Source organism: Crinia signifera, chromosome 7 (genome assembly GCF_055691185.1).
Source record: "Crinia signifera chromosome 7, ASM5569118v1, whole genome shotgun sequence".
NCBI lineage: Eukaryota > Metazoa > Chordata > Amphibia > Anura > Myobatrachidae > Crinia > Crinia signifera.
This window is the reverse complement of record NC_139223.1, coordinates 192,231,662-192,303,750: the sequence shown is the minus strand read 5'-3', so window position 1 is coordinate 192,303,750 and position 72,089 is coordinate 192,231,662. Positions and strand designations below refer to the sequence as shown.

At 46.7% G+C, this 72,089-nt stretch overlaps 2 protein-coding genes across 2 annotated transcripts; one reads left to right on the top strand and one right to left on the bottom strand.

Annotated features, from left to right (window-relative positions):
* Positions 1-15,505: 15,505 nt before the first annotated feature.
* Positions 15,506-16,852, top strand: LOC146021324 (paraneoplastic antigen Ma2-like). The gene has a single exon (XM_083155116.1). It carries the CDS (start codon positions 15,506-15,508, stop codon positions 16,850-16,852), a length of 1,347 nt encoding a protein of 448 aa, XP_083011242.1.
* A 30,270-nt stretch (positions 16,853-47,122) lies between these two features.
* On the bottom strand, positions 47,123-71,027 carry LOC146020996 (intelectin-1-like). The gene is made up of 8 exons (XM_083154751.1): positions 71,017-71,027; positions 70,873-70,939; positions 64,258-64,401; positions 55,871-56,118; positions 55,433-55,591; positions 52,225-52,345; positions 51,581-51,687; positions 47,123-47,702 (listed from the first exon to the last, which is right to left on the bottom strand). The coding sequence occupies exons 1-8, from the start codon at positions 71,017-71,019 to the stop codon at positions 47,550-47,552; spliced, it is 1,002 nt and encodes a 333-aa protein (XP_083010877.1). The 5' UTR covers positions 71,020-71,027; the 3' UTR covers positions 47,123-47,549.
* Positions 71,028-72,089: the final 1,062 nt, after the last annotated feature.

The following is a 72,089-nucleotide window of genomic DNA, read 5'->3' as shown; positions in this document are numbered from 1 at the left end:
GACGGAATGGCGTCCCAAACGAAGCCCGTTTGGTCAGAGTGAACCAGGGAGGGAAGTTTAAATTTAAGTCTGTCTGCCAGGATTTTAGTGAAGATCTTGTAATCTGTATTTAAAAGGGAGATAGGTCGGTAGGAGCCAGGGAGGAGAGGGTCTCTACCAGGTTTGTGGATAATTTTAAGAATGGCCACGGGTGGCGTGGGGGTGCATGTAACATTGTAAGCACCCATTAGGGTGCTTATAGAAGTTATAATCGCATCCCATCGCATTGTATGGCATATACAATGACATACAATTTTAAAATTCTATAACATTGGTGAACATCGCGCAATATCGCATCGTATGCCAAATGGTCTGCGATGCGATGGGCGCCGTGATACTAGACAAGTACCAAAATCGGGTCTGATCGCATCGCATGCGACCCGATATGATAGACCCGATGCCATAAGATAAAAAAGTCGGTGGCGCCATGCTAGGAAACAAGTACCCAAAAATGTTATTGTACAGTAGGTGTTTCTGCACAGAAACATATAAAATACAATTACAGATTTGGATACACACACAAAAAAGTGTATTAGAATGTGATGGGCGCTCTTTAGTTGCTGAATGTGGTGGCATACAGAGACAATGAATCGCTCATTTGCTGTCGGATGATCTGCATCTAGCATAGGGTTGGTGCAAGTTTCAATGGTGCAACTGATGGTAAAGACACACAATGCAAGATTGCAGCACCTGTAGACACTGAAGGTGGGTGTCTCAGTCGTTGCCCAAATGTTCCCTCCTTTAGCACCAGCATAAGCATAACTACATAGATGGGCCTGACTAAAGGATCCAGGTGCCCTAGGCTAATACACATGTAGCTCCCCTTGTAATGCTGCCAAACACACGTGTATGGGCGCTCAGGGACTCGCCAGTCATACTGCCCATGTGTAGGTAATGAAGGTTATACAACTGGCATGTAGGATCTAATACATGTGGCATGTGAAGGAGACTTTGGCTTTAGGCTGCCCAGCTGGCGCTGTAGCACAAAGTACATAAAGTAATGGTTCCATCTGTCACCTTAAGAACTTTAACCATCACAGTACATCAGGACGGGTGATAGCTGGGAAGCATGGAATAAATTAGTGCATTAATTTTATTCCTTAGCTGTCACCTGCAACACCCCCCCCCCCGCAGTCCTGGCGCCCTATTTATTGCTTATTCAGGCCCTGTTTGCAGATACATTAGAAGCAAAAGATTCAAGGAAGGCTGTGACTGCATCAAAATCACTCTGGTACCTATGAGGAGGAAGTATCCCACCCCCTTCATCATACCCCGGTTTTCCCTCTCAATCTGCCCCTGCACATTACTCACCTCCGGCACCATATTGAGCCTGCTTAATTTCTTTGCAGCTCCGATACTTATTAATGTTGGAGTTGCTGAAACAATCAGAATCCTCTTTCCAGCAGGCCAGTAGATTGAGGATGCTCAGCTTCTTCTCATAAAGGGCGGGGTTATCTAATAATATATGATAAATGTTAGATGTTACAGAAAGTTGGGGAGCAAGGCTCCGGCCTTAATGACTGGTTGTAAAAGACTGAAATCACATATAATGGACCAGGATGTACTTTTAAAGGGATTCCCAACAGTATGTGGATGTATGGCCCTACACATGAATCATTTTTATTTATTAAGATTAAATATTTCCTAAAACCCCTAAAAACTGAACATTTCCTACAACAGTCTGTACTACTCCCTTCAGAGAATAGATATTTTGTGGGTACCATTTAATGAAGCGGCCAGTTGAGGACCTGTGAAGCATCTATTTCTCAAACAAAAGACTCTAATGTACTTGTATTATTGCTCAGTTGTTCACCGGGGTCTCCCACTTCTCTTTCTGCTCTGATTAGAGCCTGTTTGTGCTGTTCACTGAAGGGAGTAGTACACACTGTTGTAGCAAATGTTTAGTTTCTTGGCAATTTCTCGCATGGAATAGCCTTCATTTCTAAGAACAAGAATAGCCTTTTGAATTTCACATGAGAGTTCTCCTTTTCTGGACATTTTGAGAGTATAATCCAACCCACAAATGTGATACTCAACTAGCTTAAAGGAATAACAAGCAAACCCATTTTCAGCTATGCTAACATAATTGCACAAGGGTTTTCTAATCATCCATTGGTCTTCTAAGTTCTAACACAATTAGCAAACACAATGAACCATTAGAACACTGGAGTGATGGTTTCTAGAAATGTGCCTCTATACACCTATATAGATATTCCTTTAAAAGTCAGACATTTGCAGCTAGTATAGTCATTTATCACATTAACATTGTATAGAGTGTATTTCTATTTAATTCAATGTTAACTTCATTGAAAAAAAAAAAAAAAAAAAAAGTGCTTTTCTTTAAAAAACAATTGACCTCAAACTTTTGAACGGTAGTGTAAGCCAGTGGTGTCAAACTCATGGCCCTCCAGCTGTTGTGGAACTACACATCCCAGCATGCCCTGCCACAGTTTTAGCAATCCATAATATAACATCTGTGGTAGGGCATGCTGGGAAGTGTAGTTTCACAACAGTTGGAGGGCCATGAGTTTGACACCACTGGAGTAATCCCAGCATGCCCTGCCAGTTTTAGCAATCCATAATATAACATCTGTGGTAGGGCATGCTGGGAAGTGTAGTTTCACAACAGTTGGAGGGCCATGAGTTTGACACCACTGGAGTAAGCAAAGTTATTGAAGTAAAATAATTTGGACAAACTGTAATTCTCATCTAGTAGAAATGTACACCTCATGATCATCCTGGGGCTAGGTCCATAGGAATGACCATGATCACTGCAGGCTAGAGTACTGTTTGAGCTGTTGACAAATCTGTATTTTCCACAAAAGAACAGATCATGAGACTCTACATGAACCCCACACTAACTTTTGAGGTATTGTTTTGCCCCTGTATGACCGCCACTCATTGATAACTTTACACCAATCTTTTGGGGAATGAATTGGCCAATCTGGGATTACAACATACTGGATTTTCAGGATCTCCTGACCCGGGCATCAGTAGAAGGGGAATTACCCCAATAGCTGTTTGATGTATTGGCCCTATTATCTTGAACCTCTCATACTTCATTTGGGGGTTGAGTCTTTATCTTAGCAGCTCCAATTCTTTGGAACTCGCTTCCTTAAGCAGTAAACTCCAGACACCTTCAAGTACAGGCTCAAGACTTATCTTTTTTAATCAGGTATTTCATTAGTGACACAGTAGTTTGAAACAGATTACTCTTTTCTGTAGCCTATCAATACTTTAGCCATACTTGCGTGCTCTCCCGGAATGGCCAAGAGGCTCCCGAAAAACAGGGATAAAATTGGAGAGAAAGAAAAGCATACTTACCTACCCACCCGGAATTGCTGGGAGGCTCAAAAATCAGGTCAGCCTACTGGTCCCCTGGGAAGGTGTGCAAGTCCCCTGCAATCCCGCCAGCCTCCCAAATCCCCCCTCGGCAGGGGGTCCACAGGGACTTGATGCTGCGAATCACATCATTGTGGCCCCGCCCCCACTGTGCAATGCCTGCACCCACGTTTCACAGCGGGGGCATGGCCACACCCCTAAACAAGGCTCAGTTTTTGATCACTGCCTCCTGTCCCCCCCCTTTCACACAAAAGTGTAGCTACGGTGGAGCTTAAGCTCCAGGTGATGTCACCTCGCATTGCGCCATGAAAGGGCTCACCCCCCACACCGCAGATCGGATCTGTGTTACCGATCTGTAGTGCTGCGCTCCTGGTCCCCTCTGACCTGTCCAACTGACTGCTGCGGTGCCAACGCCGCCGTACAGCAATACCTTTGTGCTGCCATGTAGCGCTGACACAGGCTGTAGCCGGGCTCGGTAGCAGCACGTTATCACAGTGCGGTATGTGTGTGCCTGTGTACAGCAGCACCCGCCTCCTCCCTCTCTTCCTCCGAGTCGGATAGCAGTGTGAGTGGAGGAGGGGACGCTGCTGCTGCACATAATACACATGGCGGCCGGCGGGAGCTGATAACAAGCAGCCTGCCTCCTGCTCACCTTGATCTGTACGGTACTTGCGTAAAACGGCTCCGTGCAAACGCTGCGACATTCCCCGCCGGTGAACAAGACACCCGGAATATTATCACGCATCAGACAGCTGGTCAATGAGGCGCAGGGTGCTGTAGCCCACAGGGTCACCTGGAGGAGATTGAAAGCTGGGCCACTACAAAAAACAGTGTTGGTACTTGTAGGACTAAGACCACCCCAGGAGCACTGCTGGCAGACATGTGGCACCTGGCTGTGTGGGTGCTGGGTGTCGCACGCCTCCTACTCTTCCAAACTCAACATTCCCAAACTCCTGCTTGTGTCAGTCTACCTCTTTCCCAGTGGTGCAAGTAGAATTTTTTTCTTGGTGGTACTTATAGCCTCCACCAAAAATGGGCATGTTCATGTGTCATCAGGGGGCGTGGCCACACAAAGCTAGAGGAGTGACTAAATGACAATAGAGGCGTGGACACAGGAGACAGGGAATGAGAAACAGGGAATGACTGGGGGTGGGTTGGCTCTTGCTTGGGGGAGAGCCAGGCAGCTTGTGCTTACAATAGTGGAGCCTGCTCTTCATGCTGTCGGCGCTGCTGATGCCTGTCAGTGTGACAGGCTAAATCAGCAGTAGCCGGTAGCTGCATACAGCACCAATCATAACGCTGGGTGGGCGGGCTGCGGATGCATTATATTTAGACTTAAAATGAAAATAGAAACGACAGTGGATCAGGGGTAAGTGGTACTGCGTACCTGCAACATATTGTTTACAGGTACTCCGTACCACGCCGTACCCCCTTACTTGCAACACTGCTCTTTCCTTATATCACAAATTAGTCCCTTTGAAGTACCCCAGTTTAAACGGTTGTATCCTGTCCCGCAGTATAACTGGACAATAGCTAGTTTGCATTTGCTAAACATATACAGTCTGTGCTAACTAGTATATGCTTAAATACCCTTTTGTCTTATTGTTCTGTTCAGGGCCGGCGCTACCCACTCAGCAGAGGATGCAAAGCAGGTAGGCGCCGTGCAGGAGAGGCGCTGTCCCTGCTGTGCATCCTCTGCTGTCCTCCGTGCCTGCCGGCTGCTGCGCCTGTCACACTTCATCACAGGCAGCAGCGCCGGAGGCACAGAGATCCCTCCTGGCTCATTATCAGCTGGTCATCGGCAGGGTCCGAAAGGGGGCGGAGCTACTGGCGGAGGGGGCGTGGCTACAAGGGAGCAAGGCTGACTGAAGACACCAGGAAACAGGAGAGGATGAGCTGTCAGTTCCACCATTGTAAAGTGTGAGTGTACTAATGTCGGTAACTGATGTGGGCACTTGTGTAGGCAGCACTACTAATGTCGGCAACTGGTGAGGGCATATGTGTAGGCAGCGCTACTAATGTCGGCGACTGGTGTCGGCACATGTGTAGGCAGCGCTGCTAATGTCGGCAACTGGTGTGGGCACGTGTATAGGCAGCGCTACTAACGTCCGCAACTAGTGTGGGCACGTGTATAGGCAGCGCTACTAATGTCGGCAACTGGTGTGGGCATGTGTATAGGCAGCGCTGCTAATGTCAGCAACTGGTGTGGGCACGTGTGTAGGCAGCGGTACTACTGTTGGCAACTGGTGTGGGCACGTGTAGAGGCAGCACTACTAATGTCGGCAACTGGTGTGGGCACGTGTAGAGGCAGCGCTACTAATGTCGGCAACTGGTGTGGGCATATGGTTACACAGTGCTACTACTGTCGGCAACTGATGTGGGCACTACTTGTAAGCAGAGCAACTACTTTTCGCAACTGGTGTGGGTGTTATGAATAAGCAACGCTACAAATGTGGGCATATGCAGGAGTACTCGGGGCATTATGTGTAGCATAATGTGTGTCAATGTCATATGGGCATTATAGTGCATGGCATATTATGTAGTGCATGGCATATTATGTAAGGGGAATTACAGTGTGGCATAATGTGTAATGGGCATTATGGTGTTCTGCATATTGTGCAAGGGACATCATGATGTGCGGCATTACGAATAATGTGCATTACTGTGTGTGGTTACTATAATGTGTTATGGGCTTTGAGGTGTGAAGCATAATGTGTTATGGGGATTATGGTGTTGTTACTTTTAGGTGACCACGCCGGCGCGCACTGTCCCTATTTTTTCACACATGGCACCAAAATGGCTAGTTATGGCACCTGAATAAGATTGTGCTACTGTGTAGTGTAATTTGGAGTGGGAGCATTATTGTGTGGCCACACCCCTCCCTTTGTAAAGTTTGGGTGGGTGCAAGTTTATAGTTTGCAGGAGGGCGCCAAACCCCCTAGCACCGGCCCTGGTTCTGTTATTTGCATCCTGGGGTGTGAAGTACATTACTTTGTTTATACTTGGTTAATAAGGATGTATGGAACTGGGGGAATCAACATATCTCTATCTGCTAATTAGCATGCCTTAGATATTTTGTCTCCTAAATTAATTAAATTGCATTTGATATGTTACAAAGTGGTCATTCATATTATTTAGTCATTCATATTATTTAGTAAAACACAAGCTATACTACAATGTCTAAACATTAAACTCTGATATCCAAATTATTAAGCTATTCCTTCTTTTATATACACATACATAATATATACTATGGTTAAAGTCACATTACATTAAAGATGGTATAAAACAATATCTATATTTCTATGCAAGCCACTTGCCTATATGGCAACACCTGCTGTGCCGAAATCACAAGCGAGGTCAGATCCCTCACCCAAAATATCATGTGAAGGTAGCCCATATGACATTAGATGTGGCTGTTGCTGGAAAAGTAGGGACTGCATTGTTACATTTTGGGGATACTTAGGGGTAAATTTACACAGATGTGAGTCAATTCTCAAGATGGGATGTTGCTATGGGCAAACATCTATGGGATACAATCTATTATCTTCAATAGATCCTCCCATCTTCAATAGAACTCTAATTTTAGGAAATTTACACCTTATTTATTAATTTACAGTCTCTTATATAGCGCATACATATGCCGCAGCGCTTTACAGAGTATAGTTATTAGCAAAAACACATAACAAATTACAGCACAAGACCGTTTAGAACAAGTACATGGTTAATACGGATAGTTGCATCAGGGGACAGGACACTGAAGCAATCATCAGGGTGGCAGAGGTTTATATATTCTAAGAAAGGCACATGAGGAGAGAGGGCCCTGCTCGTGAGAGCTTACATTCTAAAAAGGGAGGGTTAGACACAATGTTCCCTCTAATTTTACGAAAGCTGTGTGCGGCTAAAGATTTTGGCTGTGCAACTTTGGAATGAAATTTACATTTTTGTGCGTCACATATATAACTGGAAAATTACGTTCAGCATTTGTGTTAACTTTACTTCAAAGTGATATTAAACATTTAAACATTCAAAATACAGTACACAATGTAGTTAATGGGTGAAACACACATTAATTGAGTCCACAACTGCAAAAAGGGACCACTGCTGCTTTGTGCGCTCAGTTGTAATGTCTGTGCGCATGCTCGTCAAGGTGTGTGCACGCGCACAGCTTAGAGGGAACACTGGTTAGACAGACAGGGGTGACACAGAAGGGAAAGAGGTGAGCATAAACAGTAGGTTAGGATGAGAGATGGTCGGGTTTTATGCAGGAGGGTGGAAAGAGGTCAGTTTAGTCCTTGATATTTTAAGTCTGAAATAGAGCTGGGTCATCCAAGAGTAGACAGCAGAGAGACAGTTGGAGATATGAGTGAGGATAGAGGGGGAGCGGTCAGGAAAGGAGCGGTAGATCAGTGTTATCAGCATAGATGTGAAAGTGGAAGTCGAGTGAGCAAATAAGCTCACCCATAGAGGACGTATAGAGATAGAGAAGAGGGCCAAGAATAAAATTTTGGGGGACACCTAAAATCAATGGAAGAGCAGGACAGGTGAAGTCATTAGAGATACAGCTGGGCATTTTCAAAACTGACAGTGCAAATACAATTATTAACAGGGATAGTAAAAGTTGTTTGCAGATGTAAAAATGATGATGTTATGGTTGAGTAGCCAGATTAAGCAGCCAGAGGTAGTATGTCGTGAGAATAAATTGAACTCACTCAAAAGCAGTCTTTGGTTTTCTCAGTTGTTGCTTCTGTCCCACTTCAGTGTAATGCCACAGTTATATTTTGATTATGCCGCACTTTAAAATGATGCACTCAAAACTATTATGCACACAGCTAAACCATGCACACAGCCTATGTAATGATCTTTAAATGCATCTGCACTCATTAATTGGACTCGCCCCACCCAATCCCAACCCCCCCCCCCCCCCCTACTACAATGAATGGTAATAAAAGTTGCCTACATAAACATCCATGTATTCCAAGATAGCATGTGTCATTAAGAGTTATAAGATATTCCTCCCTTCACATAGGCAACAGAGTTTTGCTTTTTAACTTGCAAAATTAAGTTTGTCAATAACACATTTCTGATATCTAAAGCAGTGTGCAGAATGATCAATTACCAAAGCATTTAAATACATCCAGCACCTGAGGTGTAATCATCTGCAGCCCAGCCAGACCAAGTAAGTAGAATGCTGGTTACCTATGACAATATCAAATCAATCTAGGACAGAGGGTAGAATCATCTGCAGCCCAGCCAGACCAAGTATGTAGAACCCCTTAATATTTGCTGGTACCAAGATGAGAACGTTACAATTTAGGGATCAATACAATGTAGAAACATCTTCATATCTGACAGACAGAATAACAGATTATGCGCTATATATGTAAATATTAATAGAATTGACTTACCACACGAGTCCCGAGCAGTGACTAGGCCGGCCAGCATGGCCACCAGCAGAATGTACACGGACACCTCCTATAGCAGAACATTTATTAATACATGTATAATACAGATATAAGTGCTCCATCACTCAGCAGTAAGTAGACTCTTACCATTCCCTTACTCGCTGTCCTGTGGAATGATGCTGTGGAATCACATTCCCTTTTATGCTGTAGTGTAGAACCGCCCACATTCCTCTTCCAAATGTCCAAATCTCTGGCCACACATCAGACCAACTTTCCTCCAACCATCCAACTAGTTGGTTGGATGGAATAAAAACCTGGTACTGGATGGGAGCAAATGTAATTTGTAATTAAGTAATTTGTTTCCAAAATCTGAAAATGGACAACAACTGTCACTCAGACAATGTCCTGTAGTTGGACCTATTTGATTTAAACAATTTCCCTGAATGTTTTTGTCCATTCTCCTGAGTTTGTGAGCAAATAGCTTATTGGCATTTGCTTCCATACTAGGGTTACCACCTAGTCCCTTTAATTCCGGACACATATTAATTACACAGGTTCTGTGGCTGGCTGACTTCAAGACTCCACTTCACCTGATTTTAAACTGCCACAGAACCTGTGTAATTAACATGTGTCCGGAATTAAAGGGACTAGGTGGTAACCCTATTCCATACAGTACCAGATTTTAAGTCCAACCAACCAACTAGTTGGATGGTTGGAGGAAAGTTGGTCTGATGTGTGGCCAGCATTAGGTTGGTAAATAATGGGCATATATCAGTTAGTACATTATCCATTCATCTCATGGGGAAATCCTGTTCGCTAATCCGGTGTTGCTTTTGAGCAAGTAGGCAAAGCACTCTCTTTATATTGTAATTTTTATTGTAATAAATGGCGCAAGTAACGATATGTGAAACTATTAACACTTAGGGACCCAGAAATTAGGCAGATTGATCAGTTTCTTGGTTTTAGTGAAGGGGTTAATTCCCTCCGGGAGTTGAGTTAATACTTAACCTTTAATAATGAAAAAAAAAGAAAAGAAAAGGTTTAACACACATAAACACATAAATATTTCTTGACACACAGACAGATAGATATATACATACGGGAAGCGGTCATCTATTAGAATGAACTTAGGTCTACAGTCATTAGGTCGACCCCACTAGGTCGACTGGCAGGAAGGTCGACCTGACTTAAGGTCGACATGGGCCAAGGTCGACATGACTTAAGGTCGAATTTGCATAAAGGTCGACATGAGGAAGGTCGACTGGTCATAAGGTCGACATGGGGTTTTTCACTGATTTTTGAGCCGACATGTGCCGACAGGCGGTATTTCATGCCCTACCATCCACTAGGGTGTGGAGGAGGTTATTAAAGCTGTGGCGAGCGAAGCGAGCCACCGTGCCCGAAGCATTGCGAGCGAAGCGAGCGTTGCGAGGGGTCGATTCTCATTGCCAACTGTGTCCATGTCGACTGTGTCGACATCCGGGTCAAAAAACAGTGAAAAACCCATGTCGACCTTATGACCAGTCGCCCTTCCTCATGTCGACCTTAAGTCATGTCGACCTTGGCCCATGTTGACCTTCTTGCCAGTCGACCTAGTGGGGTCGACCTAATGACTGTAGACCTAAGTGTGGTCTGACAGATGTACCGATTCCATACATACAGTATAATGTGTTCCTAATTCAGAAAGTATTTGAGTCTACTATACCCAGGTGAGAAAGCCCTGTATTATACAGGCTACGTGACCTCATTATGGGGGAAATTTACTAAGATGTGTATTCTACTTCACATGTGATCAACCAATCCGATCCTGTCCACTATCTTCTAGAGCAGGGATGGGGATCCTTCAGCCCTCCGGCTGTTGTTGAACTACATATCCCAGCATGCCCTGCAACAGTTGTAGCATGGCCACATAGCAAACCTGTAACAAGGCATGCTTAGATGTGTAGTCCCACAACAGCTGGAGGGCCGAAGGTTCCCCATCCCTGTTCTAGAGGGTGCTAAATAAGAAGTAGATTCTGATTGGTTGCCCATAGCAACATCACATGTGAAGTAGAATACACATCTTAGTAAATTTCCCCCTAAACCTTTTATAATTTATGGTTTCACTGGAAGTAATAAACTCAGTCGATACTGTATTAAATGACACTACCCAGCCCCGGCATTTACAAGGACTATGGGGCAGTTGTGTACTGCTGACCCTTAATTGAACTTATATTGTCCCAAGCATGGTTAGGAAACATGTCCCCCTACCTGGCAATGTCACTAGCGACTAGGCTGTTCATAAGCTAAAGATTGGTTCTGTCCGCAGAATCTTCACCACCACTGTGTGTAGAAGGCAATGCCGGGACTTTCATATTTATAAGAAAAGGGGTTAAATCCAATCATGCAGGCAGCAATGTCATTATCAGTACTTGCTAAATTTCCCATAATATAGTTCACAATGTTATCTACAAATATCGCATAATAAGCATATACGCCCATATCTGTAACTAGCCACGCCCCTAGGGTGGAGCATGACACGCCCCCTTAACATCATGACTTTTTCACATTTTTATGGTGTCCATGTCAGCACAGGAGCACATGGACCCCCATAGAGTGTACCACTTAGCTTGCCATGCACAGATCCTGATGGGACAAATGGATGCACTGTCCAATAGGAGGGGATGAGTAGAGCAGGGGCTGTCCTTGCTAATAAGGGAATTTTTCACATAGGGTTTTACTCCGTGAGGAGTTGGTGTGTGTTCGCACAACCTAATGGATTAATGGATCCCTGATTCGAAACAGGGTAAGGAGACCCCAAAAAAGAATTTTTTAATAAAGAACGGGGGTGCTGTTCCCTACAGCATGGATGTATACATTTTACAGGAAAAGAAGGAAGGGGCTGTTTGTGGGAACGCACATGAAATTTTTCTTTAAAATATAACTTTTAATGGTTTTTATTCTAATATTCCCTATATCAGGGTATGGGAACTTTACATAAACAGCTGAGATTTTGAAGAAGTTAAAATCACATACAATACATACACAAATACAGATAGTGTGTTCTAAGAGAAGAAAATAAATGTGTTTTAAAAATTTACACGAGTGTCCGTTTTATGTGGCCCTGATGGAAAAATGAGTTTTGTTGTTGCTGTTATTCAGCAGTAAGGACTCTGATGTTACACCCTGTTGTCACACTATTCCAGTTTATAGTATAATGCTGTTTAGCCTATTGACACAGGGCACAGTGATCAGTAGGAGTTACACATTGTTATAATTAATTTCGGGCTTTGGAGTGGTATTTCGCAGATGTATAGTTTGTTCTGCGCCCTCTCCTGGTCGATCTGAGTATATCAGTCTAAATATATCCCTTTGCCCACAATTGCTGGGTTATATATATTGGAGCCCTCTCCTAGAGATCTGATCACACAGTGTACTGCAGTGTGCTATTTATATATATTTTATGCACCACTGATTCACAGAGTCAGATCTGGGTATAGTATAATGCTAACCCATCTAAATTCTAACAAACATTTTTCTACTACAAGCTATCTGGGCTAATGGACATCTCTAGGACAGACAAAGCACCTTAGGTATGCATCAGGGAGACTGTGGCTGAGTGCCTCATGTCTTCGCCCACCCAATAGGAAACATTAGGTAGCCATCTGAATTTGTTGGGGGGGGGCAGTCTGTGTGGTATGAAGGGCCCTGCAGGGAAATGCAGTTGTAGGGGCCCATATGTAGGGGTGTGGCCAGTCTCCAGAGGGGGTGTACCACCAGCCGCCATAGAGGTTTGGCTTACTATCAGAGAGTGTATGCATGATAATGTATAAGTAGTCCTTCCCATTGTCGACCTAATGTGTGTACCCTGTCGACCTTGGCCATGTTTACCTTCAGTGGTTGACCCAATGACCGTATACCCCTGTACTTGGTTGCAGGCTAGTCACGGGCAGAGCATGGTGAGCAAAGCGAGCCATGTGAGGGTACGCGTTACACTATTTGAGGGTTCATGTCGACAGGTGTCAACATCGATACACAAACATGTAATATATATGCCTGTATATATGTTAGATTATAAGAGATGCATTATAAGCTGCTTCGCTGAAAAAAAACTTATATTGTGTGATGGACTCTTACAAATATATGGTAACATTTGCCGAGCAACAAAAGTGCACAAGTTGTCAGGAAATGTTCAAAACAACGTGGCATAGACTGTTATATGTTCCAATAACATTGCTGATAGAAAACTTTGCTATATATGTGTGGGTCATCGCTGATTTATTGAGAAATAGGACATTGGTGGCAGTGATTACAACGCTGTGAACATAGACATTGGTAATACAGCATTTACACATATGCTGCTGCCCCCTAAGTGAACCCACAGCCAGCAGCCAATCAAATGGGTTTAGAGAGTGTCCCCGAGGACACTGAATGTGCGGGAAAACAGCTGTTCTCGTGCACTGAGCGGGAGAACAGCTGTCCTCGCGCAGCATCAGCTGACCCATCAGCGGGGATTATAAAAGAGCTGACAGCATAGTGAAGCTCAGCTCAGCTGTTCCCTCATTCGTGCGCTCACCTCCCTGCTGCTGCTCTAAGACTGTAAACAGAGCTATAAACATTACCGCAGCAGCAGAGGTTATGGGCCGGAGAAAGAGCTCTTAGAAAGCACGCTGTCTGGACTAGAGGAAGGGAGAACAGCGTAGGGATCACAGCATCCGATAGTGAGCGCAGCAATTGAATCCTGAAGGCACTGTAAGTGCAAACTACTCACCAGCTAGGGAAGCTGCCGTCCATTGTGCTGCCTGCACACCCCTCCACACCCTGGTGCCGCCCGCTTAAGCAGCGGTTACCAGCGGGAGACGGGAGGCGGTATTGGGAGCAGAAAACAGATGCCCAGCCAGAGTAACAGCGTCGCCCAAAGAGCCGCCCATCGGGAGTGACGTGTACCGCCTCTCACCAGCAAAGGGACGGAGCTGTGCTGAGGAGAACCGCCGCCCACCGCTGGTGTTCGACGACATCCCCAAACACGCCTCCTCTACACCCAGAGCCTGCCTGTACACAGAGTAGCGCTCTGCGGGAGACGGGAGGAGGTGGGGAGAGAAGAGACCAGAGAAGCTGCCACTCACCTGCCATAGGGGAAGCGCCGCCCAGCCGCCCCTGTTAGAACCGACAGCCGCATTCTTATCACCGCAGCGCAAGCCATCAGGGAGGAGGAACCGCCCACCTGTCCATCAAAGGCGCAGCCCAGCTGACGGAAGCAGCAGGAGATAGAGAAGAGAAGAAAGCGCTGCCCTACAAGCCGCTCCCTCAGGTCACCAGTGGGTGGAGCGAAAGGGGCATCCCCAAGCACGCCCCTCTACACCCAGAGCCTGCCTGTCAGCCAGCAGCGCTCTGAGGGAGACGGGAGGAGGCGTGCTGATGAGTGGGGGAAGGAGCCGCCCACTGACTCATTATCTGTAGAAGGGAAGCATCGCCCAGCCGCCAAAGCCGCCGCCCACCTGTCAATTAGCAGTAGGAGGGAGCCAGATTAGTGAAGAGAGACCAACCCCTTGATGTGCCCCTCTACACCCAGGCACTGCCTGCGGGAGACGGGAGGAGGCACAGACAGGGAGGGGAGAAGTGAGATCACACACAGCCCAAGTAAAGGAAGCAGTATCACTCCCTACAAAGTGCCAAGTCAATCACCTCAAAGCTTATAGTAAGGCAAATACTGAAAGGCAGCCACAGTGAAGAAGAGAGCACAGGGACAGAGTCAGGAGCCTGATTACAGCAAAGTGCAGGAAGAGAAGAGGAAAGAGACAGAGAGAGAGACAGTTTATCAGACAGAGAAGACAGCGGCCAGATTGGGTGAGCCTGAATAACCCCCTTTTATAACGCACTTTACACCACAAGGGAACTTAGACAATTTTATTAACTACGCCTAAAGGCAACTACTTTAGTGTAAACACCTAAACCCTATGCTACACAAGATAGAAGAGAAAGCATTGACTTAAAGCTTTTGCAATAGTAGCTTCTGGGCTTATAGCCAAGCGATTGAAAGAAAAGGATAGAAAGTTTCTATCTTCTAAGGGAAAGCCAGACTTTAGTACTTAAACTCAGTTATACAGGTACTTTGTGTGATTAGTATCACACATCAATGGGACAGAGACATAGACTTTTTTCAGTGCTAGGGACACCTAGTGAAGACCAGCGGATGAACTCATATTTAGACGGGTTGTTTATTAACCCATTCACACCTTCAGCAAGGGCCCCAACGCGCGCCAACAAGTGTATTTATATGCAGTGTTTTTTAATGCTGGCCAGCGCATGGTAATTACTTTTTGTGTAAATGCATGCATTACTAAATGTACAGAAAGTGTAGTTGTTCATTGAATTTAGGTATGTCATATAAGGTTATAGTGTAAAGTTATGTTCTGCTTGTTCTATGAGGTTGTTGATGTGTCATGTTAAAGTCATTAATTGAAACCGTATGCTATGTAAAAGTTGTTTATTGAATTCAAATGTTTACATTGTAATATTATATTCATCACATTTTGAAAAGTAAACTTACCTTTTATATAAACGCGCAGTACCTCTATTCATTTGAGAGCCCTAAAAGGAAACAAGTACAAAATCAGTATAGTACACGTGGTAGCCACATACCTGCAATTAAAAGGTGGTTACATTTGGAGGCACTGGAGCTGAGATTTGGTAGGATTTCCTGTTTACCAAACATATATAAGATGGAGACTTTAACAGGAATGGATATACACGAGTGGTGTATACAAAATGATAGGGACCCTAGGAAATGCCTAGGAATAGCAGGAAACTTTTCGGAGTTCTCAGATGAAGAGGTACTAGAACAAGCAGATAAACTGTATGGTGTGCTTAAACCAAAAATAGTGGACAAATGGAAGGGAGCCTTGGGGAAGGTAACAGCATTTCTCGTAGAGAATTTGAGAGAGTTAGACCCCAGCTTACTCCCGGCAATGGTTTTAGCTAGTGAAGAAACAGGGAGGAAATGGCATATAATAGGGCCAGTAAAACCAGAAGGGCCTGCCAGCAATGTAAACCCCACCACTAATGCAAATGCCAAAGGGAAAGAGGAAAAGGATGTAGAGGATAATGATACCCAAAGCCAAACCACCAATGTAAGTGGCGGACAATTTGAGGTTATAGTAGACAGGGTGGTGACTCAACTTGAAAGGTGGCACTATGAGGGAAGTTACCGTAGGCTGCGTATATTTTCTGGGATTATCCCAATACCCACGGGAGAGGAAGCCTATGAGGCATGGAAGGAGGCAGCCATACAGCAAGCTGAAGAGTGGCAGTGCCCAGATAAGATTAAAAGGCAAAGGGTGGTAGAAAGTTTGAGGGGCCCCGCCATGGGAATTATCCAGGCAGCCAGGCGCAGTAGCCCCAATGCCACCCTGGAAACGTATTTTGAGGCCCTGGATTATGCTTTTGGGACCCTGGAGGATGTAGGGGACCTTACGTCCCGATTACACCATACATTCCAAGACCCTGGGGAGAAGCTAAGCACCTTCCTGATCCGCCTAGACAAGTTATTGTATAAAATAGTGGATAAGGGAGGAATAGAGAAAACGGAGGTAGACAAACACAGGATGAAGCAGCTTCTCAGAGGAGCATTAACTAGTGACCCTGTTGCGCAGAAGTTAAGATGTTCAGGGATACGAGAGCCTCCCCCTACTTTTAATGACTTACTTAAGGAAGTGAAGCAGGACGAAGTACTAATTGAAATGAGGGAAAAAACTGTGAAAAAGGTAAAGGTGGTACAATCCGCCACTGAAAGTAGCGAGTTTGAGGCCAAAATCCTTAAAATGTTAGAGGAACAAAACAAAAAATTAGAGGATTTTATTGTAAAGCAGAATGCAAAGGCCCCCACTCCAAACGTCAACACCCCGATAAGAGGATTAGGAAGGGGGAGTGGCAGGGGATGTTTTAACTGTGGAAGGTTTGGGCATAGAGCTTTCGAGTGTAACCGGGGCACATACAGAAACCCTGGCAGGAGAACAGACAATAGCCACCTGAACCAAGAAAGTCAAGAGCAGGGAAACGGGAGAGGGAGGTCTGTGAACCCCGCATAGGCCCCCTAGAGATAACTTGCTGCGCCATGGGAAACTCCTGGTGGAATGGGGAATTACCTGAGGGATTAGTAGGGCCCACTTGCCACATGGATGCGTCCATCAACAACAAGCCGTGTAGAATCTTAGTGGATAGCGGGTCCCAGGTGTCCATAATATTTGAGGAGTGGTATGAGAAGAACTTGTCAGAAGTACCTATTCAGCCACTCAGCGGACTTGTAATATGGGGCCTTAGTGCTGAAAAGTACCCCTATCTGGGCTATGTACACGTGAACCTCAGTTTGCACAAGACGTCATCACAAGAGACTGACACTCTAGAAACACCTTTAATTGCTTTAGTGTGCCCAGACCTGTCGAAAGAAAGGGGGGAAACACCTGTCATAATAGGGACAAATACCCACATATACCGGGTGTTACAGAAGTGGCAAGAGGGAGAAAGAGAGCAGGCAAATGCAAGTTCTTTCTATGTGGGGACAAGGGAAGATAAGTTTCAGGACTGTTTTGAGGGGAGCGACATTACACCAAATGATAGAGCCATGTTAATCGAAGAACTTGAAAAGCATAAGCAGGCCTTCTCCGAAGGAGAGTGGGATCTCGGCATGGCTAAGGGAGTGGAGCACAATATAAGACTCACAGATGAGACCCCTTTCCGGGAACGTTCAAGAAGAATTGCGCCAGCTGACTTCGAGGATGTGAGGCAGCACTTGAAAGGGCTATTAGAAAACCAAGTTATCATAGAGTCCCGGAGCCCTTATGCCTCCCCTATTGTGGTAGCTCGCAAGAAAAGCGGGAAGATCAGGATGTGCGTCGACTACCGCACTTTAAATCAGAGGACAGTAACTGACCAATATACAGTGCCAAAAATAGACGAAGCCTTAGACTGCTTACAAGGGAGCACTTGGTTCTCAGTACTCGACCTAAGGAACGGCTTCTATCAAATTCCTATGAGACCTGAAGATAGGGAAAAGACAGCCTTTATCTGCCCATTGGGATTCTTCGAGTTTCTGAACATGCCCCAAGGAGTCAAGGGAGCCCCAGCCACCTTCCAACGGACAATGGAAAGGATCGTGGGTGATATGGTGTACCGCGAAGTCATCGTGTACCTGGACGATATCATCGTGTTCGGGTCAACCCTTCAAGAGCATAACCAACGCCTGCTGAAAGTGCTGGAGAGGTTGATCGAAGGAGGGTTGAAGCTATCGCTTGACAAGTGCCGGTTGTGCCAATCACGAGTGAAGTACTTGGGGCATATTGTCAGCAGAGATGGTGTGGCGACCGATCCTGAAAAGGTAGAGGCAGTGAAAAAGTGGCCCCGTCCAAACAAGCTTAAGGAGCTGCGATCTTTCCTGGGTTTCTGCGGGTACTACCGCAGGTTTGTCCCAAACTATTCCAGTATTGCAAAGCCCTTGACCGATCTGACCAAGGGATACCCATCGACTAACAAGAGGGTAAAGTCAAAGAAAGACTGCTATAAGACAAGTGAACCCTTTGGAGATCGGTGGACGGATGCATGCGAGGCTGCCTTCAACTCCCTGAAACAATGCTTAACAGAGGCACCTGTCCTCAGCTATGTGGACCCAGAATTGACTTATGTCCTACACATTGATGCATCGCTGGATGGACTGGGAGGAGTGCTGTACCAAGAGCATGGGAAGGAGCTAAAGCCGGTGTCATTCGCCAGCCGTGGATTGAGCGAAAGCGAGAAAAAATACCCGACGCACAAGTTGGAATTTCTAGCCCTGAAATGGTGTATTGTGGATAAATTCCATGACTACCTGTATGGAGCATCATTTACCGTCCACACTGACAACAACCCGCTTACTTATGTGCAAAGCACAGCCAAGCTTGATGCTACCGGACACAGATGGCTAGCTGCACTAGCTCTCTACAACTTCTCGCTGAAATACCGCCCAGGCGTCAACAACACAGATGCTGACTCTCTTTCACGCATGCCGGGCCAACCTGAAGAAAAAGGGGAAGATGAGTGGATCGAAGTACCCGCCAGTAACATCAAGGGGATGTGCCACAGCATCGGAGTGAACCATCCACCCGAAAAGAGGTATGCAGATTGTTTAGGGTTGTCACCGCAAGTCTTACCGCTATCCTACTGTTGGATTAGCCAAGTTGAAATGGAAGGGCTACCGAAGGTGAGGCAGAGTCAACTAAGGCAAGACCAGCAAGCTGATCCAGGCATGAGGTGCGCTTTCTCTCACAAGCACAGCCCCAGCACTCCCCCAGAGGTCAGGAAAGAAGCTGAACTGTTGAAAAGACAGAGAAAGAACCTGGTTACCAAGAAAGGGGTGATGTACCGAAAGCATGAAGCTGGGAGAAACCAATGGCAGATTGTGCTGCCAAAGAAGCACCGTGTCACAGTAATGAGGGCTCTCCATGACAAACATGGCCACATCGGGATAGAGAAGACTCTGAAATTAATAACTGATCGGTTCTATTGGCCAGACATGAGGAGAGATGTGGAGGCCTATTGCAAGAACTGTGGTAACTGTGTCGCCAGAAAAACTCTCCCGGGAAGAACAGCCCCGCTGGTAAACATAAAGAGCCAAGGGCCCATGGACCTAGTCTGCATTGACTTTTTAACCCTGGAAGTGGAGTCGGGAAACAAATGCAACATTCTAGTGATTACCGACCACTTTACCAGATACGCCCAGGCATATGTCACTCCAAACCAAAAAGCTGTTACAGTTGCTAACGTGCTGTGGGAGAAATTCTTCATCCACTATGGACTTCCTAACAGACTGCACTCAGATCAGGGGCGTGACTTTGAAAGTAGACTTATCAAAGAACTGTGTCAAAGCTGCGGGATTAAAAAGTCACGAACCACCCCATACCATCCACAGGGTGACCCTCAGCCTGAAAGATTCAACAGAACCCTGTTAGATATGTTGGGGACCCTGAATCCATTGGACAAGCGCAGATGGAAGCAACATGTATCCAGGCTGGTGCACGCATATAACTGCACACGTTGTGATGCCACTGGGTATTCGCCATACTACCTAATGTTTGGACGTGAAGCGAAGCTCCCCATTGACATCAGCTTTGGAACTTTGAACTCTGATCCGTCAAATACCTCACACTTAAAGTATGTGCAAACCCTTCGGAAAGAACTCCAGGAAGCCTATGAACTGGCTGAAAGGACAGCAGACAAACTAGGGAGAAAGAACAAGACTAACTATGACCGCAAAGTACGTGATCATGTCTTGCACCCAGGAGACAGAGTGCTACTTCGACGACTGGGACACCCTAGAAAATTCAAAATCTCTTACCGCTGGAGAGAAGAACCATTTGTGGTGTTAGAAAAGTTTGAAAACTTACCTGTGTACAAAATCCAGAGAGAGGATGGAGAAGGAGCTGTATTGACCCATCATAGGCAGAATCTTCTTCCCATTGGACGGGATACTCGAATGGAGGACCTGAAAGACAGAGACACAGAACCTGTAAGAAAAGAAACGCCTACAAGTGACACTGCACAGATACATCAATCTACAGAACCAGAAGAGAATGGAGATGAAATTGGCCAAGGCTGCTACTTCAAAGACTGTGAAAGAGACATTGCCAAAAGCCTTGAGGAGAGTAAAATTATTGATGAACCCCCTTTGCAAAGTCCTGCCGTAGCAGATTGGGATTTTACAATTGAAGACTCTGACTGTCCTGTCCCTGAAGAATGGGTTGTGGGGGAGGAGGATATAACAGAGAATTATCCCAGTGACTATACCTTGGAAGATGGGGAAGCATTTGGGGAAGTAACTACAACTAGGCCCAAGAGAGCATGTAGGCCCCCAAACATTGTCACTTATGATCAATTAGGGGTACCCACCTATATCCCAAGAGTGACCTACCCTGCCAACTTAGCAGTATGGCCTTATTTTGCAAATGCTGAAATTGTATATTAATGAATGTAAATATTTCTATGATGATCCAAGTTCATTTATTGCCTTGTATCATCAGGGGAAGAATGTAATATATATGCCTGTATATATGTTAGATTATAAGAGATGCATTATAAGCTGCTTCGCTGAAAAAAAAACTTATATTGTGTGATGGACTCTTACAAATATATGGTAACATTTGCCGAGCAACAAAAGTGCACAAGTTGTCAGGAAATGTTCAAAACAACGTGGCATAGACTGTTATATGTTCCAATAACATTGCTGATAGAAAACTTTGCTATATATGTGTGGGTCATCGCTGATTTATTGAGAAATAGGACATTGGTGGCAGTGATTACAACGCTGTGAACATAGACATTGGTAATACAGCATTTACACATATGCTGCTGCCCCCTAAGTGAACCCACAGCCAGCAGCCAATCAAATGGGTTTAGAGAGTGTCCCCGAGGACACTGAATGTGCGGGAAAACAGCTGTTCTCGTGCACTGAGCGGGAGAACAGCTGTCCTCGCGCAGCATCAGCTGACCCATCAGCGGGGATTATAAAAGAGCTGACAGCATAGTGAAGCTCAGCTCAGCTGTTCCCTCATTCGTGCGCTCACCTCCCTGCTGCTGCTCTAAGACTGTAAACAGAGCTATAAACATTACCGCAGCAGCAGAGGTTATGGGCCGGAGAAAGAGCTCTTAGAAAGCACGCTGTCTGGACTAGAGGAAGGGAGAACAGCGTAGGGATCACAGCATCCGATAGTGAGCGCAGCAATTGAATCCTGAAGGCACTGTAAGTGCAAACTACTCACCAGCTAGGGAAGCTGCCGTCCATTGTGCTGCCTGCACACCCCTCCACACCCTGGTGCCGCCCGCTTAAGCAGCGGTTACCAGCGGGAGACGGGAGGCGGTATTGGGAGCAGAAAACAGATGCCCAGCCAGAGTAACAGCGTCGCCCAAAGAGCCGCCCATCGGGAGTGACGTGTACCGCCTCTCACCAGCAAAGGGACGGAGCTGTGCTGAGGAGAACCGCCGCCCACCGCTGGTGTTCGACGACATCCCCAAACACGCCTCCTCTACACCCAGAGCCTGCCTGTACACAGAGTAGCGCTCTGCGGGAGACGGGAGGAGGTGGGGAGAGAAGAGACCAGAGAAGCTGCCACTCACCTGCCATAGGGGAAGCGCCGCCCAGCCGCCCCTGTTAGAACCGACAGCCGCATTCTTATCACCGCAGCGCAAGCCATCAGGGAGGAGGAACCGCCCACCTGTCCATCAAAGGCGCAGCCCAGCTGACGGAAGCAGCAGGAGATAGAGAAGAGAAGAAAGCGCTGCCCTACAAGCCGCTCCCTCAGGTCACCAGTGGGTGGAGCGAAAGGGGCATCCCCAAGCACGCCCCTCTACACCCAGAGCCTGCCTGTCAGCCAGCAGCGCTCTGAGGGAGACGGGAGGAGGCGTGCTGATGAGTGGGGGAAGGAGCCGCCCACTGACTCATTATCTGTAGAAGGGAAGCATCGCCCAGCCGCCAAAGCCGCCGCCCACCTGTCAATTAGCAGTAGGAGGGAGCCAGATTAGTGAAGAGAGACCAACCCCTTGATGTGCCCCTCTACACCCAGGCACTGCCTGCGGGAGACGGGAGGAGGCACAGACAGGGAGGGGAGAAGTGAGATCACACACAGCCCAAGTAAAGGAAGCAGTATCACTCCCTACAAAGTGCCAAGTCAATCACCTCAAAGCTTATAGTAAGGCAAATACTGAAAGGCAGCCACAGTGAAGAAGAGAGCACAGGGACAGAGTCAGGAGCCTGATTACAGCAAAGTGCAGGAAGAGAAGAGGAAAGAGACAGAGAGAGAGACAGTTTATCAGACAGAGAAGACAGCGGCCAGATTGGGTGAGCCTGAATAACCCCCTTTTATAACGCACTTTACACCACAAGGGAACTTAGACAATTTTATTAACTACGCCTAAAGGCAACTACTTTAGTGTAAACACCTAAACCCTATGCTACACAAGATAGAAGAGAAAGCATTGACTTAAAGCTTTTGCAATAGTAGCTTCTGGGCTTATAGCCAAGCGATTGAAAGAAAAGGATAGAAAGTTTCTATCTTCTAAGGGAAAGCCAGACTTTAGTACTTAAACTCAGTTATACAGGTACTTTGTGTGATTAGTATCACACATCAATGGGACAGAGACATAGACTTTTTTCAGTGCTAGGGACACCTAGTGAAGACCAGCGGATGAACTCATATTTAGACGGGTTGTTTATTAACCCATTCACACCTTCAGCAAGGGCCCCAACGCGCGCCAACAAGTGTATTTATATGCAGTGTTTTTTAATGCTGGCCAGCGCATGGTAATTACTTTTTGTGTAAATGCATGCATTACTAAATGTACAGAAAGTGTAGTTGTTCATTGAATTTAGGTATGTCATATAAGGTTATAGTGTAAAGTTATGTTCTGCTTGTTCTATGAGGTTGTTGATGTGTCATGTTAAAGTCATTAATTGAAACCGTATGCTATGTAAAAGTTGTTTATTGAATTCAAATGTTTACATTGTAATATTATATTCATCACATTTTGAAAAGTAAACTTACCTTTTATATAAACGCGCAGTACCTCTATTCATTTGAGAGCCCTAAAAGGAAACAAGTACAAAATCAGTATAGTACACGTGGTAGCCACATACCTGCAATTAAAAGGTGGTTACAAACATTTTTGAACTTGTCAATCTTTTGTTGTCGACCTAGTGACTGTCCATCTAGAATGATGCTGTAGATTTATGAATCCACAACCAGCATTGAAACCCGGTGTACACTGTCTATCAAACTCCCACTGCCAGAGGTGCAGCCACCTTGAAAGGGGGTGTGGCATCGGGGGACTCTTGCTTCTTTTTGCATCACGTTTGGGGAATACCCAGCCTCTCTGGAGATGGTGAATGGGCAGTATTAGCAGACTATTCTTCTATGACAGGAGTCGGGTGCTGCAGGAGAATATCACCCGGCAGCACCCATCTCCTGTAACTACAGAAGAGCTGGCACTTTGGTGTAACCCCCTCCGAGCGCGACAACCGGGGGCAGGGTGCACTGCCTGCGTCTAGCTTCTCACGTCACTGACATCGAAATTTAAACAAATAAAGAGGGACTCCTAAAAGAGGGTGGTGCCTCTGCAAAGGGGGACCTCATGGGAAAGCCACACCCCCATTTTTGTCACTATGGGGCACACTGTGAGTTGCTGGCCATGTCTCCAGTCCCTCTGTCACCCGTGAATAGATGCGCACAGCATCTATGCACTGCTGTTTTGAGAGAGCAGCGAGTGACAGGGGCCCTCCCACACCCTTTGCCGCAGGACACTGCAGCCAGCCCAAAAAAGGAATGGTCTCACAAAAATCAGGACAGTTGGGAGGATACGCATACTGAATCTGTCCGCATTTAAGGGGCATTCCAATTAGGCACAGGTTTTACCATGTATAGAATACTCCACATTATGGCCCTTATTCTGGTTCATTCGCAGCAGCCGCTCGTTCCCACAGGGACCGATGTTTTGCTTATGCGCAGTAGCATTTCTGCACATGTGTATACACTGGGTGCGTGCGAACGCAGCACAAAGTTTGTTCGCTGGGTGCACGCACCCAGCCTTGCAGGCGTGGGGTGGAGAGGGGCGTGAGGTTCCGGGCTGGGGGATTAGCATATGGATATGCTGAGCGTACACATGCTAATTTGTCCCTGACGCACATGCGGGGGGGGGGTTTCGGGCGGACAACTGACATAACCAGATGCCAGCTGCCCGCCCAATTCCCTACAATTCTGCGCACATATGTAAGGGTGGTCTGGACCACCCTGACATATACTTGCGCCTTCGCCATCATTCGATGCTCAGCGACGATCAAAAGATGGGGGAGGTTCCCACTGGCATGCGGATGTATGTTCATGTGAAACTCGCAAGGATGCAAATTCGCACCTGAGCGCGTCCACCAGAATAAGTGCTGGAATATATCGATTTCCCCATCTGATAAAAGCCACAGTGTGCATTTTTGCCGCCGATTTTATCGAAGCTCATGAGACTGCAAGTAAAAATCCTCGCTACATTTTGCGGCTGGACCTAATTGATAAAGTCCTAGTGGACAAATAGCTAAAGAGTTTACTGATATGACCCTTAAGCTGTGTGCAAAGATCTCATTGCAATGCCCTTGCAATTTGACTGACAGGAAGTCAGCGTTTGTGGGTAGTAACTGGCAATGTCAGAAAAAAAGGCAGACATGTTCTGGCGTTTAAAGGTAGGTTGTATGATGTCAGCGCCGGCACTGATCAGCCTGTCTCTGTCGCAGAGTTGTGGAAGGGTCAGACTTGCACAGACTGGGGAAATCATTGCATGGTCGGTAAATTGTATATGGATGTGCGACAGGAGAGCAAATAGTGATTTCCCGCAAATCACTTGCAGACTTTCACAGGGGTTCTCACTGTGTCTGGGCTGCGTCTATCTAGTCTCAGTCATCAGCAAATTTGCAGATGTTCAACCAGATCTGTGTCAGTCCTAATATACTGTATATTAACAGTAAAAATCAGCAGGTGTAGGGCAGTTAAGCAGCCAATGAGTGAGCCAGCGCTCACCCTTCATTGGGCGCAGAGTCTGAAGGGAAAAAGCTTGACTGCAAGGATAGTGCGGAGAATAAACAAGAGAACGGAGGGCCCTGCACCTTAGGGCTTACATATTAAAGATATAGGGGTATATGTATGAAGCGGTGATTCCAATTCTGGAATATTTATATCCTCTTTTGTCTCCAATAATTCTGCTGGGCATACATGCCAGTGTAGGGACTTGCAGAGAATTGGAATCCCTTTATGTGTGCTGAAAGCTTAAATGTTTTTATTAAAATACAGCTGGTGCCATGTAAGATGGATAAAACAGAGCCGGGGTATAAGTTGTGGCATTCATTATTGATTGGTGCTGTTACATTTATCTCACATGCATAAACTCACGCATGCAATGTGGTTTTTGTTGCATTATCTCAACATATATATATATATATATATATATATATATATTTGCACATTGTGACTCATTATAATAAAATGTTTATTTTGCTACTAACACAAACCCACCTTCATTTCAACTCATCTGTAGTGCAGACCCCCCACCCCTCCCTTCTTCCCTTAATGTGCTAAATTGTCAGTAATAGGCAATTGGGATCACCTTTAGGGTCTGGCTGCGTCTAATCCTTGTTACCCTAATTGTTCTGTCTTGGGTATATCTACCCACTGAGCCTCCAATAGAAAAGAAGCATATCAATACATTTTAGCTAAATTAGGGATACAACAAGCAGTGGGTAACATCAGTCTATTACCATGGTGGCGTGTAATCGATTTGACGATCTACACGATTGACTATAATAGAAAATAGTAATAGTTCTGGTATGGAGAAAAAAAAACTTGTCACCTTCCCTACTCTTGCCATGGCCTGCTTCAGCCAGTAGAGGGAGCTCTATGCCCCCTCATTAGATGCGTGAACTATTAAGAGCACGCCACTCTCCTACGGTCTGCTTCCACCTAATCTACAAATGATAGAATTTAGGGGTAAGTGTACTAAGCAGTGTTTGAGAAATCCCTTTGGTTTTGCAGATGATAGTATTGTAACGTGCAGATTTACCAAACGCTAAGGGTGCGTACACACAGGGCGATATATCAATGCCCCCTTTTCATCGGCGACCAGAGATGGTCGCTGAAGAAAAGAAACCTCTGCCGGTGGTTGCGATTACAACGGGGCTGAAAATGGGAGTGCGCACCCGGCGATTTATCGCTGGGGCACACTCCCATCACTGGCAATATGGTTACCCAACTCCCAAAGTAGGAGACTGTGGAAAGTGATTCACTTGTACTGTTAAACAGGGCAAGGGACAGCGGGGCCGGCAAAGTGAGCTACTTTGAGCTCAAGAACGCTTAGTGCACTTCCTCCAACAGGGATCAAGGCGCTTGTGGAATCATGTCGGCCTCCCCTCTATGGTTCCTAGTGCTGGTAATGGAAACATTAATAGGGCTCTTACTTTATTTTAATGTGGTGTGGGTCACACTTGAATGCTGGTAATGTCCGTCATCCTTACCTACCACACATCACTGGAAGGTTGCCGACTTGCAACCTAATACAGGGAGAGAAAAGAGAAAGTACTCTCTGTTTTTGGGGGCACACTTTTAAATTTAAAACTTAACGTTTATTTATTTATTCATTAAAATTGATTTAGACATGACAAGACAGACATACAAAAAACATGTACAGATTCCTGAGACTCCAATTCACAGAGTTCTCTGTTAATTGTTGAGGTACCACAATATATGGGGCGGGATGTTGTAACATCCGCGCCCATTATCGCTGGCTACCGCATTTTTAATAACGGCATATGCTATAACATATGCCGTTATTCATGCAAGGGACAGCTCTTGCGGTAAGAGCTGTCCCTTGCGATGCGGTGCCGGCGCTGGACTTCCGGGTCTGTGACCCGGGAGTCCATCTGCGCATGCGCAGACCCCGGCGCCGGCCGCAGGGCACGCTGGGAGGGATCCGTGACGGATCCCTCAAACAGCGCTGCGGTAAGAAGCCCATAGGCTTCTGCAGGGATTCGCCAGCTTTAGCTGGCGATTCCCTCCGCAGCGCTGACACTGCGGAGGCGCCATATAGCATATAGAGATGCGGTAGAAACCCCGAAAACGGGGTTTTTACCGCATTTCTGCTATATAGCATCCCGCCCATGGAGTGGACCGCGAATATTTGTTATTATGGTAATATACCTTATTTTACACCAGAAATTCTTGGTTTTTCAGGCTGTTAAAATTTTCTATTGACAGGAAAATTTGTGATAAAAGGAGAAAAGAGAGAAGAAGAAAGAAAAAAGAAAAGAGATAGAGGGAGAAAAGGAAGGGGAGGAGAGAAAAAAGGAAGGAGCGGAGAAGAAAGGGAGTTTCCAAGGGAGGGTTGGGGTGAATAGAAGAGAAGAGAGGGAAAAAAGAGAGATGGGGAAGAACAAATTGAGTGTCAGTACACCCCTGCAGTTTGTTTGTAATCACGGTGACTGCTGCTGATTGCTCTGTATGCCTGGCTAAACCAGACTGTGCAATTGAGCGGGTCTTACCGTGCGACAGTTGCAGATGAGGGTGTTAAATAGTTGGGCTGTAAATTCCCTCTCTGTTAGAGTGGGCGACTCCCTGATTGGCTGGGCCCTTGCAGGGAAATCTACCCTCAATCAGTGAGGTTTTGAGCCCAGAAAGTGTATAGTTTTAGAGAACAAAGTTTATTGCCTTGTAGGGTGTATGTGCACGCTGCTTTCTCCCACTTGCTTTGCAGTATTGGTGGGCGATGAGCGGTGAACCCCACCTTTAAAGACAATTTTGGAAAATTCCCAGTAGTATAGAGAAAAATTTCTTAGAGAATAAATGAAACAAGATAACAGGTGGAAGTAGTAATATATGGAATGTATGATATCAAGAAGGATCAAGAGAGTGGTCCTTTGGTCACAGTATCATAGTATATCCATTTGCAACTATCATCAGGTTAATCACCTGTATTTACAGTCGTAGGAAATATTCCTGTCACTATCTATATGATTTTCACTAAGAAAAAGTAATAATAAATCTCATTCCTAAACATGAAAAAATATCACTCAGGGTGATCTTAGTGGTTCTAGACCACTCAGAGCAGATAAAAGCAAAACAAAGGGAAAACAATGAAGCCCTTTTCCCAAAATGATAGCAGGACAAAACAATCTCTGTGGGGTCGTATTCACAATTGTATCAAATGGTTATAATGTTAACAGCCCCTTAATAGGGGTCTTACCACCACCCGGATAGTTGCCTGCTATGGTCTAAGGCAGTGGTTCCCAAACTGTGTGCCGTGGCTCCCTGGGGTGCCTCGGGACACATGCAGGGGTGCCGCGGCTTGGTGGTCCAGGACCAACTCAAATTATTAATGGTTAATTATTTATGAGCAAAACCAGTGCTGGTGGCTGCCAATCATAGAATGTGTACAAACAGCAGCAAATACTGCACTTTACCACATAACTAAACCTAAGAATTGCATATAAACCCAATCGAATTAATTATTTTTGGACCTAGGGGTGCCGTGAAAAAAATTCTGATTCTCTAGGGTGCCGTGAATCAAAAAAGATTGGGAACCCCTGGTCTAAGGGACAGTCAATCTGCTGCAGAAGGAAAGAGATTTTTCTTAGATCTGGACCTGATTGCAGTGATGGGGAGTCTGGTATCTCCTCAGTAGCTCAAGGTGCAAAAGTAGTTGTGGGATGGACAGCTGTTTCGCGGAGGTCCCGCTTCCTCAGTACTTTCTCTTTTCTCTTTTTGCATCATTCCTTACTCTCAGGGGAGCACCTCCACATCATCTATCAATGCATAAGCATTTTTTGATACTATAAAATAGTGGACTTTTTCACACAAGTATATTATATATACACTCAATACAATCAAAAAGTGGTACTGGTGCACAGGTTCTTTTCCCCAATTTACCTTTCCCCATGTTGTAGCAAACCTAATACAGGGGTAGATTTATTAACATTCGATCAGGGGCATATGCTCTATCCCCGTGCGCTAAGACAGGGGATAGCGCTTCCCCTGATCTATCACACCCGCGATGTCGGTGTTTAGCGTGCGGCGCTATGGGGGAGGAGGGCTAACGCATATTCGGTATTTTAAATGAGGCTCATACCTTATTTATGAAGGGTCCGGGTTGCCGCGTGCTCTTCCATTAACGTGCAGTGCATAGCGCCAGAATTTTCTGGCGCTGTGTAATCCAAAGGCTCCTTTTTTTTTTCATTTCAATTAACTTTATTGGTCCTCTCCCCGGCTGACAGTGTTCTGTCTCCCCGGCACCTGCTGGGCCCCGCCGTCAGATGGATGTATCTGAGCATGTGTCGGTAAACATAGCAAGACCAGGTAACCGGCGCATGCGCAGAACTTGGCAGCAGGTGGAGCGCACATCCGTTATGGGGATAACGCACTCACAGAACGTATGCAAGACACACAGTAAATTCAGGAGAAGAGAGGCGCCGCTTCACCACGATAAAGTGGTGAAGCGAAAGGGGGCACACAAGGAACGGTATGGCCACATAAATAAATCTACCCCACAGTCGGCAAGCTTCATATCAAACGTGCCTTGACCTTCAACGTGCCAGATACCCATTAACTATTACGTTTTTGACAATATATTAAAACTTATAAGACAGCCCTGCAACCCATCTTCCATTATTCAGGCACTGATAAAACGTACAAAATGACACGAATATGTTTTCTAAAACCTAGGTTTAATAAATTAATAGGTGCATGCCAGATGAAAAATACAAAAATACATTTAAAAACTGAACATTGCAGCATGAACTGCGTCACACAAAAGTGTCGGTAAACATTATAAAAACTCAAGCTCTTGTTTTAAAAAAAAAAACTTGCAAAATTAAAAAAAAACAAAAAAAGGTGGAAATGAAAATGATCAAAGGAAAACTGCAATGCAAATGTCATCAAAGAGCAACCGTTTCACAAACTCATTATCCTAATCGGATTATGCGGAACATAAAAGCCAGAATCACAAGAGAGAGCGAGGGCTGCCTAGGCATGAGGGAATATAAGAGTCGGTGCAGTTTGAGATGGTATGACAAAGATAGAAATCAGAGTGTCACTTACCCATAGAAGTGCAGTGTAGATGGGGTAGCCAATCAGGTGTAAAAGGGGTGGTAGCTTAGGTGGAGGTATATAAGAGGTAGTCAGGTGATCCATCTTCCTCTTGAGTCTGGATTTGGAGATTGAGCTGACATAGAAGATAAGTGATAATCACACTGTGCTACTGCATCCTCTTTCTATTTTCACCTCTGCCCCCCCTATTTTACCTTCGGCACTTGCCTCCTCTCTCATCTCCTCCGGAACATATGTGCGCCCCCTCGGGTTCAAACCCCCCCCCCCCCCCTCGCTGGCTGGCCGGCTGGCTACTGTGGCCAGGCACCAGCCAGCTCTCATTGCACGGGGTTCCCCGGCTCTCCTACAGCGTCTGCGCCTCCTGTCTTCCCGGCGCCAGATCGCTCCGTCCCGGGCCTCCCCCAGTGCAGAACCGGCTTCAGCACAGCGTCCGCCGGAGAGGTCACGTGCCCTCCGGCGGACGCGCTCTTTCATCTCACAGCCGCGGCTAGCGCGGCTGTGAGCAATCCCGGCACACCAGCTCTTGGGGGGATGCCAAGCACCTCCGCGAGGTGCTGGCTGACCCCGGACCTGCTCCCAGCACTCATGAGGCAGGGGAGGGCATGCCATTGGTGGTGGCAGGCGCTGAACCCCACCTCCCCCCGCTTGTCGCGGGTCATGGTTCCCGGCGTCTCAGGACGCTGTGGCTGTGCCTAGGTACCGCTCGCGGCGGAGGGAGGCGGGCGGGCGTGCCACGTGCGGCGTTGGCGGCGCTTGATCCGCCTTTCCCCCGGCTTAGTCGCGGGGGGCCGGACCCTGCCCCCGGCGCCTCACACCAGAGCATCCGTGCTCCTGGCCGGCAGCAGAAAAGGCTGGGTTTCAAACACCTCGGCAGCGGGTAGCGCTGCCGAGGGCTTTGACATACGGGGCAGCGGGGGTCTCAAATAAGTGGTACCCAGGGGAGCATCAGGGCCTCCTGGGCATCACAGGGCCATTAGGCCCCAGCGTGAGGGCATCACAGGGCCATTAGGGCCCCCTGGTCATCACAGGGGGCCATTAGGCCCCAGCATTTGGTTCGGGTCCCCGTCCTTCCCCACCAGCAGTGGTGCGCTTGCTCCCTCTGCTGGCCCATGTGTTGGGGCAGTTTCCAGCGGGCTGCTGGGGGGGCTGCCACTGAGCAATTTGCTCACGGGGCAGGGCCCCTTCAGGGGTACGGTCCCGGGGGGCCTCGCAGCTACTCAAGTCAAACCCCCATTCCCCCACCGCAGGCCATCTTCCCACAAATCCCAGAAAAAGTTTTGTGGCATACCAGCGGAGGGGCGCTGCCGCCCCCTGCTGGTGCCTTGGTAACCCTGCACATATATAAGTGCAGCCATATTTATATTTTGGGGGGGGTTTTGTGGTACATAAAAATGGCCAAGGCACCGCAAGCCAAAATTCACATGGCGGCGGGTTCCCATCATTTACCCCACAGTTGCCCATGTCGGGGCGTGGGGCACCATGGGCACCGCCACTAGGCGGCGCGCCCTCACAGTTGTCCCATCCGGGTATTGCCCAGGTTCCGGGCCCATTTTTCCTGCCCCGGACCTCCAGACCCCACACCCGTCCCGACGGCACTTCGGGTACATCTACCCACCCGTCCTAGGCAGCGGTTTTTCCCTGCCGGGAGTTCTGGGGGATGGTTTCACGGCCCTTATGGCCGGGATTGGGCAGGCCCAGGGCAGCATGCATGGTGAACGATTAGCATTACTACATCACAGCACTGAGTTTGGTGGTTCCATTCCCACCGTGCCCTAACTGTGTGGAGTTTGTATATTCTCCCCCATGAGTGAGTCACTAATCATTTTGCATGCTTCTTTCGAGGTCTCATCAGTTCCCCGGCGGGCAGCCGAGTACGTGGATCATCATTCTGGATAGAACATTACGCAGGCGACTGCAGCTGCAGCAGGGACGCCGCATGAGGCCGGGTCTCCGGATGCTGTCAACCTTCCGGGTGATGGTGAGCACGATGAGTATGATACCTCTGAACATTCTGCGGGCCATTCCTCCGCTGCTGCGAGGGGTCAGGAACCATTAGACGCCCCCGCAGGTTTGCCAAGCTTGTAGCGCGCGCAGTTGCACAGCAAGCAGGGGCGGGGGGAAGCGGGCTAGCAAGACTAAACCCGTCGCTGAGTCCCAGCTTTCCTTTGACATGGTCAGTCGCAGCAGCACCGCAGGGTACAGGGGTCTCCATCAAGGCTCTAAGGGAAAATAGCCAAAGAAAGTTCGGGATGTTTTCACGTTAACTTATGGCGGCAGGGCCAAGAAATCGGCCGGTGCCGGTGAAAGCTTGTATCCGGGTTTTCACCACGGGGTTAAGTGTTTCCATCTGGCCATTGTTGACCCTAGACCCAAGAAGCGCAACAACGTTAGGCGGTACATGTCCCTGGTACACAGGTTTTTCTAGCTTGCAAGGTTCCGGCTCTTAGGGATTATGACGGGAAATTTAGTCTGACCCACACCGGCACACGGGTTACGGCCGAGGGCCCTAAGCATGTCAGGATATGGTGGCGGGACATGGGTAAAGGCCACGCTGCTTATGAGTCCCATCCCGTGATTCCAGTTTCCCCCTGGCAATAAGGGTGCAAGCCAGCCGCTAAAGGCAAATGCTTTGCCTTCAACGATGCAGTGTGATAGAGGCAGCAAATGCCTTTTCGCCACGAATGCTGTAATTGGGGGGCCAGTCACCCAGCTAAGACCTGTAAAGCCGCCCAGCTGGCGACGCCAGCACTAGCGCTAAGTGAGACAACAGCTCCATAGTCCTGTTCGAGCTGGAACCCCGTATACATGCCTACGCTAACAGGGAAGAGGCCCTGTTGTTGTTCAAGGTTTAGTTACGGTTTTAATTTGCCCATCCCGGCGACGCCAGGGTAGTTCCACCCAGACATCTTAAATCAGTGGTGCATGCCCCCGAGGTGGGGAGACATGAGGTGTGAGCTGAGGCAGCGCTGGGCAGACTGGCAGGTAGGCCCTTGCACGGCTGACCCATGGCCCAGCACGTGTTATTTCACTTGGGAATAGTACCCAAGAAGGCTTCGGGTGAACACCAGTTAAGCCAGCACCTGTATTACCCTCATGGGGCATCCACCAACGATGCTATTACTGATTAAGTTGCAAGTGCGTTATCAGCTGTTGTTAAAGCACCCGGGTTGGTCCACAAATTTGGGGCGCCATGCACTCAGGGCCAAGTGGGTCATGGGGTCCGTTCCTGCCTCCTCCCGTGACACCCCAACTTAGTGGCGTCAGTTGCCGACGCCAGGACCACGGGCCCACCGTGCGTCATGTCTTTGACTTAGCCAGCCTTCAGTATTTACGCAGGCCCCGGGGTCCACGGGTTTCGGGGCATTTTTCTGGGCAAATGGCGCAGGGCCCCATGGCCTCAATCATGGATTGGGAGGGGTTTCACGGCCAATTTGCGGCTATTAGAGTTCTTTCCCATCACTGTAGCGGTGGGATGGTGGGCTCATATGTTAGCAAGCCAGACGGGAGGTTATGGTGATATAACCTAGGTAGGGTACACACCGCTAACAAACAGGGCACCGTTTTTCACCCCTGACACTGCTCAGACATTTGATATTGCGCCGCTTACAGTGCATCATACATTTCATGGCGCAGCACGTTACAGGGGTCGACCATGGCATCGACGATGCCCTGTCGCGGTTCTACTTTGCGAAGTTTCGCAAGTTGGTACCGATTGCTGCGCCCCTTGGGCTCACTTATCCATGTCCTGTAGGGCAGATCGTAGAGCAGACATGGGTGGATTATCTTGCCATCCCTGGCCCCCTCCACCAGCAAGGCTGATGCAGCCACGCTGCAGGACGTGGCGGCCTTTTTAGGAGTCCCCAGGGAACAGCGGAAGTCGGTCGATGATCGTTGCTGTTTTCGGGTATGGGCATTATGGCGCGGGACTGTCCATCTGCCATGGCTGTTGCATTAGCCGGGATATATTCCGTGCTAAATTACACAGAGAACGGGACCCCACCAAAGCCTTTGCGCTAGCAATGGCATTGATTGGTGGGTGAGAGTGCAGACTATGACAGCGGATTCCCGCAAGTCCATCGAGCTGTAGACGCGGTGGAAATTGTAGCCTGTGTTCAGAGCGTAGCGGAGGGCACAGAAGAGACGTCACTCTGTCGGGTGGCGTTCTCTTTTGCGTTCTTTAGGGACTTTAGGGTCGGCGGGCTGGTTGCGGCCAGCAAGAATGCCACTGATTTAGGTGCGGTTCGAAGACATGGTCTTCCAGGACGGTTCGTCCTTTGTGTGCTCCGCCGGTCTGAGACCGATCAGTTGGGCAGAGGCCGCTGGCATCCCTTAAGTCCCAGCGGGAAAGGGGATCTGCGCCATGCGGCTGGCCACGGCACATCTGCCTTTGAGGCCTGCCGCTACGGCCCAGTTCCTCGCACATGCTGATACATGGCCATGACGCGCTTTCAATTCACTGCTGTTTTTAAGCGCTGTGTGGCTGCGTTGGGTTTGGAGGTCGCCGATTACGGGACGCATTCGTTCCGTATTGGTGCGGCCACCAACGCAGCAGCGGAGGGCCTTCCAGTGAATGCCATTCAGCAACTCGGCCGCTGGAAGCCCTCCGCTTATAAATCTTATATACGTCTAGATAAGGTTTAGCACGCGCCTTCGGCGCTGGATCCAAAAACTATGTTTACAATCGGTTTTGTAACGGCAGCGTTACGGAATCGACGGTGTGAAGGGAATTTTTTTATTTTTCCTCCGATAGTGGGCTGATTACAATTGGCTTCCCCCCCTCAAGTCCACCGGAGGTTTTTTAAGGTTTTCCCCTTCACTTGGATTCTAGTGTACTAGATCATGTTGTGCAATTATCTGTCTAACCCTACGTTGTGCATTATACAGTTTAAGTTTGAATGCTAACCGGTTAGGGTTTTCTTTTTCAGCCCTTCCCCCCCCCTTCAACGACTCATGCCACTGTCTGGTTCGTCGGGCATTCATACATTTTCTGGGCATCCAATCATGAGTTAGCTGTCATGGCCCGGGCAGAGCTAGGGGCGAAGGCAGTACATTGGTTCAGTGTCAGGGGTCTCCGGTGGAATGGTCTTTTACCATTATTGTCAGATAAAGAGCGTCGCTGGGGTCGCCCGGATGTTTTCGTGATACACCTAGGAGGTAACGACTTAGGCCGGGGAACCAGCATAGGCCTTATTTTGAGGATCGAGGCTGATCTTAAGACTCTGGTAGGCCTTTGGCCTGGATTGCGGATAGTTTGGTCCGACATAGTGCCTCGTTTCAACTGGAGTGGCTGCTGGAACCCCAAGTCATTAGAGAAGATCAGACGCAAGGTCAACTTTGCGGTCTCCAAAGCGGTCACATCCATGGGAGGCACAGCGTTTAGACACCCCTCTTTAGCACTGGAGACCCCATCATTCTACAGAAGTGATGGTGTACATTTGTCGGAATCAGGCATGGCCGTTCTACTTCAGGACTCGTTCAGTTGTTGCAGATAGGGGATTAGGTTTGTGTTACTCTGGTTGACTTAGTTATTGATTGGTTTGGCGGGCTTGGGTTCTACAGTAATTGTCTTTAAGTGGCAATTTTTGAACCCAGCTGTGGCGGGAGGGCGCTCTCGATCAGCAGTCCAGTTTGAAGTACAGGTGGTCACTGTGAGGTATTGCCACCCTCTGCCAGGAAGGCTGGTGAGTTCTGCCCCCGAGGGGGGACGCAGGACACTTTTAAAACTGTCCTCATTAGGCCCTAGGAGGGGCGGCAAGACAGTCACAGCGCAGGCTGGCTTTGAATTCAATGGGGGCGGTTCCTCGCCCTAGTTACAAGTTGGGGCGTTGTAGTCGCCGCCATTGCTAACGTTTATGACTGGCTGGTCGTCAAGCGCTCTCTAGGCCATCCCTTTCAATAGGGTCATACCACAATAAATACCCTTTACCTTTTTAAACTTATGCAGTGGTTGTCCGTGTCGTTATTTCAGGTCACGTGTCCGTGTGAGTTATTTCAGGTCATGTGTCCGTGTGATTTACTGCTAGGGGTAATCAAGGTTTAAGTTGAAAGAAAAGGTTCATCTCATTAATGCATTAGACGCCTTAGAGAGAGCGAGGGCTGCCTAGGCATGAGGGAATATAAGAGTCGGTGCAGTTTGAGATGGTATGACAAAGATAGAAATCAGAGTGTCACTTACCCATAGAAGTGCAGTGTAGATGGGGTAGCCAATCAGGTGTAAAAGGGGTGGTAGCTTAGGTGGAGGTATATAAGAGGTAGTCAGGTGATCCATCTTCCTCTTGAGTCTGGATTCCCACCCTCCCTCCCTTGTGCTAACCTACCACATGGGCCTTTCGGCCGTCACCCAAATTTGGCTCTCATCAATTTCAATATTAATTGGCGGGAGGGCGCTCTCGATCAGCAGTCCAGTTTGAAGTACAGGTGGTCACTGTGAGGTATTGCCACCCTCTGCAAGGAAGGCTGGTGAGTTCTGCCCCCGAGGGGGGACGCAGGACACTTTTAGAACTGTCCTCATTAGGCCCTAGGAGGGGCGGCAAGACAGTCACAGCGCAGGCTGGCTTTGAATTCAATGGGGGCGGTTCCTCGCCCTAGTTACAAGTTGGGGCGTTGTAGTCGCCGCCATTGCTAACGTTTATGACTGGCTGGTCGTCAAGCGCTCTCTAGGCCATCCCTTTCAATAGGGTCATACCACAATAAATACCCTTTACCTTTTTAAACTTATGCAGTGGTTGTCCGTGTCGTTATTTCAGGTCACGTGTCCGTGTGAGTTATTTCAGGTCATGTGTCCGTGTGATTTACTGCTAGGGGTAATCAAGGTTTAAGTTGAAAGAAAAGGTTCATCTCAATAATGCATTAGACGCCTTATAATCTTGCACTAGGGGGAAAACATGCTGCTTTACAGTCACGACCCGTGTAGTTAGAGGATATCTCTGTAAGGAAAGCTCCGACAAAAACGGAGGCGTACATGCAGCCATTTACAATTCTTGTTACTCTGTAAACACTGAGCAGTAACAGCAGAGGAGACATTAATGTTTCACAATAGCATTGATTGCCACAGTTAAAACAATTCTAAAAATTTGCTTCATTTCTGTTCTGCGAATACAAGAAAAATGCGCTTTTAATGTGCCTCAAGCCTCAGTTATGTGGATAGCTTCTAATGGACTCCACGATCGTGGATATTGGTCCAGGCCACAAATATGTCAATCTCTGGGAAGCAACTTCTACCTCAGAGATTACTTTATTGAACGGACAGGCTGCCAGAAAATAAATACGGAGTTATCCTAGAAAATGGCGGCCTCCACAAACTGCTTAATGCTTTAGTGATGTTTCCAGTTGAAATAATTAATTCTCGTAAATGTTGGCTCACTCCACAAAATGGCCGCCCCACCGTGCTTTAATATGACAAAGTTGGCTGTAACAGATCACTTTCTATGCAATAGAACAATCCTTCATTTCTATGCAACGGAACAATCCTTCATTCTCCGGAAATACAGTTTTTTTTTTTATTTCTTTTATCTTGATATCTCGTTCAAAATAAAATGTCTTCGTTTTTGATGAGCATTTCCACCACTAGACCTCTGATAGCGGATGTCATTGAGCACTGCCATGGCATCCAGCTCTGGGGCGCGCATGAGAGTCGGCCCGAACACGATGCCAAGGTTCTCCGCGTTCATTAAGTTGTCCTTCTCTTGAAGAGTTACCCTGCGGGCAGTAGTGCCTAGACTGAAAGCTGAGGGTCCCCTCTTTCCATGGGTACAAGAATTTAAAAAATCGGCCCTTGGGAACCGGAGATATCAGACTTCAAAGCAGTGGTCCCCATCCAAGCCTGTTAATTGTTTTTCCCAGTCAGATATTTCAGGTTTTGTCTGACTTAAGGGCCCTACATACGCAGAGATGTGTGCCAGAGATACATAACAGGAGATTCAGCACAAGAGATTTCACTCTTGTGGCTCATTTCAGACAATGAGCCACATACAGAGAGATTTGTGTCAGAGATTCAAATTGGGAGATTCAGCACGGGAGATTTCAAATCTGTCACGACTGTCACAGCCGTACATGCCATCAAACTACACTGTGTATGTGTGTATATATATATATATATATATATATATATATATATATATATATATATATAATGTGGTATAGGGGTCCCCATCCCCATTCCTAAACATAGGCGTCTAGTGCAAACACACAAACTGTACATATAAACACACACACACACTGTATTATTCTTTATTATTGACTTTTTTATTTGTAAGGTGACAAAGTTTCCGCAGCACCATATAAGTATCTATACAACTACAAGTCCCAGCACATGTACTCTGACTAGCCTGACATTAGCCAGGGAACATTCACATTATTGACATCTGCAGCCACCTCACCCCATATATATGGGGCAACCAGACATTTGCACCAATGTGGGAGAGCATTTCATCACCAGCCCTGCAGACAATTCTGCCTCCATTGATTGCATTGCTTACTAGAACACAATGGTCCCTGGTATTTACAAGCCAACAAACCAACAAGGCTTGCAATGGCAGCCAATAACAGAACTTCTCTCATGCACGGCAGCCCTGTATGCCCCTCTGAGCTGAGCAGGGATTGGCTGAGCCCTCTTGCTGTGTTGCCATGTGAGGTGCTGTAGGTAGGGGCCGGGCTGAATCTCCAGGGCACTCTACTGACCCAGGGAAGGAGCCCTGTGGCTATGCTGGCTGATGTCTGTGATGGGGCAGGGCAGGCTGCTCCCGCCTATCATAGCAGCAGCTTCCCGGCAGCGGTGCTCCCCGCAGACACTGCCAGCTCCCCCAAGCCACCAGGTCCCGCCATTAGGGTACCTGTAATAAGCACCGGCTGAAGTGGGTGCCTGTCACAAATGGCAGTGGGTCCAGTCATTAGCGCCGGCTGCCGCAGGTCCCGACTCCCTACATTAATGTCAGTGACAGTGGACCCTGTAATCACCTCGGCAGCAGGGGTGCCTGTCATTAGTGCTGCGGCAGCGCCAGCGGAAGTAGTAGATACAAGGACAGCCTATAGCGGGAGTAAGCTATATGACACTGCTGTGTGCTGGGTGTCAGACCCGGGGGTGCATTGCAGGGAGCTGTGAGTGCAGTGAGAGAAGCCAATACTTGCTTGGACTGACGCAGGAATGCTTCCGGGCGGCAGCGGCTTCAGTGGGCGGTGAGTGACAGCAGGGCTTCTTGTTGGCAGCGTCTTCAGTGACGGTCGCTCAGATGGCCCTGCTCATCCCCGCGCCACACATGCGGGAGATGAGCAGGAGCATCTCAGCGACTGCTCTGAATTGACAGACAGGTCCGTTCTGAATCTTGTGCAGATTCAGAATGGCGGGGGCGCGCATGTAAATTGCTGTGTGGGCTATATACACAGCGATTTACATGCATTTTCAGGCATTTTCTGAGCGATTTGTTAAAATCGCTCAGAAAATGCCTGAATATTGTGCTGTGTGTGGGGCCCTTTAGAGTTTTTCTGAGGATATGTTCCAAAAGCTGGGACTCTCCCCCTTTGATGGACATTAGTAGCTTGTCTCTACTGTTCCCAGAACCAGAGATATCAGCCTTCCAGCAGCTGGTTACTGCTCCAGCTCCACACACCTGTTATGTAGTTTTATATATTCGTTGGCAGATTGCTCTGCCTCCTGAGCTCTGATCCCCTAGTCCCCAATACCATTTGGTAGGTGGGATTCTCTAGTTTTTAATTCCATTAAAATCTAAAAAATCTATTTTCGGGAACTGGAGATATCTGCAGTCAAGCAAGCTGTCTTCCCACCAGAAAATTATGAATAATAAGCCCACTCCACTATATATGTTTATTATTATTATTATTATTTATATACATTTGAACTATCTATAATACTTTAACTGACCCGGCATATACTGGGTCACCTAAGTGTCCATCTCCGTGCTTTGCTCCGCCCCTCTGGAAACCCCCTTCTGAAAATCCTGCGTTTGCCCCTGTGACCAGTGTGATTTTTTTTTTTCATATGGGAGCCAATGGTTTTTTTTTCTCCCTTGTGGGGTCCAATGTGTTTTTCTCTGTGGGGGTCTGACGGTGTGCCTTGGCAATTTTAGAATCTTGTCTGGTGTGCCGGGAGGTAAAAAGGTTGAAAATCACTTATATAGTCAGATCGCTAGTTAGAAATAGACATGGAATCACTACATGTGTATGGGCTTTAAGCGGTAAATTTTACTAAAGCTTCTAAAAATTAATAGAAGTTGCCCATGGCAACCAATCAGGTTCCCTATCACAAATATTGATATACAGTACAAGCCACCTGCGCTCAGAAAAAATGGGGTACCAAACCCAACAGAAATATTTAGACACAGAATAGTCTATACCGGCTTTACATCGTTTAAGTAAAAAATAGAGTACTAGTTTCACGGTGGCAGGCTATGCTACGTTTTCAGTGGAGGCTAAGCTACATTATTAGCGTAGCCCAACAGCTGCCTAGCGTAGTCAGCATAGTGACTCCGTGGCAGCCCTGCGTAGTCAGCGTAGTGTCCCCGTCAGGCGGCGTAGTCACGTACTGTCCCCGGAAGCTGCAGCTCTGTCCCCGGCGTCCCTGGCAAGCCTAGTGAGCGCCTTTCACAAAGCGCCAGTAACTGCTAGATCCCCTGCGCTGGCGGATGCCATCTGTCTGAGACGCAGGAGCATCTCAGACGCTTGTGTGTCTCAGTAATTATTGCGGCAGGGTTCGGCAACCCTGTGTGAGCTACAGGGAGACGGACAGGGTTAGGGGTTCAGTAGCGCGTGCGTCTCCTGCACAAAGGGGGGTGCTGTGCACAAGTGCGTCTCATGCACAATAAAGGACGCATAGTGCTCCATGTTACATATTGGCAAATGCCTCCATTTCAAACCCCCACTATCCATGCCAGCCCGAAGCGTGGCGAGCGTAGCGAGCCCTGCGAAGGGACACGGTACGCTTCCTCCCAACTTGTATATATCCACGTTGGCGTGGAGTTGATTTTATAAAGTGTGGTGAGCACAGCGAGTCACCGAGCCCAAAGCGTGGATAGTGGGGGTATGAACAAGTCGGGAGGATGCGTACCTTGTCCCCTCGTGGGACTTACTACGCTCGCCACGCTTCAGGCTGCCGTGGATAGTGGAGATGTTTCAGGAACACATTCACACCTGTCATGTCAGGCAGGTTAAAATGGTCAATGGTTCCCACACAATGTAATAAGCGCTGACTGACTACACTAACTATGTAAGCTCCGGCTGGCCGCCAACGGGCAGGAAAATGACGCTGATACTGACAGGGATGCTGACTACGCTGGCTGCGGGAAAACTACGCTGATACGGAAAGGGACGCTACACTAACTACGTAACTGCCACCATGAAACTACACAAGTACCAAAAAAGTTTTGGGATCCACCATAAGACTGTTAGGACCCGGGGACCCGTGGGTACACGGACTGACGCAGGTCAGGTGACCGCACGGGATCCCCGGCGTCCGTTACCTGATTTGGGAGATCCCCAGGCGGCACCTAGCAGAGGGGCAGGCAGGCTGGTGTCCAGTTCTTCGGCGCCTGGTCGCCGGACAGGCCTGGGTTGCTTAGCAACCAGGCCGGCGCGCAGCTTCCGGGAGTTCTCAGGAACTCCCGGCCGGTTGCTATGCAACCGTTTGACGCTGAGCAGCGCAGCAATTTGTCCTGGCTGTTGTTAAGTGGCCAGGACACTTCCTTACTCGTGCTCAGCCAGCTGCCGGCATGTTCATCATTAGGAGCTGGTCAGCTGACTGCCCTGCCATTAATCCAGATCCTCCTCCTAAGGGGGCTGGACAGGATGTCTGATGCCGGTCATAATCATCCTGTGCCGCATGCAGGATTGTTCCTGGGACGTGCTGCTGATACATTTCTGCATGAGCCTGCTTCACTTGCAAACATCTTTAGACAACTATCTTCCTGCTGCGGTTAGGTGGCTCTTTTGTGCATGTTAGTTGCAGAGCGGAGGTTGGGCATTATTCCTCCTTTTGGTTGGTGTAGGGTTGAACCCCTTAAAGTTGTGCTAGGAACAACTTTACAGTGTGCGACAAGGTCGCTTGGTTTTGGTTGCGACAGGGTCGCTTGGCTTTGGTTGAGACAGAGTCGCTGTATTTACTTTATCATTATTTCGGTACTCCTATGTTTATTTATCCTTTTTAGTCGGGGTTATTAGTTTAGTCAGATTTCCTCTTGGACCTATCTCTAGCGGTCACCACACGCTTGTCTCCCCTTAACACCTGGCTGCACCGGAGCTAGGGCGGGATTAACTCGTCCTTTCAGACGTGGCGGTTATAGGCGAAGCCTAGCGTCCTGCAGTCGGTGGTCACCAGTCAGAGAAGGCCAATAGAGCCAGTGTTGAGGTTAACGGGACCGTCCAGTCTGGGCAGCAGTTTGTTATGCTCCAGGGAGTAACTACTAAGACATAGTTGCCTACTCTCCTGGGAAGGCTGGGAGTCTCCTGAAAATGCCTGAACCTTCCCACAATCCCCCTGTCATTGCATACAAGCTGGGTGGGAAATTCATGTTATTGTGGCCCTGCCCCCTGCGCCACTCTGTTGGGATTGTGCTCACAGGTATCCTGCTGTCGGTCTTCTGTGCCAGAATCTCAGTATCATCCCATTCACACTAATGTCCTCCACATAATGATTTGTTAACTGTCTTTATATATAGACATAATTGGGGAAATTTACCAATATGAAAAACCTAATTTTTCGTATTGGTATTTCCCCTACGACTGCATACGACTGTTTCAGTCGTATGCAAAGTCGTGTTTCGGAGGGGAATGTACAAAGCAGTCAGATACGACTGCTTTGTAAACCTCCGATGTCATAGGAATTCGTATTAGTGGCACATATATACGGCCGCTAATACGAATTCGTACAGGCAGTCTGCACGGATCAGTCAGATCCGTGCAGGCTGCAGTGTGTAAAAAAAAAAATAGAAAAATTAAAAAAAAAAAAAAAAAAAATAGAAAAATTAAAAAAAAAAAAAAAAAAACAGCGTGGGGTCCCCCCCACAGCTGTAACCAGCACCAGGCTGAAAGAGCCGGGGCCGGTAAGTAAAAATCAGGGAACCCGACAAATAGGGGTTCCCTGATTTTTTAACAACCAGCCCCAGGCTCCAGGTCCGGGGCTGGTTCCCAAAATACGGGGGACAAAATTACTAGGGGTCCCCCGTATTTTAAGAACCAGCCCCAGGCCAAACCAGCCAGCAGGGTAATGCCACAGCCGGGGGACACTTATGATATATGGTCCCGCGGCCAAAACATTAACCCTACCGACCCGTCAGCCTGGCCAGGGGCCCTGGGGGAGTGGGGGCCCCCCCCAATGAAGGCCCCCCTCCAGGACTTACCTGACCAGGCTGAAGCCTGGTGCTGTCCCCGGTGACCCTGGGCTGTGGTCACCGGGCTGATAGTGGTGTAAAAAAAAAAAAAATCTATTGTCTAATACTGGGGCACTGAGTCCCAGCAAGCCTCCCCCGCAAGCTGGGACTTGGAGAACCACAAGTCCCAGCCTGCAGGGCATTAAAGGGCCCGCTGGGTCTTGTAGTTCCACAGTATTAAAAATAGTAAAATAAAACACACTGACACACATTTAAAATAAAACTTTAATACATCCAAAGCCCTTACATACTGATACTTACCTATCTTCATCCCTTAGGTAGCCCTGGTCCTGGTTCTGTGTCGTCTTCTGGCTCCATGTCAACGTCACTGTCCATGTCGTCGTCGCCCGGAGTCCGACGAAATCCATGGAGGAAGCTGTGGAAGGAAACCATACTCACCTGTCCCAGGGCGATGTAGTCCAGGTAAGGGGTCTTTGCAAAAAAAAAAAACCAACACGCGAAACCAGACGAACAGCAGAGAGCCGCACGGTGTTTGTGTACATTGTACGGCTCCGCCTCCTGAATGCCGCTATTGTAGTTTAAACTTGTAGTTTAAAAGTTCACATTCCAGTTCTCCATGAAAAGATGGAGAATTGCTACACGGAGAGACACGGCGAAAATCACTTAAAAAGACGGCGAAAATATCACATTGAATAGGGTGGTTCACTTTTGGAGAGCAAAATTCTCCTTCCGACGCGAAAACAGCACAAACTCGCCATAAAACAAGGCAAATTTTTCTCATTGAATACTGGCCAATGAGCCACATACAGAGAGATTTGTGTCAGAGATTCATAATGAGAGATTCAGCACGGGAGATTTTAAATCTGTCACAGAAAGTGAAGTAAAACAATTCACTTCATCACAAAAATAATGTTATATGGTATAGACGGGATGCAGTTAAAATCCCGGCGGTCGGGATCCCGGCGTTCAGAATCCCGACCGCTGAAATCCTGACACCTTCTCCCTCCTGGGGTGTCCACGACACCCCTGGAGGGAGAACAAATTAATTAGTGTGCCGAGCGTAGCGAGGCACCGGTTCCGCTGCGTGGCGAGCCCGCAAGGGGGGGCGATCCACGTCCCCCCCTTGTCGGCATTTCGGCTGTCGGGATTCCGGCGTCGGGATTCTGAACGCCGGGATTCAATACTGAATCCGTATAGACATCTACCACATAAATAATGTATTCTTTAATAAGTGTTCTTTCACCTCCCCGCCAAAAAGTGGAAGACCATGTCAAAGTCACATGATGTGTACAAGTGGACATCTCTGTGCTGATTCCATAGCTGAAGAGTTCCGATATTCCACTAGTATTAATGTAAGCACAAAAACTGCAGCGGGAGCTTAATGGAATGGATTCCCATGGCCGAGCAGCTGCATACAAGCCTCACATCGCCAAGTCCAGATGGAGTGGAGTAAAGTGCACTGACGCTGGACTGTGGAGCAGGGGAAACATGTTCTGTGGAGTGACAAATCACTCTTGTCCGTTTGCCAGTCAGGTGGCTGAGGGATAGATTTATTAAAGCAGCGCTAAACGCGCCGCTAAAACAGTTCCTGCTTCGTCTTATTAGCGAGGCGAAGCAGGAGAGGACACCGACAAGATATGTCAACATCTTGCCGGCCCAAGCGGGGGAGTGCTAACTCCCCCCTCCGACGATGTCCCCTCCTGGAGACAGCGCATCAGTTAATACTGATGCACTGTCTCCTTCCCCCCCCGGGCCGGCTGACTGGGCATGCGCGGGATCTTGCTACTCTCGCGAGATCCCCAGCGCAGCTCAGCGCCCGCTGTAGGCATAGGGCATCGCCGCCTGCAGCTGTCGAAGTCGATAGCTGCAGGCGGCGGAACGGTCAGCGATGCTGACCGTTCATAAATCAGGCAGGAGGCAGGAGCGCACTACGAAATATCGTAGCTGCGCTATGCCTCCTGCCCCACACCGCCGCCGTTAAAGTACCCGCTCAGCGGGTGTCATAGATCAGGGGAAGCGCTATCCCCTGCCATTAGGCACGGGGATAGCACATATCCCCCTGATCATCAGTTCATAAATCTACCCCTGAGTTTGGCGGATGCTGGGAGAATGCTACCTGTTAGGGTAGTGGAGACCCACGTGCAGACTCCGGGCCAGAAGCACTAAGTTTCAAAAGTGATCAAATGGAGAGTGATAAGCAACGAGACAATCAGCTCCTAACTTCCATGTCACAGAATGTCAGGTAGGAGCTGATTGGTTGGTTGTTTATCACTCTCCATTTTATCACTTTTGAAGTTTAGTGCATCTGGCCCTTTATCTGGACCCCCTCCTCTCTAGCCAGCAGCGCTGTAGATGCTGGGCATTAGGGTCTGGGCCTTATCCCAGGGATTTGCTTACTGCTCATGTGGAAAAAAATGGCGGGAAAATTGTCCTAGGGATTTCTACAGCATCGCTGCTGCTGACGCGAGACTCCAGATGGTATGTATCGAAAAAAAAAATAGGTGCATTGTGCGCGGCATGGGCCCCCTGGACCACGGGGGCCATTTTGTGCACTGCACCCATTATAAATACTCTGAGAGAGGTGGAAGCTGTCACAGCTGCAAAAGGGGGAACCAATTTCATATATGGGCATTTGAATACAATATTATTACAGTCCTTGTTGGTGTAATGGCCAGGCACTCGAATACTTTTGTCCATATGAAGTCCCCTCTTAAAATGATACAAAGATTAATTTCACTAATAATAACGTGATAATATTGTACATAGTTAGATTATAGATTTGTATTTTTTTAGTGACGATCCACTGGGAGTTTGGTACTCAAAAATAATTACTACTGATTTCCTACGGTAAATGTATAATTAACCCTTTCAGTGCCAACGTTGCTGTGAGCAAGCCTCAAAATATCCTCTAGAAATACCAGCGCTGCTCAATTGCGACGGTTCTTTTAGTATAAATACAAATACAGCCAAGTCAATTCATTGAAGTTTAGTTATATATTGCACCCAAAGAACAGTCGTGCGCGGCGCTGGCATTTTTCATGGATATTTTGAGGCTCGCTCACAGCAACGTTGGCACTCAAAGGGTTAATTATACATTTACCGTAGGAAATCAGTAATATTTATGCCGGACCAGCAGATCTGCTTGCCTGCAGTCCCGACTCCCGGCGCTGCTCCTCCTGCTGCTGCTAATGAAAAGTAGCCCTAACAAAATGTCCACCCCCTTACAGCAGACAGGAGGAGCCATTTTGTTGTAGGCAAGTAGATTTGCAGGCCCTGTAGACCTGGCAGCGGAAAGCGGATGGATGAGTGAGGGTAAACTTTACTGGGGAAGATGGGGTGGGGGACGATTCACGAATACACTGAAGACATGCAATTCAAAGTCTTTGCCTTATACATATTATAATTTATTGGTTCACTGCCAACTGCACTTTACAAAGAATGTTTAATCATACATTTAAGGCCAGGCCTAGGGTATTAATCAAAAATCCACGGGGTAAATTTGCTAAGAATGGAGTTCTATTGAAGATAGGAAGTTGCCCATAGCAACCAAAGAGATGCTATATATTTATATTCTAGAAGGTGCTAAATTATAGCTTTAGTAGTAATAACAAAGTAGAATATGATTGGTTGCTATGGGCAACATCCCATCTTCAATAGAATTCCCATCTTAGTAAATGTATCCCTAGGTTTGGAATGGAATTCTAGCTCTGATTTTATTGTAATTCTATAAAAAAAATATAATTTCCTTTCTGTTCTCAAATGTTTCTGTATTTATCCAATATTAAAGTTAGTCAGCGGGATCAGTGGTAGAAGATCAGTACGGCAGCCTCAATCATTTCCTTGCTACTACTCCATGTAGTGTGCGTGCCAACTCCATCCCAGTCAAATGCTGTGAAGTCTCCGCACTGCCTGGGGTCCGCCTCAGGAATGTAGCCACCTCCACCAATGCAGTGCTGTAACATAACACACAGATTCATATTTAGAAAGTTAAAGGTAGAAAAAAAAGTGCTGCACTACCGTCTCGCAGCATTAAGCAGGATCTAAGGGCACCCTGAGTGCTCCTCCTCCACTATTCCATTCAGTAAATACCTGTGAGCAGGGTATGTGTGGTAGCATCTGGGTGGAAAATTTGGTGACTAGGGACGGGATGCTCTAAACCAGAAATCCGGTAAAAAAACCATTATCGGGGTTTTTACTGCATTTCTGTATTCTCTCACCCTCCTCAGCAGTGTCAGCGCTGCGGAATGAATCACCGGCAAAAGCTGGCGATTCCCTGCAGAAGCCTATGGGCTTCTTACCGCTGTGTTGTGAGGGATCAGTCACAGATCCCACCCAGCATGCCCCCCGCCATCCCCGTCGCTCTGCACATGCGCAGATGGACTCCCAGGTCTCAGACCCAGAAGACCAGTGCCGATGCCGCATTGCAAGGGAGCGCAAGAACTGTACTTTGCGTTAATGATCGTATGTGTTACAGCATATGCGATCATTAACAATGCGAAGCCCAGCGGAGGGGGACGAGAAATGTTAAAGCATCCCGCCCCAGATCCTGTATGTGAGGGAAAGAAATCTGTTCTACAGAGGGGCATGTGAAGAAAAAACTGACAGGAAGTAGGGGCAAAAAAATGGTGGACATATAATGGCATGCTGGAGAAAATGTAATGTGTAGGGGTGCTGCATGTGAGGTGGCATGCAAGAGAAAAGCTAGCAGGCAAAACAAGGCAAGCTAGAGAAAAGCTGGTGGGAAGATGGCATGTGAGGAAATAGCTGGGCAGCAGGGCATGTGAGGTAAAAGCTGGGGGGCAGGTGACATGTGAGAGAAAAGCTGGTGGGCAGGTGACATGTGAGGTAAAAGCTGGTGGGCCGGTGACATGTGAGGGAAAAGCTGGTGTCCAGTTGGTGCATGTGAGGTAAAAGCTGGTGTCCAGTTGGTGCATGTGAGGTAAAAGCTGGTGTCCAGTTGGTGCATGTGAGGTAAAAGCTGGTGTCCAGTTGGTGCATGTGAGGTAAAAGCTGGTGTCCAGTTGGTGCATGTGAGGTAAAAGCTGGTGTCCAGTTGGTGCATGTGAGGTAAAAGCTGGTGTCCAGTTGGTGCATGTGAGGTAAAAGCTGGTGTCCAGTTGGTGCATGTGAGGTAAAAGCTGGTGTCCAGTTGGTGCATGTGAGGTAAAAGCTGGTGTCCAGTTGGTGCATGTGAGGTAAAAGCTGGTGTCCAGTTGGTGCATGTGAGGTAAAAGCTGGTGTCCAGTTGGTGCATGTGAGGGAAAAGCTGGGGGGCAGCTGGCATGTGAGGGAAAAGCTGGGGGGCAGCTGGCATGTGAGGGAAAAGCTGGGGGGCAGCTGGCATGTGAGGGAAAAGCTGGGGGGCAGCTGGCATGTGAGGGAAAAGCTGGGGGGCAGCTGGCATGTGAGGGAAAAGCTGGGGGGCAGCTGGCATGTGAGGGAAAAGCTGGGGGGCAGCTGGCATGTGAGGGAAAAGCTGGGGGGCAGCTGGCATGTGAGGGAAAAGCTGGGGGGCAGCTGGCATGTGAGGGAAAAGCTGGGGGGCAGCTGGCATGTGAGGGAAAAGCTGGCGGGCAGGTGGCATGTGAGGGAAAAGCTGGCGGGCAGGTGGCATGTGAGGGAAAAGCTGGCGGGCAGGTGACGTGAGAGAAAAGCTGGTGGCATGTGAGGGAAAAGCTGGCGGGCAGGTGACATGTGAGAGAAAAGCTGGTGGGCAGGTGGCATGTGAGGGAAAAGCTGGTGGGCAGGTGGCATGTGAGGGAAAAGCTGGTGGCATGTGAGGGAAAAGCTGGCGGGCAGGTGACATGTGAGAGAAAAGCTGGCGGGCAGGTGACATGTGAGGGAAAAGCTGGTGGGCAGCTGGCATGTGAGGGAAAAGCTGGTGGGCAGCTGGCATGTGAGGGAAAAGTCACACTGAGGGCCTGATTCTTGTTCACCCGCAAAAACAAATTATTTCTCTAATGGACCAAACCATGCTGCACTGCAGGTGGGGCAGATGTAACATGTGCAGAGAGAGTTACATTTGGGTGGGGTGTGTTGAAACTGATATCTAAATTGCTGTGTAAAAATAATGCAGCCAGTATTTACCCTGCACAGAAACAAAATAACACCCAAATCTAACTCTCTCTGTACATGTTACATCTACCCCACCTGCAGGGCACATGGTTTTGTCCATTAGAGAGAGAGAATTTGCATTTGCGAGTGCACCAAAATGAAGCCCTGAATGTAGAGATGATGTCCACCAACTGGACATCACCACAAGCAACGTTATTAGTAAGGGGTGTCGAGAGATGAGGTTGTGTAGTTAAGGGCCACACTGCACTGCTTTGCCCGAGGGCCCCTAATGCTATTACACATACCTCATACTGGGTGACCCAAAATCATATAAAGGCATCCATTCTCAACTGGCAGGGAAGCCTGGCTACATGCCCACAACACTGCTATTACACTCCACCTGCCACTAGGAATGCTCTTTGATTGCACAAAAATTAGGCCAGATGTATCAAGCTTCGAAAGAGATAAAATGGAGAGTGATAAACAGTTAGCTAATCAGCTCCTACCTGCCATGTCACAGACTGTGTTTGAAAATTGTCAGACAGGAGCTGATTGGTTGGTTGTTTATCACTCTCCATTTTATCACTTTTGAAGCTTGATACATCTGGCCATTTAAAGATCTGGCTCCACACCGGCATCCTCCACCATACACCTCAGAACTGGGCCCTTACGGTTCTATATGCCCCTTTCAGACCGCACATATTAACCGGTATATTGCTGTTTTTTTACCGTTTCAAAACAGTTATATGTGCAGTCTGAAAGATCCAGAGCGAATTTACTGTTTTAGAATAACCGGTATTTAAAAACGGTAAAAAAAGCAGGGTCCTACCCGTTGCAGACCCGTTTTTTTTTTTGCTGTCTGAACGGGTCTGAAACGGTACCCAGGCAGCAGTGAGCACGATTGGTCCCCAGCGCCGTGCATATTTAATGAGCCGGACGCTCATTTCATGTGCGCATGTGTAATGAGCGGCCGGTTCATTAAATATGCACCGCGCTGGCTCAGAGGGGACCAGCTAATGCTCAGTGTACCCTGCCTCAGGTACCGGGGGATGGGTACCTGTGATGTGTGCCCAGAGAAGCAGCGAGGTATGCAGTGTGTGACATTGCACAGCCCTCCTTACAGCAGCCCATACGCCTCCCTCCTGCCCGCCCCGGAAACTGCATTCTCGTTGCACACGATGTTCGCAGGCTGCGCTTCCCAGCTGGAAAACATGAGGAGAGGCTGCCGCGGTTCGTGTGGTTAGTGCTGGGGGACAGACAGCGGAGGAAACATGTGCTGCTGACACCAGGGATGGGAATAGGAGGATGGCCGATATTACTGTGCTGCTTCCCCGATTCTACCTGGCTCGGAGAGACCTTCGGGACTACGGGTGTCTGCTGACCCGCAGAGCTGACACTCAGACCACCGGGAGCCATTCTAGTAGCAGGGGAGCCAGATTATATATATACCCAGGTGTGACATGTATTATATAACGCTGCCTGACTTCTGTAGTAACCTTTATTTACTAACCACTTCCATGTGCCAATGCCAGCTGATGCTGCCTTCACACCGCAAACCTGCTTTAGACCAGGTATTTACATGCAATGTGAAAGGGGTTAAACTTGCTCTGACCCGTTTAAAAAAAAACTTTTAAATACCTGGTCTAAGCAGGTTTTGCGGTGTGAAAGCAGCATAATGTTATATTCACTCATAGGTCTATGTAATGTAAATCCTAACTTACAGTATTCACATGGTTAACTGGGAAAGTATCACAGGTGGTGAATGGCAGCAACTTACATGTTCCGAGTTACAACCATTGGTCACTTTCACTCCGGCACATAACGCCAGCGCTGCTTTCTCAGCGTTAAACACACGGAATTGGATAAAACCAGCAGTGATTTCATCTGCAAAACAGGGTTTAAGGTTTGATTATACAGTGTGAGAAATACAGCTCACTATTATTTATACAACACCATTGTAACATACATAACAGCCACAACACACGGGAGGTTTACTGACAGTTCCAAATAGTAATAAAATATATATATGCTTAATGAAACTCCTTCGGCAAATGCAGGACCACAACAACAATAGTATATAATGGTGATCATACATCTCATCTTTCAGAGGTTCCAAGTCAGGAGTTTCCGTGCCATCAGTGTGTCCATAAAGCGGGTGGGGCCTTGTGTGGAGGGGCGGAGCATCAGGCGGAGGGGAATGGCATCATCATTATGTGCGCGTGCCCAGCACTCCCTGAGCAGCCCTACATGACCTTATGGGGGATGTGATACTGCCCGATTTACCAATATCCATATCTGTGGGCAACAGATCAGGTATATAGTTCCGGCAGGATATATGCACCCCATAAAATGTTTAATAGAAATATATATATGTATTTTTATTTTTTTCAAACAGGATACATTCCATAGACAAACACTTACCTCTTCCCCGTGGTGAGTAGTAATTAGCTGTCTTCTCTGCATCTCCAAAATCATACACAACAGGTGGTGCGGGTCCATTGTTTTTGGGGCAGCTGCCAGTATTGTATATAAGTGGGTATTTCTGAAAGCAGGTAATGAAGGTAGCGTCTTACTCTGGAATGTGTACAGCATTGTTCTAATCACCAGGTGCTTTCTTATCATTTCTTATAACTTGTTGGGGATGCACATAATTCATCAGTGCTGGATTATTCATGGGGCAACAGGGGACCCCACACATCCGGTGCCCCCACACCGGCACTGCTGCGGCAGTGTCGGGTGGGTGGCAGGCAGAGGGGTCAGGCAGCGCGGGGCGGGCAGGGGGTCCCTGCGGCAGATGGGAACTAGTAGCGCTACTAGTTTCCATCAGCTGCAGGGACCCCGTTGCTGACTGCCCATCCGCCGCAGGGACCCCACTGCCTCCCCAGCGCTGCATGGACCCTGCTGCGGTGCTGCACGGATCCCCGCTACCTGGACCCCACGTAATCCGGCCCTGTAATTCATATTATAAGGTCATTTCAATCCCCATCGCCTCGTGTGTACGGGGCTTTACTCTTACTATGCTTAGTAATACTATTATTAATATTGAAAAGTGATATCCACCTCATCCCCAGTGCTAATAATCTTCCTTACCTAGAGCATAACTGGGTGAGAGAAAGGTCTTCACGCTCCTCGTGCTTTCGTATGGGGATCGATGTTTTGCTACTGCACATGTGCATAAGCATTTATGTCAATGTGCTGGCTCCCTTTGTGAATTTTGTATAGTCTCTGGCCAGTTCGCACAGAGCAGTGCGGGAAAGGGGCGTGGTGGGGCCGGCGTGGGTTAGGTCAATGGGAACGATCAGCAATTCCTTGGTCGTCGCCATGAAAACGCTGGGCGTTCCAATGGTGATTCGTCAGTGTAGCGGGTGTTGGGCGGGCAGCAGATGCCATCGGATGTCAGCTGCCTGCCTTGTTCATGTACCAGGGTGCCGCAAATCTGAGTCACCAGAGAGTGACTTAGATTTGCAAGTGCTTTAGAAATCATTTGATGGTCGGCGGCCTTCAAATGATTTCTGCCCCGCACGCAAGCTGCGAATGGATGGGATTGGTATGTAATCCCGACGCCGGAATCCCGACAAGGGTGGGATGTGGATCGCCCCCCCTTGCGGGCTCGCTACGCTCGGCACACTAATTTATTCTCCATCTATGGGTGTCGTGGACACCCACAGAGGGACAAAGTGCCAGGATTTCGGCGGTCGGGATTCCAGTGTCGGGATTTTGACCGCCGGGATTGTGACTGCATCCTGAATGGTGTCTATGCAAAACATCTATTCGCATGCGTGCTGGGATATTCGACTTGTGAGGGTAGGGCGGACGTTCACGCGGGCTGCGTTTAGTTGGCTTGCAAAGGTGCGAAATTTGCAGCTTTGCGAGTCAACCATAATGACCTCCATACTTTCGAATAGGTTATCCCTCAAAGGTCAAAAAATTTGAAAGCCAAATGCAGTAAATTGTTCATAATGTGAGGTCATCACTATGGGCCTTATTCTGATTGGTGCGGTCCGTTCAGACTTTCGGAGGGCGCTTTTTAGCTATCTGCGCATGCGTAGGCAACACAATACGCATGTGCAACACAGCGTCTGTGCACTCGTTCTCACCAATACCGTCTACAAATGTGCACCGAACTCCCTCGGAAAATATTGGCGTAACATGGGCATCATATGGGCGTACACAAGGATACGGTTTCAAAGTGGGCAAAACTGTGCGTAAATCTGGGCGTACACGAACAGTGGTAGGTGTGCATTCGGACCGGACACCGACTGCAAGCAAACCAACACAGCAGAAATCTGCGGAGTCCATAAGAAAGTTTCAGTTCTCGGAGAGCTCTGGTTCATGCGCTAGGCATTCAGATCGCCCAATTAGTACGCCCGCACCTGAAGCACTCTCAGCTGACCACAATACAATCCATTCCTCTACTCATTAGAGATTACACTCTTTTCACAGGTTCAATTGGAAGCATTGCTTCCCGATTGACTCTTGAGGGGTCCGGGATAAAATTCTTTACACCTGAGGCAAATATAGCTAAATAAAATTACATCACTGAGCCTAGATATAATCAATATATTTTTCAGATGCAAATATATGGAAAAGGCTCCTGTGATCTTATCTAAAATACCATTGTCTCTGCAAGGGTATTAGTGACCTGTCTATTAACTAGTTTAAGATATATGTTTTAAACTGTTTAATACTATGACCACTAATTATGAATAAATTCATTATTATTAATTAACAGATATCATAGTACTACTGGTGCGCTCTTATTGGGCCAGATTCTCTAAGCTTCAAAAGTGATAATTTGGAGAGTGATAACCAACCAATCAGCTCCTACTGTACCTCACATTTTTCAAACACAGTCTGTGACATGGCAGGCAGTAGCTGATTGGCTGGCTGTTTATCACTTTTGAAGCTTAGAGAATCTGGCCCATTATCTTTTTGGTAATTTGCATTCTGATTGTTTCTTGTTTCTGTGGGGTTCACAGAAGTCCCCAATTGAGAGCTGCAATTGTTAATTGGAGGGACATATATTGTGTATTTTACCGTTTTATTCTATAGCGGCTGGATTTAAAGTGCGCCCGATTTTTTGGCCACTTCTTTGCATACCCCTGTGTGTCTGGAAACAAATACATCACACAGGTGACCAAGACATACCTGTGGTTTTGCCATCAAGTGCTCAAATTTTATCTGTAGCGTTAAACTTATTTCCATATACAGTACTATGGCTAGATTTTCTAGATGATAGGGTCCCCAAAAGTGGAAAGTAACCTTGTCTAGGATGGGTCCCCTAGAGATCCCCCATCTTACAGTACCCAGAAAGTAGAACATGGTAGTGTTGGATGTCCTAAGGCAGGTCTGGCCAACCTGTGGCTCTCCAGTTGTTGTGGAACTACAAGTTCTAGCATGCCTTGCTATTGTTTTACTATAAGGGAATGCTAAAACTGTAGCAAGGCATGATGGGATTTGTAGTTTTATCACATCTGGACGGCCACAGGTTGGCCTGGCCTGTCCTAAAGAAATCACTTTTTTTTTAAAGAAAGGAGATACTGTATACTGTCTGTATCTACATCTGTCGCTATAGTGTTATATTGATTAGTCTTGTAAAATAAATATATACTTCTGATTCATACTTTACCTTGTACAGATTAAAGAGGTTTCCACCTTCATCAGGCAAAAAGCCATTATCTGTGCGATATCGGAGAATGGCGGAATCCCTCCATTTGGATAGTGGTGTCTTGTTTGGAACATGCCATATCCCCACATCATTAGCCGATATATCGTAATAGCCAGGGTTCTGACCATATAGGAGAAATAATATTAGTAAGTAGCTGTAGGCTGGACAGCACTCTGTAGGCTTACAATAAATTGACAATGAATCAAATTTCATTGTATAACGTTTCAGGCTACAATGCCCTTTATCAAGACAAGCAAAAAGAGAAATAATATTGATACGTAACGTGTGTCAGAGAAACATTTATACCTCCAGATAACAGAGTAACAACCTCACCTACCGCAATAGACGCTGAATGGGATATAACATAGCAGGAATCCTGACCCGAATGGTCCTTCTTACCTTGTAGTCATCACTGGTGGCCCCATCAGGTGACCCAAATGTGTTATAGTTTGCCCAGTTGCCGTCTCCTTCCAGGTTATTTATGTTGTTCCCCTGTTGGCTGGACCAGCGATCTCCAGTAGTGCACTTCCCAAGTAAAAAGTTTTCATGGACGCTGGCCACCAAAGTCCAACCTCCTCCACCGGTGGTCATGTCACAGAAGGTTTCATAAGAAATCCCATCATCAGTGGTAAGAGTGTAGATTCCATCTGTATTAAAAGAACAAAAATATTCAAATAAAGTGAATTGTGTGTGCGGATAGAGACTTTTTTCTTTACAATATATCTATATACTGCCAGAACTTTATAAACTACAGTATACAGTATATACCTATGCAACAAAATAACAGCTCTTTGGTAGAGATGAGCTTGGAGAGAGATCAAGCACCAATCAATCAGCTCCTAATGGACATTTTTAAACACAACCCGAAAAGAATCAATCAGCATGACATAAGTTGATTGGTTAGTACCAAGGTTGTAGCTACCATAGGTGCAGGGAGAGCAGCTGCTATGGGGCCCAGAGGGGAGAGGGGCCACTTTCACATATACATGTGTTCTGTACAAAGGAATAGCTACCATAGGTGCAGCTGCTTTATAGTCCCAGAGCTGCAGCTGTTATGGGACCCTGGGGTAGATTTATTAAGCTTGGTGAAGTGATAAACGGTCTGGTTTTTATCACCGGCCAATCAGCTCTTACCTGTCATTTCTCAAACCAAGCCTGTAGCTTTACAGGTAGCAGCTGATTGGACGGTGATAAAAAACAGACAGTTTATCACTTCACCGAGCTTAATAAATCTACCCCCCCCCCCCCCCCCCCAGAGCTAAGACAGGCCACCTTCCATGTCACAGATGCATGTGTCAAATACATAAACCATCATTGGGTGATACTTAAGGGTCCTCACAAACATTTGCATTGGGTCCTACAGTATATCTAGATATATCCCTTCTCATTAGAATTTAGTATGAAATTATCTGGAGGGCATTAAAATGTGACATAATATGATCTAGGGCACTGTAATGCGACACAAAATGATGTGGAGGCACTAAAGTGTGGCATAATATTGATTAAGGCTCTGTATTGTGGCATAATAGGAACTGGGGATAATGTATGTCATAGTGGGCCAAGTGATAGAGGGTGATAAAGGACCAGCCAATAGGCTCCAGTCATTTTTCAAACTGTCTGTAGCATGACAGAAGATGATTGGCTGTTACTTAATCAACCTCTACTTTATTCACTTGTTAAGGCTTAATACATTTGTCCTAATGTGAATTGGGTACTGTGTTGCATAATGTGCACTGGCAGCCCTACAGTGTAACATTGTATGAATCATACCTTGCTATGGTCCTTAAAATAAACTAAGGCAGAGCTATGGGGCATAACATTAACTAAGGCACTGCTGTGGTCTAGAAAATTAACTAGGGCACTATTATGGGGAACAACATTAACTGCTGTGGAAAGGGGTCTCTTTAGAAGCATTGGGAAAGGGGCCGTGTGTGTGTGTGTTTTCCTTTGGGGACAAATGTGATTGTTTTTTTTTTGGTGTGGACAAATTGAGTTTGTTTATTCAGTTTATGTGTACTGGTGGTGTTCGTTCGTATAGAGTTGCATTACAGATTTGGATTAACAGTAAACTGCTAGTCAGGCACTATTTTTTATATAGAAAATAGTCTACTACAACCATAATGTTGTATCTTGGCATACCTTTCTTTATTTCTTTTTTAAATAAATAATTTTATTGTGTTTTACAGTGGAAAACATCATAACATACAGAGCAGAAAATACATTGTCAGGAACGTATTAACATATAATCAGGTATTTCAAAAAATACGTGAGGAGAAAAATTATTGATGAAATCGAACGGAGAAGCATCATTAAGAGACATTTCAAACTATGTATTATTCCGTTGTCAGCAGTTTGTTACATTCAAAGTCTAATAAAGGTCAGTTTAACTGTTCTATGTTCCAGTGTCTCTTTTTAGACTGTTTCCTAGTTATTATGAATATAAGCAAGGTAGCTGACCCAACGTCAACATTCTGAATAAAAAAATATAGATCTAGACACTTCTCCGTGGACTATTGTAGCATTCCAACAAAGCATTATAACACTTGGGTACTTATGTAGTATCGGGCGGTAGTATCTGGGCGCCCGATTTTGAAATCGGGTCCATCGCATACGACCATATCGCATGCGATGGACCCGATTTTTCCATAGGATTCAATGTTAAAATGGACAGAGTCCATTTTAACATGGAATTCAATGGGAAAAAGGGGTCCTTTTCATACCCCTACTATCCAAGTGGGCATGGAGTTGGATATAAACCTGTGGCGAGCGTAGCGAGCCACCGAGCCCGAAGCGTGGCGAGCCCCGCGAGGGGACGGTATTCTGTGTCCCCTCGCGGGGCTCGCTACGCTTCAGGCTCGGTACAGGTTTATATCCAACTCCATGCCCACTTGGATAGTAGGGGTATGAAAAGGACCCCTTTTTCCCATTGAATTCCATGTTAAAATGGACTCAGTCCATTTTAACATTGAATCCTATGGAAAAAAAAAAATCGGGTCATCGCATGCGATATGGTCGTATGCGATATTGCATCTGATTGTATGCCTTAAGTTAAGGCATACAATCACAAAATCGGGCGCCCAGATACTACATAAGTACCAACACTTGTAATCATAAAACAAGAAAAAGGGGGGGGGGGGGGGGGACAGAACAGAACCACTTACTTCAATACATTTTATATATCTCCTTCTGTGTACCGTGTCAATACAAATGCAATTTTGACCTGAAACAGTCAATTACATCATGCGTAGGTAACAAGACTCCACACATTAGACGGTATATAAAACAGTGTTAAGCTGAAATCTGGTCGGAGAAGGAACCAGGATGTGGATTCAAATACTTTTTTTGTATTCGTCCCTGGTCCTGTTGATCAAGACTAAGAATGTACAACTCCCACTTTTTATAAAAGCGAGGAGCGCCTTTCTCTAGGTCTGCCCTCAAGGCATGTCGTTTGTAAAATAGTGTACTCAAGATGGCTTTCCTTAACTCCATGATGGAAGGGGAACTTCTGTGTATCCAGTGTGTAAGGATTAGCTTTTTGCTAATTGTTAAGATATTGGTCAAGACTGGTAAAGTCTGTGGTTTCTTAGGACCAAGGTCCCACACTTGAAAATATAAAAATAGGCATGCAGCCGGGTGCTTCTGGAGTTTCAGGGCGTAAGTACTATTTATAAAAGTAATCACCTTATCACAAAAGAATCTGATTTTCCTGCACTCCCAGTTATGGTAGTAGGAGGCATTGGATTTTTGGCATATGTAGCAAGATCCAGTGTCACTGAGGACAAAATGTGCCCTCTGCACTGGCGCTATGTATGCCCTATTTAGGAATTTTATGTGAGTCTCCTGTAAAGCAGCCAACTGCAAGTATCTCATGGTAAATGGGAATTTTTTAAAAAGACCAGCCGGCGCAGGGAGATCAGGGATATCCACCTGGTTTGGAGTTTCTGATGTTGAGATTCTTTCCCTGCTGCAATAAGATCCGAGTACAAATATCTAATCAGGTATCAGTTTAAGTGGGGAATGTAGGAGGGCAGCTTGGGAGTATGGGTGGAATAGCTGTTTTTCAAGGGAGGGGAGGTATATTCTGATCTGATTGTAAACCAGTCTATGATATATCTAAAGTGCGCTGCTTGAGAGAATGCTTGTATGTCAGGCATGCCAAATCCCCCATCAGTCTTATTGAGTTTTAGTCAGTTGTATGGTATACGGGCCTTTTTCCCCGCCCAGGTAAATTTAAGAAATAGTGACCTAAATCTTTGTAAATCTATATTGTGGAGCTGCAGTGGCAACATCTGCAAGAGGTAGGATAATTTAGGGAAGGCTATAGCCTTAATCACTGCCACTCTGCCCACCAAAGACAAGTCCATCCATCCAGTCAACAGCTTATCAATCGATGTATAGGAAGGGGGAATATTTGCATTGTAGAGGTCATTTAGTTTTTTAGGAATCAAGACTCCCAGATATGTAAGTGTGTGTGAACAGACAGTAAACTGCGAAGTGAAAGAGGATGAATTGAAATATATAGAGGAGGCAGACAGGGGCAGTAGGCAGGATTTATCATAGTTTACCCGAAAACCTGAAAAATGTGAGAAGTGCAGCAAAATCTGTTGTATGGCAGGGATCGAGACGTGAGGATTAGATATAAATAAAAAGTATATAGTCTGCAAATAAGCTTAATTTGACCTCGGAGGTGTTCACTCCTATTCCAGTAAAGACCTGCGAGGCTCTCAAGGTTATCACCAGGGGTTCTACTGCTAGAGCGAACAGCAGAGGTGACAAAGGGCACCTCTGTCTAGTTCCTCTGAACAGTGATTTTGGGCTGGACAAATAATTATTCATCAGGATTTGGGATGATGATATAGTAGTTTAATGGTACGGATGAAGTCCACCGGGAGCCCAAACCTCTCAATAGTGTAAAATAGGTGATCCCATGTGACCAGATCAAAAGCCTTCTCGGCATCTAGTGAAAGTAGTGCTTAAGGCCCAGGACTCCCAGTAGACTCCACCCATTGCATAACCGTCAAGGCCTTACATACATTAAGGACGGAATGGCGTCCCAAACGAAGCCCGTTTGGTCAGAGTGAACCAGGGAGGGAAGTTTAAATTTAAGTCTGTCTGCCAGGATTTTAGTGAAGATCTTGTAATCTGTATTTAAGAGGGAGATAGGTCGGTAGGAGCCAGGGAGGAGAGGGTCTCTACCAGGTTTGTGGATAATTTTAAGAATGGCCAAATTAAAATGTAACGGGGGAGAGGTGCCTTGTAGTATTGAGTTAGAGGGCAGACAGGGGTTTAGTTAGTTTGGGAGCAAGAAGTTTACACTATTCATTTGAGAGGCCATCCGGGCCTGGGGGATTTGCCTAATTTAAGTGACTTTATCGTGGCCAAGACCTCCTCCTCAGTTATGGGCGTCAGCAGAGAACTTGAGGAGTCTGCGTCTAGTGTGGGATGGGAGAGGGACTCCCAGAAGGTCTCCCTTTGCTGATCATTGTTAAGGGGTGGGGAGTAGAGTGCCTCGTAGAAGTTACAGAGCGTGTCAGTAATCTGTGGCCCAATATGGATCACTGTGCCGTCTGCCCTCTGGAGGCCACGCAACAAATTAGTTAGCAGTCGACTAGACCTATTCCCAGATTTGTGAAATCTGGCCTGTCACAAAAAATATGATTTTAGATTCTAGTTGTGATAATAAAGCATCAAAAAGGTTTTTTTGCTCATTATATTTAGCTTTATTGGCCAATGTGGGGGAATTTTGGAATGCCTAATATGCCTCAGTCAGTCCAGCCTGGGCCTCAAGATTTAATCTCTGGGAGTCTTTTTTATGTTTTGAGGTATAAGAGATAATATTACCCCGTAGTACTGGTTTGGACGCCTGCCAGAATAAAAGTGGGGATTCATTCTCTGTCTGGAGATTGTTATGCTTATAGTCCATCCAGGCCGCTTCCAGCATATTACGAAAGGATTGAGTGTCTGTCAGCTGGGATGGGAATCTCCACTGTCGAATCTGACCTTTATATACAAATGTCGCCAAAGCCACCCAACTTACCCCATGATCTGACAAAGTAATGGGTTCCAGTGCAGTTTCCATGACCTTAGGGAACAACGAAGAGGACATAAGAACGTAATCAATTCTAGAGAGGGAGCCATGTGTATTCCCTCTCGATGGGGTGGCATGCCCTCCACACGTCTATTAAATGTAGCTGGTTAAGGAGGTATTTAATACCATACTTTGGGTTGGAACGCCTAGTGGAAGTCGTGTCATTTCGGTCTAGGATAGTAGATGCCGTAAGTTTAACGTCACCTGCCAAAACTATATTTTGATGAGCGTAAGCGAGTCATTTAGTGGCTATGGTTATGAAAAACTGACTTTATTGGCATTTGACGCATACGCCAGGATATATCGGGTCTTATGGATAGTTATATCGACTATACAGAAACGTCCCTCGGGGTCAGTTTGAAGAGAGTGGGTCGTGACGGGGATGTGTCTTCTAATCAGTGTAACCACCCCTCTAGCCTTTGAATTATATGGGGCAGATGATAAGACCGACCATCCCAAAGTATTTAATTTTAGGATTTCTGCGGGAACCAAATGGGCCTCCTGTATAAATGCGATGTCTAAGCCTAACTTAAATAAATATAGAAGTATTTTTTTACACTTATCAGGGGAATGAAAACCCCCCCCACACTGCTTCCCGCCTCTGTGTCCGGTGTCAAGACTCAGAGATCAGGTAAAACTTTTCAGGGGGAGCAGCCTGTGGGGTCCTGTTATTATATACAGGGGGAGCAGCCTGGAGGTGCATATATAATAATGTAATGGGGGGGGGGCTGTTCCTGATCACGTTTCTCTGCTGTGCTGCTAGATTCTTAAAGATATACTAACTCATCTATCCAATGCACATAAACTATCTTTATAGATAATACACAAATATTAAAAATGAGCTGCAAAAACGTGTATCTGTGGGCAAAACACAAAGATATCTGCACAAGAACCAACCAAAAATGAGTACTGGTTTACTCACCACGCTTCGGGATGGCGTTGATAGTGGGGGTGGCATTAACAATGGGGGTGCATTATCACCCATCAGGGTGGCTGTACAATTAAAAATCAGGTCTGGGGGTGCATTTAACATACTAATCACCCATCAGGGTGACTGTGCCCAAAAAAAAAAAAAAAAAAAAAAGGGGGTACTTGTGTATTATCACGGCGCCCCCGATATTGATCGCACTATTTTTTGATCGCGTCGCATGCCATACACCCGATTCAATGCGATTTTATACGATGAAAAATTGTATAAGCACCCTAATGGGTGCTTACAATGTTAAATGCACCCCCACGCCACCCCCCACTATAGACGTGAACTCGAAGCGTGGCGAGCGCAGCGAGACCGGCGGTACGCGTCCTCCGACCTTTTCATACCCCCACTATCCACGTTGGCGTGGAGTTGACTTTACAAAGTGTGGCGAGCCCCGCATAACTTCACAGGTATACACGTCCGCTCGCCACGCTTCGGGCTCGGTGGCTCGCCACACTTTAAAAGATAAACTCCACGCCGACGTGGATAGTGGGGGTATGAAAAGGTCAGAGGACGCGTCGCTCCCCACGCTTCGGGTTCACGGTTATAGTGGGGGGGGTGGATTTAACATTGTAAGCACCCATTAGGGTGCTTATAGAAGTTATAATCGCATCCCATTGCATTGTATGCCATATACAATGGCATACAATTTTTTAATTGTATAACATTGGTGAACATCGTGCAATATCGCATCGCATGCCAAATTGTCTGCAATGCGATGGGCGCCGTGATGCTAGACAAGTACCAAAATCGGGTCTGATCGCATCGCATGCGATGCGACCCGATATGATAGACCCGATGCCATAAGATAAGTCGGTGGCGCCGTGCTAGGAAACAAGTACCCAAAAATGTTATTGTACAGTAGGTGGTGTTTCTGCACAGAAACATATAAAATACAATTACAGATTTGGATACACACACAAAAAAAGTGTATTAGAATATGATGGGCGCTCTTTAGTTGCTGAATGTGGTGGAACAGAGACAATGAATCGCTCATTTGCTGTGGGATGATCTGCATCTAGCATAGGGTTGGTGCAAGTTTCAATGGTGTAACTGATGGTAAAGACACACAAAGCAAGATTGCAGCACCTGTAGACACTGAAGGTGGGTGTCTCAGTCGTTGCAAAAATGTTCCCTCCTTTAGCACCAGCATAAGCATAACTACATAGATGGGCCCGACTAAAGGATCCAGGTGCCCTAGGCTAATACACATGTAGCTCCCCTTGTAATGCTGCCAAACACACGTGTATGGGCGCTCAGGGACTCACCAGTCATACTGCCCATGTGTAGGTAATGAAGGTTATACAACTGGCATGTATGATCTAAAGCTTGTGGTGTGTGAAGGAGACTTTGGCTTTAGGCTGCCCAGCTGGCGCTGTAGCACAAAGTACATAAAGTAATGGTTCCATCAGTCACCTTAAGAACTTTAACCATCACAGTACATCAGGACGGGTGATAGCTGGCAAGCATGGAATAAATTAGTGCATTAATTGTATTCCTTAGCGGTCACCTGCAACACCCCCCTTCCCCCCCCCAACCCCCCCCCCCCCCACCCCCCTCAGTCCTGGCGCCCTATTTATTGGTTATTCAGGCCCGGTTTGCAGATACATTTGAAGCAAAAGATTCAAGGAAGGCTGTGATTGTACCTTTGAGGAGGAAGTATCCCACCCCCTTCATCATACCCCGGTTTTCCCTCTCAATCTGCCCCTGCACATTACTCACCTTTGGCACCATAGTGAGCCTGCTTAATTTCTTTGCAGCTCCGATACTTATTAATGTTGGAGTTGCTGAAACAATCAGAATCCTCATTCCAGCAGGCCAGTAGATTGAGGATGCTCAGCTTCTTCTCATGAAGGGCGGGGTTATCTAATAATATATAATAAATGTTAGATGTTACAGAAAGTTGGGGAGCAAGGCTCCGGCCTTCATGACTGGTTGTAAAAGACTGAAATCACATATAAAAGGACCAGGATGTACTTCTAAAGGGATTCCCAACAGTATGTGGATATATGGCCCTACACATGAATCATTCTTTTTCATTAAGATTAAATATTTCCTAAAACCCCTAAAAACTGAACATTTCCTACAACAGTCTGTACTACTCCCTTCAGAGAATAGATATTTTGTGGGTACCATTTAATGAAGCGGCCAGTTGAGGACCTGTGAAGCATCTATTTCTCAAACAAACGACTAATGTACTTGTATTATTGCTCAGTTGTTCACCGGGGCCTCCCACTTCTCTTTCTGCTCTGGTTAGAGCCTGTTTGTGCTGTTCACTGAAGGGAGTAGTACACACTGTTGTAGCAAAGGTTTAGTTTCTTGGCAATTTCTCGCATGGAATAGCCTTCATTTCTAAGAACAAGAATAGCCTTTTGAATTTCACGAGAGTTCTCCTTTTCTGGACATTTTGAGAGTATAATCCAACCCACAAATGTGGTACTCAACTAGCTTAAAGGAATAACAAGCAAACCCATTTTCAGCTATGCTAAGATAATTGCACAAGGGTTTTCTAATCATCCATTGGTCTTCTAAGTTCTAACACAATTAGCAAACACAATGAACCATTAGAACACTGGAGTGATGGTTTCTAGAAATGTGCCTCTATTCACCTATATAGATATTCCTTTAAAAGTCAGACATTTGCAGCTAGTATAGTCATTGTATAGAGTGTATTTCTATTTAATTCAATGTTAACTTCATTGAAAAAAAAAAGTGCTTTTCTTTAAAAAACAAGTGACCGCAAACTTTTGAACGGTAGTGTAAGCCAGTGGTGTCAAACTCATGGCCCTCCAGCTGTTGTGGAACTACACATCCCAGCATGCCCTGCCACAGTTTTAGCAATCCATTATTCATCCTGGGGCTAGGTCCATAGGAATGACCATGATCACTGCAGGCTAGAGTACTGTTTGAGCTGTTGACAAATCTGTATTTTCCACAAAAGAACAGATCATGAGACTCTACATGAACCCCACACTAACTTTTGAGGTATTGTTTTGCCCCTGTAGGACCGCAACTCATTGATAACTTTATACCAATCTTTTGGGGAATGAATTGGCAAATCTGGGATTACAACATTCTGGATTTTCAGGATCTCCTGACCCGGGCATCAGCAGAATGGGGAATTACCCCAATAGCTGTTTGATGTATGGGCCCTATTATCTTGAACCTCTCATACTTCATTTGGGGGTTGAGTCTTTATCTTAGCAGCTCCAATTCTTTGGAACTCGCTTCCTTAAGCAGTAAACTCCAGACACCTTCAAGTACAGGCTCAAGACTTATCTTTTTAAATCAGGTATTTCATTAGTGACACAGTAGTTTGAAACAGATTACTCTTTTCTGTAGCCTATCAATACTTTAGCCATACTTGCGTGCTCTCCCGGAATGGCCAAGAGGCTCCCGAAAAACAGGGATAAAATTGGAGAGAAAGAAAAGCATACTTACCTACCCACCCGGAATTGCTGGGAGGCTCAAAAATCAGGTCAGCCTACTGGTCCCCTGGGAAGGTGTGCAAGTCCCCTGCAATCCCGCCAGCCTCCCAAATCCCCCCTCGGCAGGGGGTCCACAGGGACTTGATGCTGCGAATCACATCATTGTGGCCCCGCCCCCACTGTGCAATGCCTGCACCCACGTTTCACAGCGGGGGCATGGCCACACCCCTAAACAAGGCTCAGTTTGAGCACTGCCTCCTGTCCCCCCCCTTTCACACAAAAGTGTAGCTACGGTGGAGCTCAAGCTCCAGGTGATGTCACCTCGCATTGCGCCATGAAAGGGCTCACCCCCCACACCGCAGATCGGATCTGTGTTACCGATCTGTAGTGCTGCGCTCCTGGTCCCCTCTGACCTGTCCAACTGACTGCTGCGGTGCCAACGCCGCCGTACAGCAATACCTTTGTGCTGCCATGTAGCGCTGACACAGGCTATAGCCGGGCTCGGTAGCAGCACGTTATCACAGTGCGGTATGTGTGTGCCTGTGTACAGCAGCACCCGCCTCCTCCCTCTCTTCCTCCGAGTCGGACAGCAGTGTGAGTGGAGGAGGGGACGCTGCTCCTGCACATAATACACATGGCGGCCGACGGGAGCTGATAACAATAAGCCTGCCTCCTGCTCACCTTGATCTGTGCGGTACTTGCGGAAAACGGCTCCGTGCAAACGCTGTGACATTCCCCGCCGGTGAACAAGACACCCGGAATATTATCACGCATCAGACAGCTGGTCAATGAGGCGCAGGGTGCTGTAGCCCACAGGGTCACCTGGAGGAGATTGAAAGCTGGGCCACTACAAAAAACAGTGTTGGTACTTGTAGGACTAAGACCACCCCAGGAGCACTGCTGGCAGACATGGGGCACCTGGCTGTGTGGGTGCTGGGTGTCCTCCTGGGTGGGGGGGTTGCACGCCTCCTACTCTTCCAAACTCAACATTCCCAAACTCCTGCTTGTGTCAGTCTACCTCTTTTCTTATATCACAAATGAGTTCCTTTGAAGTACCCCAGTTTAAACGGTTGTATCCTGTCCCGCAGTATAACTGGACAATAGCTAGTTTGCATTTGCTAAACATATACAGTCTGTGCTAACTAGTATATGCTTAAATACCCTTTTGTCTTATTGTTCTGTTCAGGGCCGGCGCTACCCACTCAGCAGAGGATGCAAAGCAGGTAGGCGCCGTCCCTGCTGTGCATCCTCTGCTGTCCTCCGTGCCTGCCGGCTGCTGCTGCGCCTGTCACACTTCACCACAGGCAGCAGCGCCGGAGGCACAGCGATCCCTCCTTGCTCATTATCAGCTGGTCATCGGCAGGGTCCGAAAGGGGGCGGAGCTACTGGCGGAGGGGGCGTGGCTACAAGGGAGCAAGGCTGACTGAAGACACCAGGAAACAGGAGAGGATGAGCTGCCAGTTCCACCATTGTAAAGTGTGAGTGTACTAATGTCGGTAACTGATGTGGGCACTTGTGTAGGCAGCACTACTAATGTCGGCAACTGGTGAGGGCATATGTGTAGGCAGCGCTACTAATGTCGGCAACTGGTGTCGGCACATGTGTAGGCAGCGCTACTAATGTCGGCAACTGGTGTGGGCACGTGTATAGGCAGCGCTACTAACGTCGGCAACTAGTGTGGGCACGTGTATAGGCAGCGCTACTAATGTCGGCAACTGGTGTGGGCATGTGTATAGGCAGCGCTGCTAATGTCAGCAACTGGTGTGGGCACGTGTGTAGGCAGCGGTACTACTGTCGGCAACTGGTGTGGGCACGTGTAGAGGCAGCACTACTAATGTCGGCAACTGGTGTGGGCACGTGTAGAGGCAGCGCTACTAATGTCGGCAACTGGTGTGGGCATATGGTTACACAGTGCTACTACTGTCGGCAACTGATGTGGGCACTACTTGTAAGCAGAGCAACTACTTTTCGCAACTGGTGTGGGTGTTATGAATAAGCAACGCTACAAATGTGGGCATATGCAGGAGTACTCGGGGCATTATGTGTAGCATAATGTGTGTCAATGTCATATGGGCATTATAGTGCATGGCATATTATGTAAGGGGAATTACAGTGTGTGGCATAATGTGTAATGGGCATTATGGTGTTCTGCATACTGTGCAAGGGGCATCATGATGTGTGGCATTACGAATAATGTGCATTACTGTGTGTGGTTACTATAATGTGTTATGGGCTTTGAGGTGTGAAGCATAATGTGTTATGGGGATTATGGTGTTATTGGTACTTTTATGTGACCACGCCGGCGCGCACTGTCCCTATTTTTTCACACATGGCACCAAAATGGCTAGTTACGGCACGTGAATAAGATAGTGCTACTGTGTAGTGTAAATTGGAGTGGGAGCATTATTGTGTGGCCACACCCCTCCCTTTGTAAAGTTTGGGTGGGTGCAAGTTTATAGTTTGCAGGAGGGCGCCGAACCCCCTAGCACCGGCCCTGGTTCTGTTATTTGCATCCTGGGGTGTGAAGTACATTACTTTGTTTATACTTGGTTAATAAGGATGTATGGAACTGGGGGAATCAACATATCTCTATCTGCTAATTAGCATGCCTTAGATATATTTTGTCTCCTAAATTAATTAAATTGCATTTGATATGTTACAAAGTGGTCATTCATATTATTTAGTAAAACACAAGCTATACTACAATGTCTAAACATTAAACTCTGATATCCTAATTATTAAGCTATTCCTACTTTTATATATACACACACATACATAATATATACTATGGTTAAAGTCACATTACATTAAAGATGGTATAAAACAATATCTATATTTCTATGCAAGCCACTTGCCTATATGGCAACACCTGCTGTGCCGAAATCACAGGCGAGGTCAGATCCCTCACCCAAAATATCATGTGAAGGTAGCCCATATGACATTAGATGTGGCTGTTGCTGGAAAAGTAGGGACTGCATTGTTACATTTTGGGGATACTTAGGGGTAAATTTGCACAGATGTGAGTCAATTCTCAAGATGGGATACAATCTATTATCTTCAATAGATCCTCCCATCTTCAATAGAACTCCAATTTTAGGAAATTTACCCCTTATTTATTAATTTACAGTCTCTTATATAGCGCATACATATTCCGCAGCGCTTCACAGAGTATAGTTATTAGCAAAAACACATAACAAATTACAGCACAAGACCGTTTAGAACAAGTACATGGTTAATACGGATAGTTGCATCAGGGGACAGGACACTGAAGCAATCATCAGGGTGGCAGAGGTTTATATATTCTAAGAAAGGCACATGAGGAGAGAGGGCCCTGCTCGTGAGAGCTTACATTCTAAAAAGGGAGGGTTAGACACAATGTTCCCTCTAATTTTACGAAAGCTGTGTGCGGCTAAAGATTTTGGCTGTGCAACTTTGGAATGAAATTTACATTTTTGTGCGTCACATATATAACTGGAAAATTACGTTCAGCATTTGTGTTAACTTTACTTCAAAGTGATATTAAACATTTAAACATTCAAAATACAGTACACAATGTAGTTAATGGGTGAAACACACATTAATTGAGTCCACAACTGCAAAAAGGGACCACTGCTGCTTTGTGCGCTCAGTTGTAATGTCTGTGCGCATGCTCGTCAAGGTGTGTGCGCGCGCACAGCTTAGAGGGAACACTGGTTAGACAGACAGGGGTGACACAGAAGGGAAAGAGGTGAGCATAAACAGTAGGTTAGGATGAGAGATGGTTGGGTTTTATGCAGGAGGGTGGAAAGAGGTCAGCTTAGTCCTTGATATTTTAAGTCTGAAAATGAGCTGGGTCATCCAAGAGTAGACAGCAGAGAGACAGTTGGAGATATGAGTGAGGATAGAGGGGGAGCGGTCAGGAAAGGAGCGGTAGATTTCAGTGTTATCAGCATAGATGTGATCGTGGAAGTCGAGTGAGCAAATAAGCTCACCCAGAGAGGACATGTAGAGATAGAGAAGAGGGCCAAGAATAAAATTTTGGGGGACACCTAAAATCAATGGAAGAGCAGGACAGGTGAAGTCATTAGAGGTACAGCTGGGCATTTTCAAAACTGACAGTGCAAATACAATAATTAACAGGGATAGTAAAAGTTGTTTGCAGATGTAAAAATGATGATGTTATGGTTGAGTAGCCAGATTAAGCAGCCAGAGGTAGTATGTCGTGAGAATAAATTGAACTCACTCAAAAGCAGTCTTTGGTTTTCTCAGTTGTTGCTTCTGTCCCACTTCAGTGTAACGCCACAGTTATATTTTGATTATGCCGCACTTTAAAATGATGCACTCAAAACTATTATGCACACAGCTAAACCATGCACACAGCCTATGTAATGATCTTTAAATGCATCTGCACTCATTAATTGGACTCGCCCCACCCAATCCCAACCCCCCCCCCCTACTACAATGAATGGTAATAAAAGTTGCCTACATAAACATCCATGTATTCCAAGATAGCATGTGTCATTAAGAGTTATAAGATATTCCTCCCTTCACATAGGCAACAGAGATTTGCTTTTTAACTTGCAAAATTAAGTTTGTCAATAACACATTTCTGATATCTAAAGCAGTGTGCAGAATGATCAATTACCAAAGCATTTAAATACATCCAGCACCTGAGGTGTAATCATCTGCAGCCCAGCCAGACCAAGTATGTAGAATGCTGGTTACCTATGACAATATCAAATCAATCTAGGACAGAGGGTAGAATCATCTGCAGCCCAGCCAGACCAAGTATGTAGAACCCCTTAATATTTGCTGGTAGCAAGATGAGAACGTTACAATTTAGGGATCAATACAATGTAGAAACATCTTCATATCTGACAGAATAACAGATTATGCGCTATAGATGTAAATATTAATAGAATTGACTTACCACATGAGTCCCGAGCAGTGACTAGGCCGGCCAGCATGGCCACCAGCAGAATGTACACGGACACCTCCTATAGCAGAACATTTATTAATACATGTATAATACAGATATAAGTGTTCTATCACTCAGCAGTAAGTAGACTCTTACCATTCCTTTACTCGCTGTCCTGGGGAATGATGCTGTGGAATCACATTCCCTTTTATGCTGTAGCGTAGAACCGCCCACATTCCTCTTCCAAATGTCCAAATCTCTGGCCACACATCAGACCAACTTTCCTCCAACCATCCAACTAGTTGGTTGGATGGAATAAAAACCTGGTACTGGATGGGAGCAAATGTAATTTGTAATTAAGTAATTTGTTTCCAAAATCTGAAAATGGACAACAATTGTCACTCAGACAATGTCCTGTAGTTGGACCTATTTGATTTAAACAATTTCCCTGAATGTTTTTGTCCATTCTCCTGAGTTTGTGAGCAAATAGCTTATTGGCATTTGCTTCCATACAGTACCAGATTTTCAGTCCTAACAACCAACTAGTTGGATGGTTGGAGGAAAGTTGGTCTGATGTGTGGCCAGCATTAGGTTGGTAAATAATGGGCATATATCAGTTAGTACATTATCCATTCATCTCATGGGGAAATCCTGTTCGCTAATCCGGTGTTGCTTTTGAGCAAGTAGGCAAAGCACTCTCTTTATATTGTAATTTTTATTGTAATAAATGGCGCAAGTAACGATATGTGAAACTATTAACACTTAGGGACCCAGAAATTAGGCAGATTGATCAGTTTCTTGGTTTTAGTGAAGGGGTTAATTCCCTCCGGGAGTTGAGTTAATACTTAACCTTTAATAATGAATAAAAAAAAAAAAAAAAAAGTTTAAAACACATAAACACATATATATTTCTTAGACACACAGACAGATAGATATATACATACGGGAAGCGGTCATCTATTAGAATGAACTTAGGTCTACAGTCATTAGGTCGACCCCACTAGGTCGACTGGCAGGAAGGTCGACCTGACTTAAGGTCGACAAGGGCCAAGGTCGACATGACTTAAGGTCGAATTTGCATAAAGGTCGACGTGAGGAAGGTCGACTGGTCATAATGTCGACATGGGTTTTTCACTGTTTTTTGAGCCGACATGTGCCGACAGCCGGTATTTCATGCCCTACCATCCTCTAGGGCGTGGAGGAGGTTATAAAAGCTGTGGCGAGCGAAG

Excerpts from the sequence above, each read along its gene's own strand:
- LOC146021324 (XM_083155116.1), top strand. The coding sequence starts at position 15,506 with ATGGATATACACGAGTGGTGTATACAAAATGATAGGGACCCTAGGAAA.
- LOC146020996 (XM_083154751.1), bottom strand. Across the intron at positions 52,346-55,432 it reads ACCTCTTTAATCTGTACAAG|AAATACCCACTTATATACAA; the intron begins GTAAAGTATGAA and ends ACCTGCTTTCAG. Across the intron at positions 47,703-51,580 it reads ATGGTTGTAACTCGGAACAT|CACTGCATTGGTGGAGGTGG; the intron begins GTAAGTTGCTGC and ends GTTATGTTACAG.